Raw genomic sequence first — 68,352 nt, 5'->3', positions numbered from 1 at the left:
GGGGGGGGACTCTCCAGAAAGATAGACGGGGGTGCTCGACCTATCTTTTATGGTATAATATTCTTACCAACTTCTATCTCTTAGGGTGTGTTTTAGGATTTTTCCGATTCTGCTATCTTCTAGGGGTTTTCACGCCTGGGAAGGAATATTTTTCCGATTCTGCTATCTTTTAGGGTTTCTCATGCTAAGTGGTGGCCCAATCGCTTGAAATGTATTAAACCACAAGTCAACTGATCAGTTAATATTTTCGACTTTATTGTCGGTAACATAACAATATAGGATCCGTCAGCAAATTAAAACCAGCATTGTTTTTTTAATGCTATCTCTCAGGGTTAAAAATTCCTCTGACCACACCCAATGTGCTATCTCTTAGAGGTAAGAATTGTTTTTAACCATGCCCTAATATGCTCATTTAAGCTATTATTGCATTATTGTTATATATTTTTTAAAGTAGAGTCACATTTTTTCAAATAGAGTCATTCATTTCTCCCTTTTTCTTCTCCCCATTGACTTTTTGTTATATTTATTTCTCTCAAACCCTAACATGAGTCAATGAACATGGTTTGGTTTAAAATTAGAAATTGGAATAAAGCACTTAGTAATAATTTAGGATTTGCCTCCATAGCATTCATTTTTGATTAGCCAGTATGGGTGGATCCAGGGTTTCTAAAACCAACAGGCCAATGGGTGGATGCACCAATATGTAATGCATGACAGGAGGTATATTTGTGGAGTTTAGTTTCAACACATTTTTCTGAATAATCAGTTGTGGTACATGAAAACTACAGTAGTGGGTCTATGGGGGGGGGGGGGGGTAGGGGGTTTAAACCTCTCCTTGAGCTTTCTTTTTTTATTATTTTCAGTGTATCTTTTCACCCCAAAATCGTTACGAAGTTAAAATAATGACGAAAATCTTTGGGCCAAATCCCCCCCTTGGCAAAAAGCTAGTTCGACCCCTGAACTACAGTATGGCATCTAAATCTTTGGAATGCTGTTACATCCTTCATATATTCTTCACAAGGTCAAAACTTGTTAGAATGGTGTTTTGATAAAAATATACATAGTGGAACTTCTATAAAGGGAAATAAGAATTGACCATTAGACTCTTGAAAAACCATTCTCGTCAATGTCACACCTTGAACTTTGACAACCTTTTTCACACCAAGTTTTAGTTTTATTGCCGTTGAGTTTTTGAAAGGTGACGTCACTCTTTAAAACCACTTCCGCTCATCTCACTTTCGTCCACCTCTGCTCAAGACGCTAGCGGCAGAAACTTTAGCGAGAGTTTCATCCCTTGTCTTTTTTTACTAGACCGCTAACCAATGAGAGAGCGCCAGAAAGCCCCGGGCGCCGAAAAAGTAGACAAGAGATACAAACGCACACGCGCACTAAATCAACAACAACGCAAAGCTAAAAAACAACTCTAACTTTATTCAAACCGTAGAGGTGAGCTCCCTGTGGTCTGTCGAACTAGTTCCTTCGCCTGTGTTTCCGCAGACGTAAGATTTAGAAAACGCTATTTGATCAGTGATTGGTGCGTTTCGATCCGATAATGGTTTTATGCTCACGGTTGCTCACTGTGCTGTCCTTTATTATTAAAATTATAGATGCCTAGCCTCACTGATGAGCAAATGCGGGGGACTAGGGACTTTCAGTGAAACGAGTGGGAGGCGCGAATCGCCCCTCCGGGCCTCCCAGCCCCGTCTTAGGCTTGGGAGGTGCGAATCCCCCATACGACCCTCCAGCCCCATTCCAGGCTGGGGACTTTCGGTGACACCGAAACGAGTTTCGCGTAGATTAATAATTGCTGGTTATTAATCTACGTCGGGACCACTTCGCGTAGATGGATACTTAGCAGAAGTAAGTCTACGTAAAACACACTCCGCGTAGATGAGTGATTAACAGTGGTTAGCAATCATTAATCCGCTGTCTATCGACAGCAGCGGGACTGGGGCCTTTCATAGAAACGAGTGGGAACCTTGCAATTAAACCCCCTCTGTCCTGTGGTATACCGAGCGTTCGAAGGATGAAGTGCGGAAAAGATTACTGCGGGTGGCTAAAGGTCGGTCATGCAAACACGTGCGGCCAGAGGTGCATGGACACCTACTGCAAGGTGCACCTCCAAAGGCTCCGTAAGGGCAGCCCCCTCCCCGTGCCGTGCAGGATCTGCGACATAGGGACGCAGTCGGAGACGCGGTTGTGCCGCCCCTGCGGAGCGAATCGTGAAGGGCAGAGGATGCGCGGCATCGAGAGGCGCGCTCGGAAATGGTTCGCACTCATCCTGTCTGACATCGCAGCCCGCGATACGGGCAATTAGAGACTGGGTGGCACAAGACGTACCCAAACACTCGTCCTGTCTGGCATCGCAGCCCGCGATACGGGCAATTAGAGACTGGGTGGCACAAGGAATTCCCAAACACTCGTCCCGCCGGCTGTGATACGGGCAATTAGAGACTGGGTGGCACAAGGCATACCCAAACACTCGTCCCGCCGGCTGTGATACGGGCAATTAGAGACTGGGTGGCACAAGGCATACCCAAACACTCGTCCCGCCGGTTGTAATACGGGCAATTAGAGACTGGGTGGCACAAGTTATACCCAAACATAGACGCTTATATAGAGGAGATTCTCAATAGCATGCCTGACAAAGAGGCGCCCGCCGTACTGGCGGGGCTGGTCCAGAACATCCTGGACGAGGGCATCCCCGAGGATGCCAAGCGCAAGCTTCTTAAGCCGCTCATGCCGGCGAGCTCCCGGTTATGCGGGGGCCTGATATTAATGACGACGGCTCGGTGTGGTGGGTCTCGCACGAGCGAGAGTCTCTGAGGCAAACGCAGTGCTGCCGCTGGTGCTCGAGATGGTAAACCCCGACCGGCGTTGCGGACTCTTCACGGTCGTTGGTAAGGCCCCCGCAGAGCCATTGGCGACAATCACGGAGGAGGAAGGGCGCTCGGAGCACAAGATTGGTGGGTCGTTAGTCAAAAGAGGGGACCAAATCGCAGTCGGCGCCCTGGAAGGCATCGATGCGGGTATTTGGGAGAAAGGACGAGAGTACCTCGTCTACGTGAGATACGAGCTTCGCCCTTTACCTGAGCAAAATGGGGAGCCTGGGCCAATGTTTGAGCGAGAGGGGAGTGACGCCTTCGCTAACTGTGTTGTGAGCTATGTTGCCGACTTCTTGAGGAATCGCGGCACCACGCGCTCCCTTGGTCTAACCAAGACACGAGGCAAGATCCTCGAGCGATATGACAAGAAGCTGGCCACTACGGGATGCACCAAAGAAGACCTCTTTGAGATTGAAAAGAAGCTCGAGATAAAGCTGGTAGCCGTGGACGCCCTGGGCAACGTTATGTGGGACTCGGGGAAGTACAAGAGGGGGTACACACAAATCCGCATCCCTTGCCACAATAACCACGCCTGGGCGGAGCTTCCGACTGAACCACCTACGATCGCGAGCGTCCACGGCCTAGACTTCGAGGCTGAGGGGGAGCTTCGTTCGTTATGTCAGGAGAAGGCAGCGCTTTTGCGCTACCAGTGCCGCCACAAAAACGGGCGAGGCAAAAGTGCGAGAGGTGCTCATTCGCTTCATAAACAGGGCGATCCCCAGAAGAACGAGGATCTGGCTGTGTGGGCGTGTTATAGTCACGCACGAAGGCAAACTGTACCGATCGGGACAGGACGGAGGAGCGACAGGGCGTTTACAGACGAGACAGGATGTGATCCTCAATGGCTCCCTGATGACCATCCAGCCTACCAAGAGTACACCGAAGCTACGCACTCGATGGGCGGTGCAATAGGGTATCGCTTCAAGAAGTGGACCAAAAGATAGAACATCAGGCCAACGCCTCTTAAATACAGGGACGTCTGGCGAGCGGCGCAGGTTGAGTGTGGAGTAGCAAGGAAAACTTAGGGGCGCAGCCTCATGCGCACATCGACATGCGTGCGGCGTACCTAGGATGCGAGGACAGTGTCTTCGGCGGCGCCTTGGACGCCATTGATTTGGTACGGAAATACGGCTTCACTACGAACGTGTATCGTATCGCGGATGTTGTGGGACGGCCATTGAGCGAGGTTCTTCAACTAACCGGGGCCATTCAGCTGACCGAGTGGGAGTTCTCTGAGGCCTGCCACCCCTACACTTCCGGGAGGGTGGGGCAGCACTTGGAGCAAAACGAGGGCTGGATCACCACGCCAGAGCTCAAGGACCTGTTAGACTCGGGTGACCTCGTCATGGCCATGGCGAGGGAGGTATTGTATAGCGTCGGAAAAAAGAACTCCATCAAGTTCCCCCACTCCATCGCGTGCTGCCCCGGCGGCGAAGACTCGCCGTACCCTGAGGGTCGAGGTCTCGCTGTCCGTTTCGTAGGCAAGTGCGCTCGCCATGGCGACGAGTCCTCGATCGTAGTCCGCGACCGTGAAGAAGCCGCGTATCTGACAAACCTCCTTGCGGGCACCGACCACTTACTTAACTTCGAGCATGCCGACGGGGCTCATCTGATTCAATCAAAGACAGTGTCCGGCGCTCACAATGGTACCATATCAGGGCCTTCGTCTTGGCGTACACAAACATAGCGTTGCGACGCATGTTGAGGCGGATCCCTCGCGAAGACGTCCTCCGAGTGTGCACAGATGCCATATACGCAAAGGCGGTGCTCAGTGGTGTAAAGCTCGTGGAGCGAAATCCGAGGTATGGAGAGTGGCGCCACAAGAAGCCTGGGTACGAGTGGCGACCGAAGCGGCTTGGGGTCCGAAGAAGTCGGGGAGCTTGGCTAGGGAGCCAAGCACTGCGCCGAGTCTGCCGTGCGATCTAGTGGCCGCAACCTCTGCAAAGATGTATCTAGCCGGCCATGGAGGATCGGGGAAGACCGAGTGGGCGGTGAGCATTTTCCGCGGCCGCAACGTTGTTGTGCTCACCCCCGAGAACGACCTCGCCCACGACTATCCCAACAACCCGCGCCTCGCGGTGAAGGCTCAAACCTACCACCACTACCTCTGCATACCAGCGGAGAAGCCGATAGAGGAGTGGAGACCTTCCGAGCTGGGGCACAAACTCGACCGTCTCGCAGAAGTAATAATCATTGACGAGTGCTGTAAGGTACAGACTAAAGTGCTACGCGCCATCTCAGGGTATCTCGCCACGCGGCCGTGTCAGGTAGTGTGTTGTGGTGACTATGGGCAGGTCCCGCCCTGGGGAGATAAAGAGGGGCCTCGCGATATGCTCAAGGAGTGGGCACAAGGGAACATCCGCTCGTTCGAGTCCGACTACCGCTGCCTGTGTGAAGACTGCGGAAAACCGTACAGTACATGAGACTGCGGCTCTGCCGCGCCCTCCTCGAGGCTCCACGACATAAAAGGCCGGATTTGGTGTCAGCCAGATTCCCAACAGCTTGAGGTGTTTCGAGATAAGTGGGATGGGGTGGCGTTCGACGCGGCGATCGAACAGGCCCACCCAAGCGATATGTGGGTGTGCTCGACCAACAAGATGGGGGCTTTTGTTCAGCAGCGATTGGTAGAGCACCACAGGAAAAACTACCCCCGATCGCCAGCAACCATCCGCTTTGACCCCGATCCTAGCGTCGCGCATCGTTATCGCAAGCAAGGGCGGCCGGTGCCCGTGCCAGGCAAAAGGGGTGAGAAGGTCGACGCGTACAAAGGCACGGTAGTCGAGTTTCCTCTCGACGCGGTCCTTAACGGGCTTCCCCTCGAGTGGAAATACGCGGGCTGGGGGACAGTCCACCGGGTGCAGGGCAAGACTATCCAGACTCCAAGACGTTTGTTCATCATAGACCACAGCTTAGAGGGCTGGATCACGAATGCTGTATACACCGGCATCTCCCGCGTGCGGCGCGCCGACCAGATAGTCCGCGTGATCCCCCCCCGATGACACCCCCGGTGCCTTGGTTCCCACAGGACTGCAGGATACGCCCAGTGAAGAGCTCATTATAGCGCGAATCAAGCGATACGCTAAAGACGACAGGCAAAAGGGTCGCACAAAGCACACGGGACCACACCACGTTCTGACGGTAGACCACGTACTCGGCATGATTGCTGACGCGGAAAAGAAGTGCACGGTCTGTGGCACTCAGCTTCTGCTTCAGGGGTACACCAAGAGTCATCCCCAATGCTTCAGTATCGACCGGCTGGACGACAGTCAGGGTCACTACAAGTGGAATGTCAGACTCACGTGCCTTAGCTGCAATAGAAGGCACAAGGGCTGATCACGCTAGCGTCACGCTAGCGTCACGCTACGCAACTGCGAACGCGTGAAGCCGTGCTTAGAGTACGCCGTGTAATACAACACTGGCTGTCCGGGCTCCATGACCCTCTTTAGTATTGGGTATGCCTTGCTTGTCCACCACGGGTCCGTCGCTCGCCGTCGGCCCTTGTCCTGAAGGTCTTCCTCGTTTACGGCGATGTACACCTCCGTTCCTACCTCTAAGGGGACCTCTAAGGGGGGCTTTTCGGCTTTGAGAGGCACGCGCCTCAGCTTTATGGCGTCTTTAGGCGCAAAGCCAGTCATGCGAGTCTTCGTTGCGGTTATGTCCGAGATGACGATTGGCAAAGCAGTAACCCACTCGCGGTTTGTCTCGCCGGATGCAAGCTCCTTCGAGTACTGCGCACGAAATAGGCGCTGTGCCAGCCAGCGATGGAAAGACTCGGCAAAAGCTTGGCTCCTGTGGTGCCCTGGCTCAGCCCGTCGGACCTCCACCCCGTGGTCTGTTAGGAGCTTTGTGGTAGCACCTTGAACTCCGTGCCGTCATCGACCATGAGGACTTTAGGCCATGTGAGAGGTGTCAGCGAGTTCGCGGGAGACGACGGCCGCGCTCTTAATCCTCAGTGGGCGGGCGGCTTTATATCGTGAAGCAACGTCAACGACAGTCAGGGCATACTTGTACCCGCGGTCGGTTGGCAAGAATAGCAGGTCCGACTGGTGGATACGGTTTGGTATCTGCTCCGAGAAGTGGGCGTAGGTAGTCGGAGGAGGGGGTGTCTGTGTGTAGCCCCCGACGGGCTGAGAGCTTACCCACCTGCGCATCCGATCTATGGAGGCTGAGCCCTTGGGAAGTTTGGCATGCAGAGCGGTCACTCCCTGGAAGCCACCTCTGGCGTAGTATATAGGACGAAGGAACGCATCGAGTTCTTCGTCGGACATGCGCTTCGCCGCCATTACGTGTCGGCAATAATGTATTGCGATACATTGCAACAGGTGTATCAGTCTCCAACAGGCGGTTGCCGTCTGCTCGGGCAGTGCCAAGGTGGTCTTTCTGAGGCCGGTCTGCAATCATCTGCAATCATCTTATACGTATACGTATACGCATACGCATACGTATACGCATGCGCATACGCGAAGCATGGAAAAATGCCGCCTAGATGCAGCGCCGGAACTGCAGCTACATCACAGCAAGCGGCTAGCTGTGTAGCCGATGGCGAGAGCGCCGGCGCCAATGTACGCCAACTCGGCGTTTTTCTGCGTTTTGCTAGGGATGTAGTAGTCGGACAGCTCAGGAGCCCACATCTACTCCAGGGATTGTTATGGCCGGGTCTGGTTGTAGAGTTTGAGCGCGTAGTCAGTGTCGGTGATGTTTTGCTTTGCGAGGGACCCTCTCTCGCGACTTTGAGCTTGCCAATCGAGGATTTTTTGTCGCCGCTGTTGGTAGCGTCCATAGTCTTGCATAGTCTTGTTGGTATTTCTCTAGGGCCTTGTCGTGCCTCTCCTTCTCAGCTAAGGCAGGGCTCTCATCGTTCGACAGGAACTTTGCGAGGTAGTTGCCACCAACGAATGCAGTCGCGTTTAGGACGGCGCCGCCAACCAAAATCGCGATGGAGGCCATCGAGTAGTGTGTGTACGTTTCACGTGCGCACACTTCACGTGCTGTGTGTACGTGAACACGAGTATAATACATGGCCTACACGTGTAGTAGTTTGCCACAGTACACTACTTCATGGGCAGGATCTTCTGGTCCTCAAGGTAACCCTTCAAAGCGACAGCACCTGCAACGGCGGCAGTCATTTTTGCGTAGTTCATGGCGTTCGCGGTGGGGTCTTTGGTGAAGTCCTCGCGTAAGACCTTGCGCCCAACCCAGCCGATACCGGCGACGAGGCCGGTTATGACTGCGGCGCCGGTGATGGTCTTTGTAATCTTGCTCTACTGCGTCGTCGACAATGCGATACACGGACGTGCAGATATGGGTGGGGCCCTCGTGTCTAAATGTCCGGGAGCGCGAAGCGCTGTCGCCGGAACGGCAAGCGGCCGATCCTTGGTCTGCTGTGCGGCCGCCAGCGGCGGCCTTGCGGGCGGAGTCACGTCGTCGGCCACTGCAAGTGGATCGGTAGCTCGCTGGTTAACAGCTGGTGTACGAGTGAACGCGGCAGCTAGCTCCCGCCTACGTGTGTAGAGGCCGATCAATGACACTAGAAGACCAGCGACCCCGATAACCGAGCTAGCCGACCAAGCAGAGCTGCTTTCCGGGACTGGTGTGTGTATGCCTTCGACGCGCGCGCGCAAGCCTTCGCGTCCCTGCGGCTCGCTACCGACCGGCGATCCAACGTGTTGCAACGTGCAGGTTCATGAGCAGCTTGTTTGTCAGGTTCCGCGAGATGCTGGGCACTAGTACTTCCTTGAGGTTCCTCCATTTGTGATGCAACTACTTGGTTGCTGAAGAAGTGGAAAGCTTTCAAATGAACGTCAACACGAGGTAGCAGTCGCAGACTCGCCACTGTGCGTTTGCGGGCAAACCACTGGTGAGCCCGCGACTGCTACCTCGTGTTGACACCGCGCGTCAGCGCTTGCCGTTCCGGCGGTGTTCACATGACGTGCTACGTGTAACTCCCCTACGGCTAAAGCCATGAAACAACCGCAGCGTAGAGACAGGCTTTCGCACGATGTGCGGAGCTCGTTGTTGATGATGTAGTCGGACACTAGGTCATTGTGAAGATCGACCACACTGTCTATCGGCAGCGCCATGCCTACGAGCTTGGTCGTAAGCTTCAGAAAGCTGTCTGCCAGGGCGTCTGTAGTCCGGCTGGCTAGAGCGGTCTCGTATCGCTTCTCGTACTTCCTCACCTCCTCGGCGCTCATGCGTTTGACGCCGTCGTGAGTCAGGGCCTTGCCTACCATTTCTCTCGACTTCCCCGAGGCTACGAGAATCGCGAGTTTCTCCCTCGCGTCTGCTACCTCAGTTTGCTCACCTCGGGTTGCCGTTCCGGCAGGATGCGTCGAGCAGTCCAACGACCCGACGGCCGGGAGGCCGGCGGCGCCCCCCTCAAGAAGACTCTCAAAGTATTCGTCGCTCATCATGCACCCCCCTACCGTGGCTAAGGTGCAACACGTGTGATCAATGCGTTATGCCCAAGGGCATACGTGGGCGGTGGTTTACTGCGCTTACCGTTTAACTAGGGCGATGGTATAAGGGTGACGCAAGCAAAACTCTAACTTCGAGAACTTTTTCGTCTTGAGGGCCTTCATGTACTCTTTCATCTTCTCTTCTGAGAGCTCCGCGCCGTAGTCATGCAGGATAGCTTTCATGTCCGCCTTGCTCGAGGTATAAAAGACCACCAAGGCCGCGATGTTCTCACGGAACGGCTTAGTGATGCTGGTGAGCTGCTGCGTGATCACCCACACGCTGATACCCACGTGGCGCGCGCTGAACGCCAAGTTGACTTGCTGGTCAGAGCGCCTCTTTACGTCTTTCGAGGCCGCACAGTCGTCGAGTATGATTAGCGTATTAGTGCCTTCGAAGAGAGCGGAGACAAACCTCAGCAGTATGTCGATCTGACCCGCCTCAGGTGTGATGACAAACAGACGATTGTCGCCCTCACCGAAGCCGTCGTATATTTTGTTGTAGACAAAGGTAGGGCACATGAGTACGATGTAGTCAAACTTGCCCCGGAAAGGGCCGCGCAGCCGGTCCACTTTGAATCGGGTCTTCCCGCATGACGTCGGGCCCACGATGAAAGCGTTAAATGGGATGTTTTTCGGGTCCATACCGCGCTGCCGCAGCTCTTCGCGCACTTCGTGTCTGTGCTCAGTATTGTATGGACTCTAGCTGTCCGTTCATAAGGTTCCTTTGGGCGTCGGCCATCACAAACACGTGACAGTTTACGGTACCCGTGCCGCTTGCCGTGCGTTTTATCTCGAGGTGCACACCGTCGCGGGTATTGACCAATCGGAGACCACCCCCATGAATAGCACTGTCGTCCGTCGTTCGAAGGTCGATCCATAGAGCAAACATGTTATCCCCATAGAACGACTCGAGGCCGATTGCTGGGGCGGCAGGCGCTCCGCTGTGCCCCCCCGGGGAGCGGCGGACGAACCGCCTTTCCGCCTCCATCCAGAAATCCGTGGGGCGCAGCCCCTGGCTGAAGACCTTGTTTGGCATGCCGTCAATTGTAACGCGAACGCTCTTGATGTCGGGGTACACGAACTTCTCAGAGTCGCGAGCCCCTGCCGTGTATGGCTCCACAAAGAGGAGCAACAGACCACTCATAGACCTTCGCGGTAGGTTGACACTCTCGTTGATTATGCTGTCCGTCCCTTTGCTAATAACGAAGGTCTTGTGAAGGTTCACTTGCTCGTAGAAGAACGTTGTGCCGTTTTGGTAGGCGGCGGCTGCAGACCGGGCGAGGTTGTCGTCCCTCAGGCTTTCGTATTCCAGCTCTAGATTTTTGATGCCATAGGATAATTTGGTAGCATCGCTTCCGACTACTACCTGGTCAACCGTTGCGAGCGTGATCTCGAAGAGCAGCGCCTCGGAAAGCGCCCTTGGGTACAGTACGCCGTGGTCCGTCAGCAGAAAATGGTCTAGCGGGACGATGTACTTCGCCCCGTGGGCGGCGTTTAGAGCGTTCTTCTTTGCGTTACTAGTCGCTTTATCGCCAGCCTTGGAGCGAAGCTTGCGCATGTTTTCTGACTGTATGCCCTGCTCCAGGCGGTCCTCTCTCTCAACCTTGGACAGGTAAAGCTCCTCATACGTCTTGAAGACGTCGTAGCGGTTGGTGTCCTGGGGCGTTTCTCCTGCAAACGTGATTTTCAGGCGAGATTTCAGCCGACGTTGTTCACGACGATATTATTTGCTTGGCCTGAGATGGAGAGATCGAAACCGCCCCACAAGGAGCCAGGCACGAGCGTGACGCCTTCCGATAGCGTTGGGACCGCCACATATAGCGTCTCGCCTGGGGAGGCCGTCGACGGGTTGAGAGTGACCCGGTGAACAGTTCTCTCGGCTTTCAACCCCAGAGGAGTTCTGGGTGTTCGTTGGGGGTCAAGTTTATCGCTGACTGACATCCCTATTACGTATATTATATATCGTATACGTATATGTACATAAAGTACGAAGCCGCGTGGCTATGGTGCGGACTGTTAGACATGTCTAATATAGCATAGCACGAGTTATGCGCACGCATCATGGGTGATGTTGACGTTGACATTGACGATACCTTGCCGGGTGCGTCCGCCGATCGCGGAGCGGGGGAAGACGAGACGACGCCCCTTATCCCGTTTGACCCCGACGATGGGGAGTCGATCCCAATGACGAGCACGTCATTGCGTATGCATGCTGCGAATAGCATGGCTACGCGAAGCGCAAAGCAAACGACCGCCGAAACCTCGTTCACCACAGAGGGTGCAGCGACAAGACTCGGTCTCTAGTCCCTCAGGGAGGAATACCCAGACCTTAACGAGAATCTGATACGGTTCCAGTCAGACCGGAGGGGAAAGACGCTAACACAGCTTCGCAACCTCGACAAAGGAGGTTGGACTAAACCAAGACAGCTGTTCAATGAGGACGGTGGCGTTCGACAGGACGTTGCAAAGCTGAAAGGCTTCAAGCTGGCGATGGGGTCCGTGGCAAAGATAGACACGGTCATCCAGGAGAACACAGAACGAGTCCAAGAGCTGCAAGGGGTGGTAGCCACAGACAGGGAGACCATCGACGACCCTAACACGTCAGAGAGTCGCCGCCAAGAGGCCCGTGAGCGCAACGAGGAGAGGCTGTCCGAGATTGACGAACTAGAACGCGAAAACCGAGAGCTCGAGAACCAAAAGCCGCTAAGAGGGCGCATCAAAGCCATCTTCAAAAAGTACGGCTTTACCGTCACCGCTATCGGGTTGGCCGTAGCGATCGGCAAGTCGCTCTTCTCCGTGACCAGAGGGGTCGGTAACAGGCTTAAGGCTATCGGGAAAAAGCTAGGCGAGCTTCTCCCTGGGCTAGTAGGCAGCATCGCGAACTTCGTGTTTAAGGCTGCAGGAGAAGCGGTGAAATTCCTTGGCGAAAATGCGTGGCTGCTCATTCTAGCCGTAGCCGCGTTCTTGGTTCGTCGAATGCAAAGCAATCATCAGAACAAGTAATACGCCGCGGCCACCGCGAGTGCCGACAACCCCGCCTTGAGGGCGGTGTGGTCACCTTTTTCGCCCGGTCCGGGTGCGCTTGCCGTTCCGGCGGCAGTCATGCTATGCGCAGCATGCATACGTGGAGAGGAGGCAGGCGCCGCGCCCTCTGCGTGCACTTTCGCAGGGGCGGAAGCCTTGCTTCGCACCTCGCGGTCGATCCCCGGATCAGTCACGTGTTGCACCCTAGGATGCCCACCGGCCATGTTATGAGCACCGGCTGGCTTCGTCTCGGTGTTGATCGCGTTTGCGCCGAGCGTCATGGTATCTGTGGCTTTCTGCAGCTTATTGTTGTAGCCCACGACGCTCTGCGTGTTTATCACCAGATCGCTCGGCATCAGCCACACTCCTGGTGCGACCGCAAGACTCAGTCTCACCTTGGCCTCCTGCACGGCTAACTGGTTCTTTTGCACGCTTTGAGCGATGTCGTTTTCTATGATCGCGTCTTCAAGCAGCTTCGTGAACTCCGCCTGCGCCTCCATGGCCGGCCCACCGGCCCCCGCGATAGAGGAACGGACGTTTATCTGCGCGCCAAGCACTGTGTAGACGAACGCCTCGACCGAGCGATCGAGTCTTCCTAGCCCTGCTTTTGTCAGCCCCTCACCTTTGGGAGGCGCAAACCAGCTATATTGCACGCCCCCGTGGTCGTCGTTGCGTATGTAACCCACCTGCTTCCCACCATTGTACGTCCCACCTTCGTCGCTAAACAGATTGAGGTGGCTCGGGTACTCGTCCGCCGCCGTGTCGTAGCCACGGATCACGTGCACGTTGCGATACCCCTCCCCCGGGTAGAACACAAACACATCGCCTAGCCCGTGGTTCCGCCCGCCTTTCCATCGGAAGTCCGGCTTACGCGGCAAACCGAACTCTATACATAGACGCTCGAAAGCGGCCTTCTTGTAGGGGTTACCTTTTTGCGTGAACGGGCTGTCGCCAGGCAGGGGGGCGCCGAGCTCGTAGAGTATCCTCCGGGTGGTAAAGTAGACGTGAAACCTTAGAAATCCCCTGATGACAGAGGGGAGCGTGGCGAAAGCGGGGTCGGTTAGGGACACCCCGCATCCAGCGGTTGCGCACCAGACCGCAAAGTTGAGTTGCTGTGGCCAGTACCCATAGGAAGGCTCCGATAGCCACCGGCGAGACTCCTTGGCGGACTTGTGCGTGACTATTGTCTCTTCGAATATGTCTCGGGCCCTAGTCGTGAATGATTTGTTCTCAGCCACGTGTATCTCTAGCTGCGTGAGTTGTGGGGTGATGTCTGAGGCCGTGCTCTCCACGGGGGTCGCGGGCACGGCGTAGAGCAGCTTTTGCGCGAGGGGCCAGAGACCTAGGTAAACCGGGTTTTGCGCGTTTGACTTGTTCGGCTATAGCGTGTTTGATATGTTCGGCTATAGAGGCTCCCGCCGAAGTTGCCGCCTTCTTCGTCTTTTCCACCTCCCTTCGGGGAATCGCCTCCTCGTTCAGCATCCGCCAGCCTTCCCAATCCATGCTCAGCCCTATTAAACACGAAGGCGGGCTATGTTCAACACAATGGTGGTCCTACATACTGTGCTCACCAAAGGCGAACAGACGCTCTTCTTCGAGCGGCCGATAAGGCGCCCACGCTTCGTGGCGCTCCGGCAGTGCTCGCTGTTTAACAGCTGGTATAACTTCGAGCGGGAGCATCAGATAACGACTATAGCCTCCCTCTCGCCCATCGCTACTCTGCCAGCCGGGCATCACACGGCCGAGTCCATCGTGGAAACGATCAACCGCGCTGAAAGCGAGATTCTGACCTCGAAGCTGGATCCCCTCACCGGGAAGATCGCGCTCATGTCCAATGGCGTTGCGTTTCTGAATGCCGAGCTTTGCGCACTATTTGGCCTAGAGGCTAAAGACGATCAGTTGGGTGAGCGGTGCCTCGCACTACCCTTGGGGGGGGGCACTTAAGGTGGCTTTGCCGAAAATAGAGGCCCTCTACATCTGCTGCGATATTGTAGACCGCACGCAATGCCTCTCCTTAGGCGAGCCTACAAACATTCTCGCTTGCCTAGAAACCCGCGGAGGCCGCACGAGAAAGTCGTCTATGGACCCGACATCCCCGTTTGTGCCTCAGCATCTTCCTCTGAGTTTGTCTCGAGTATCCAAATATGGATCAGGGATGACCGCGGTAGACGGGTGGACTTTAAGGGCAAGCCTGTTCGCCTCGTATTAGAGCTAACCTAGGTCCGACATAACAAGCATGGCAAACAGCGACGTTAGCAGCGGTGCCATATACCCCTCGCTTCCCAGCGTCTGCCCCCCGAAGGGTACGCACATGACGCCTACCGCTCCGGCAAGCATCGGCGGCGACGTGCAAAGCTTCCGACTCCAGAAAATATGTGACTCTCAGGCGGTCCTAGACAACGAGATAACGAATCATCGACAGGTGCGGAAAAAGTATAAGCGTGCCCTTGCCGTTACCGATGCTGTGTCTGTGGCATCCGGCATCGCTGCAGGGGCGCTTTCCAGCGCCGGGGTAGGGGTCTCTTTGAGTGGGATGGGGGTTCTGATCGGCGTCCGCTGACAGGGGTCGCTGTTGTGGTCGGTGTCGTGGGCGCAGGCGCAGGGATAGTCTCTAGGGGTCTTACGAGCAAGGTGGCTAAACACGAAGACCCGATGGTTTTAGCGGAGAGTAAGAAAAACTCGATCAGCGAGCTGGTCTCTAAGGCTCTGCAGGACGGGCATATCTCAGACGAAGAGTTTCGGCTAATACTTCAGGAACAAGAGAGATACTACGCGCTCAAGTCCGCTATCAGAGCTCGACACGGCCTCGCACCGCGTGAGAAAAAACCCAGAAAAGGGCCCTCCCTGGAGACACGCGAAAAGATGAAAAAGAGGCTGCGAGAAATTCGCGAGGAGTTCGGGAGCGAGGTGTTCGAGTAAAACTCAGGTTTAAACGCCACGCCAGCGGCTTTGAATTTACGGCCGAAAAACGGTTATTCCGCGCTCCGTAGGTTGGCGGCCCAATCCACGTTCCTCGTTTTCACGGCCCTCAGGTCCTAGCACAAGGGGCTGGCGTCCCCGACATAGATTAATGATTGCTAAGCATCACTAATTACCCATCTACGCGGAGTGTGTTTTGCGTAGATTTACTTCCGCTAAGTATCCATCTACGCGAAGTGGTCCCGACGTAGATTAATAACCAGCAATTATTAATCTACGCGAAACGCGTTTCGGTGTCACCGAAAGTCCCCAGCCTGGAATGGGACTGGGGGGTTGGAGGGGGGATTCGCGCCTCCCAAGCCTAAGACGGGGCTGGGAGGCCCGGAGGGGCGATTCGCGCATCCCACTCGTTTCACTGAAAGTCCCTAGTCCCCCCCCCCCCCCTCAAATAAAGTGACTTGCCCATAGCCACAACAAGAATGATGTAGGCAGCAGAAACAGAATGGCAGCCAGGGTGGCAAGCTGTTTTCAGTGGATAGTAATATACACACTTGCCCAAAAGAGTGAAGCCTCAGCTGAATGGCAGGAATCTTGCTGCAGGATGTTTGCGTCAAGGAAACCAGGTAAAATCATTTCATACTTGCATAAACATCAGACTTTCATTTACTGTAAAAGGATGCTATTATTTAATAGGCCTATGTATTTATTAGGCAGAGATCTACTAACAAGTTTCAAAGGCCTGCCTCATATTTTCCAATCTTCAATAAAAAAAGTATCATTATAGCATTGAAAAATAGACAAAAACAACAATAATTGTAAAAAAACTTGTTTTTCTAGAAAAAATGGATATATGCTCAGAATTCCTTAATTATCTCCTGTGTACATGAAAATGACTGCATAAAATTGAGGATACTTTTTTCATTAGTTTTTTCGACAGTAATCTAATTTCTGTTTATTTAGGTGGTTTCATAAAAAGCAAACAGGGATGAGTGATTGTCAGCAAAATCAATTTTAACTCTTTGGGTGTGGTCAACAGCATTTTTTTTAATTCTTGATAGATGGGAGTGGTCCATGCAGTTTGTAACCTTATAAGTGCTAAAAAGCACTAAAAAACATTTTTTCAGTTTTTCCTGATTTTCTTTGATACTGCACATCTCTTTTCTGACAACTTTCATGTCCAGTTGTTCTGTTAGGATATCATGGTCCACTAGTGTGGGGACCCCTTAGGGATAACAAAGGTGGAATAATTTTTGAATACCCCATAAGGGAAAGCGGTTTGTAGGATTTTATAACCTAAAAGATAGAGTGGTCACCCCTGTCTACAACATTATTTTCATTGAAACTACTTATGTCACAATTCAAGCTCACATAATAAGTTTATAAGATGTGAAGACACACAGTCATTCAGGGTCAAAGGATACGCTCAAACCTAGTTCCCGTTAATAAAAGAGTTTAATGATATTGGTTCTAAAAACGTTTTTTTAGATGTTGCTATGGGAGACAAGATGTTGCTATGGGAGATCAGCTGCAGAGACTCAAGCATCTGTCACGCAACTCCCGTCACGTGACTATGATTTTCACTTTCCAACTACTGAAGCCTGAAGTACCTGGGGCCCGTTCCTGAAAGGCCGATTAACTTAACCCTCTATCATCGCCTAATCCCGGGTTAAAATTCGCTAATCGTAGGTTAGCTAACCGACGGGTAACTCACCGTTCCCGAAAGCCAAGTAATCCCCCGAATTACTAACCCTGGATTAAACGAATGAAAAACTGGTTTGAGGAGTAAAATTCACACAGGGTACCCAGTATATCAACAGAAAACTTAAATTTACCTTTGGTGATTTTATTTTCGCGGGAAAGCCCCAAAACACCTCTACATCACCTGTAATTACCTCCATTTTATTGCCAAATAAGTGTCATTTGCAGGATTCGAGTTGGTGCGTGACACTAGCGAGACAGATTCATTTCCAGTATAAATTTCATGTAACTTTCTGTCTGTCCCAGCACAATTTTCAAGTCAGCATCGCAACAAAGGTCACACAATAAAGCGAAATGTTAGGATATTTGATCCCTACATTGTTTTGTGTAACGTCTTTTTTGTCGAAAACTTTATTTTATGAAGCTTTAGTTCTACTACAAAGTTTGGGAGGCCTGTGTTACGCCAACTAAACAGTAGGTTAGCGAGTTAACCCAACTCGCGAGCAGGGTTAGATTTTACCTCCAAACTGACCCAGAGTTCGGGAACGGAACTAATCTTGGGTAAAAATTTAATCGTGGTTAGGGTTAGTTTAACTCTGGGTTAGCGCTAATCGACTATTCAGGAACCGGCCCCTGAACTCTAACTTTAGCTAGCTAATGATGATAGGCAACTTGCACTAACCTTGATCACATAACTTTTTGGGTGCCAAAGTAGCGCGCACTCCAGCTGTTGGCGCAAATTAACAACAAAAAAGCAACTTATCCAGCTCTTAAGGATCAGCCAGAAGGTTTTCGTGTGTCAGATTTATTTATTTTTGATTTCCGTATGTCGTTCCCTGCGATTATCACGGCTAGCGCGTCGGCGTTGTTCGTTCGCCAGCGATATGAGCAGCTCGGAGTGCGTCACTTCTGATTCTTCCAGTAAGTTTCATTGCTCCGATTCTCCTCGTGAATTTATTTAATGCTCCTCATTAATTTATCTTGTTCTGATGTTTTCTGTAAATTTACCTCGGTCTGTTGGTACGAGAAGCATCAGAGAGCGTGGTAAATTTACGGAGAGCATCAGAGAGAATGGTAAATTTACAAGAAGCATCAGAGAGCATGGCAAATTTACGAGAAGCATCAGAGAGCGTGGTAAGTTTACGGAGAGCATCAGAGAGAGTGGTAAATTTACGGATAGCATCAGAGAGTATGGTAAATTTACGGAGAGCATCAGAGAGAATGGTTATTTTTACTGAGAACACCAGAGAGCGTGGTAACTTTACGGAGAGCATCAGAGAGAATGGTAAATTTACGAAGGGCACAGAGAGCACGGTAACTTTACGGAGAGCATCAGAGAGCATGGTAAATTTACGGGGAGCATCAGAGAGCATGGTAAATTTACAGAGAGCATCGGAAGGTAGTTGTGGGAGCTTTAAATAGTATGTATACCGTATACATGGCATTATGGTCCTCTTGAATAAAAGTTAATAATAGTAGAACATGTCCACTTTGAGTCAATCGTTTTATAACAAACCCTTCAAGCGGTCGATAAGTCCTTTATACTTAATATAGATATCAAGCGGTGACAACACGCTACAAATTAACCACATAGCTACAGAAAAGACTGTCCATATTCAACCAGGTCAAGCGACTGCAAGTAATCGTCCATTTCGTCGACAAGTTTCGTCCAGTTATTCACAGATTGTCGAAGTGGACCATGATTAAACAGAATGAGACTGTTTCTGATCTTGAAAAAGTTCAAATGGACAAGACCATGAATGGTTATATCCTTGCTTTTTTTAAATAAGCGTATCGGTAAAAAAATGACAACTCTGGATAGGGTAAATTAAGAAAACTCCCATAAAAGCGTAGGCGTACTAGCAGATTATTTCCCGTAAATAACCAGATCTTATGCCAAGGTACAAATACCGCTAACCACAAATTTAGAAAAAGGGCCGAGGAAGGCAAAAGATGCATGTTTTTCTATCATTTTATACCGTTACTAAGAAAATATGAAGTAAGTGCAAAAGTGCAGATTTTGATTTTATGTTGTTTCATTAAAAATATTAGATTTTAACAGTCTCTTCCTATAGTTCCTTGATGCGGTGGACTATGATGGATTCCATAAAAGTTGAGTGATCTTTCAAAATGATTCATTCACGGCACAAACGACTCCAACTCTACAGTTTCTATACCTCACAATTTTGACACAAGAGCTTATGTTGTTTGTTTACCAGAGTACTTCGCCAAAAGATGAATCCACTTTGATAGGTTTTCGGCTGAAAATAAGCGGGAAGAGAACAAAAATTCGAGCCAAAAAATTATAGAAAGTCTTTGTTCAGCAAATTTTGATTTCAAATCTCTCGACTGCGCAGAAATCATGCGAATTGTTTAGGTCAAGGTGACCGACGCATTGTCAGAAACCAAGAGACCATATGTTCTCTTGCAAAAACTTGCAAAAACGCCGGCATTTTTTCGCGCACAAAAAATCAAAATAAAATCATTTACATTACGGAAAGGCTTCTTTTTTCACAACAAAAAGGTCGGGGATATATTGTAAAGGTGTGTAGGGTATATAATTTATTATGTTTCTGTCATATCTTCGATAATTTACAGTTTTATGACACATACGAAAAAAAGTCGGTAGAGCTCTGCACTAATTGACGGTTGAGTGAGTCGCCAATTGCCCATGGGCTCCTTTTATACCGCAGGTGCAGCCCCTGCGCGCCCCCGCACAACATGGGTATTTTATACCGCAGGTGCAGCCCCTGGGCGCCCCCGCACAACATGGGTATTTTATACCGCAGGTGCAGCCCCTGGGCGCCCCCGCACAACATGGGTATTTTATACCGCAGGTGCAGCCCCTGGGCGCCCCCGCACAACATGGGTATTTTATACCGCAGGTGCAGCCCCTGCGCGCCCCCGCACATCATGGGTATTTTATACCGCAGGTGCAGCCCCTGCGCGCCCCCGCACAACATGGGTATTTTATACCGCAGGTGCAGCCCCTGCGCGCCCCCGCACAACATGGGTATTTTATACCGCAGGTGCAGCCCCTGCGCCCCCCCGCACAACATGGGTATTTTATACCGCAGGTGCAGCCCCTGCGCGCCCCCGCACATCATGGGTATTTTATACCGCAGGTGCAGCCCCTGCGCGCCCCCGCACAACATGGGTATTTTATACCGCAGGTGCAGCCCCTGCGCGCCCCCGCACAACATGGGTATTTTATACCGCAGGTGCAGCCCCTGCGCCCCCCCGCACATCATGGGTATTTTATACCGCAGGTGCAGCCCCTGCGCGCCCCCGCACAACATGGGTATTTTATACCGCAGGTGCAGCCCCTGCGCGCCCCCGCACAACATGGGTATTTTATACCGCTAGGTGCAGCCCCTGCGCGCCCCCGCACAACATGGGTATTTTATACCGCAGGTGCAGCCCCTGCGCGCCCCCGCACAACATGGGTATTTTATACCGCATGTGCAGCCCCTGCGCGCCCCCGCACAACATGGGTTTTTTTATACCGCAGGTCCACAGGCTCCCCACCCTATGCGCATGAACGCTCATGGAGATCGGCAATGCATATATGACTATGTCTTTAAGGTCGCATTTTCACCTCAAAACAGCTTCTAAAAAAAGGCCTAATTCACCCCCCTAAAAAACAAGGTACGAGGAAAAGAAACCAACCACTGCAAAGAGTGAAGAACAAACTTTATTTCTAATCTGATTTTAAATAATAAAGTGAAAGGAAAATATATTTTTTTTTATATTCATGTATTTTTCTCACGCAGATGTACAAAAAAGGCGCACGCGCATGCATCGCCGATCTCCATGAGCGTTCATGCGCATGGGGTGGGGAGCCTGTGGTTCATGCGAATAGGGTGGGGAGCCTGTGGCATGTCCATCTTTAATTCTGATTGTTCACGCGCGTCTCTTTATTATCTACCCGCACTGCTCTGTTCCATCATAATTCTGCTTGTTCACGCGCGTCTCTTTATCACCTGAGCGCAGTGCTTTTTGTTACATCATAATTCTGATTGTTTACGCGCGTCTTTTTATTATATACATTAATATGATGTTACAGTTTATATATTGATCTATCAAACCTTTTTATTTATTTATTTGTTGTTTTATTAAGTCTTATTAAAACAACAAATAAATAAAAGGTATTTCAAGTTTGTGACTTCTGTTGTACAAGTAAACTTTTTGGTATATTTTTTTAAATGATTGCAAAGGGCATTATAGCAATCATCATTGAAAAATCTTTAGCATGAGCACTTTATTTTCAGAATGTAATTTCTAAAATAAAGCCATTGGGAACTAGTTTTATCTGATAGGAGGAGACCACACAACTTATAAGTTTCAACATAGGGTGTGATAGTGGAAAGGGCGAGTCTCAACCAATAGAAACTTTCAAGAATATGGTGAGGAGAAATACAAAATACACATATCAAAAATAGAGAGGAAAATGTTTTAGTAAAAACAGTGTTTGAGTAAAACATCAAAGTTATCACAGAATTTGGATTTTATTTCATAGAGTTCATCTTTTCACACAATGGCTTTGCACAGGGGCTCATAAGTAGGGGCAATCAACTTCCCCACATTCTGGTACTATATAGATGTCACGGCGTTTCCTAGGATCGGGCTATTTTTAGACGCGCGGATAAGCCAATCAGATTCTACCTTTGTGTTGACGTTTTGGCTGAGCTCAACTGCACGCGCACTCTCAGGCAAAAAGCTATGTTCTTTCTTCGGTTTGACTTTTGTTGCCCTCTTTTTTGATATTAATCCAACCCGACCTATGACTTCGAATTCTAGCTTGCAATTCTTTTGGTAAACAAACAAATCCGACGGATGATGGATAAAAAAAAGATTCTTCCTAACTGCAATTTGCGCGTGCAGCCTCACGTCACTCGCGCGCGCGATCAACGTCAACGTAGCTGATTGGTCCGTTCGTGCGCGCGCGTCTAAAAATAGCCTGATCCTGGGAAACGCCGTGACAATAATATATTACAGATGATTGCCCCTACTTATGAGCCCCTGCTTTGCAACATTTTTTTTCTTAAACTTGTGAATGGATTTTTTTCTGCTCATTTGCTTTGCATGCAATTTTTTCCTTTGAAATGTAGCTTGCAGGGTATTTTTTTTTTCAAAATCGCCCACCCCCTTAAAAGTCAAATGGTCCGCCCCTAAGAAGGGTCGATTCCCGCTGGACCTTGTCGAGTGCAGAGCTCCGAAAATCGATCATCGCTAAGTTGAAAAGAATGTTTTTTACATGTGAAGTAATATCAGCAAACTGCTTTCAGATTTGTTTTCTATAAAAACGTGATTGAAAACCAAATTCCAAAAAAGCGCGCGCTTGTTTGAAATGACGCTATTGCCTAAAGCGCGCTCGTAAAAATAACGAAAACGGAAAAGATCTTTGATTGATATATTTTCCAGGCTCTAATTATCATCTGTCCTGTTCTCAGAAAAGATTGACAATCAAGTATTTACCCACGTATTATTTCTGAAATAAACCCTCGCTCGTCCCTTTCGCGGACATCTTGAACTAAGTAACCAGGCCACACAGCATATATGCGGTGTATTTTCGCGCATTCGCATGCAATAAATACTGGACCCTCTTACACGCGAGATAGAATGTCAAGCGCAAAGAGAGTCCCAGGTCTGGACTACCATCCCCGCTGCTCTGTTCCATCATAATTTTGCTTGTTCACCCGCGTCTCTTTTTATCTGCGCACACATTTCTTTGTTTTATCATAATTCTGCTTGTTCACCCGCGTCTCTTTTTATCTGCGCACACTTTTCTTTGTTTTATCATAATTCTGCTTGTTCACCCGCGTCTCTTTTTATCTGCGCACACTTTTCTTTGTTTTATCATAATTCTGCTTGTTCACCCGCGTCTCTTTTTATCTGCGCACACTTTCTTTGTTTTATCATAATTCTGATTGTTCACCCGCGTCTCTTTTTATCTGCGCACACTTTTCTTTGTTTTATCATAATTCTGCTTGTTCACCCGCGTCTCTTTTTATCTGCGCACACTTTTCTTTGTTTTATCATAATTCTGCTTGTTCACCCGCGTCTCTTTTTATCTGCGCACACTTTTCTTTGTTTTATCATAATTCTGCTTGTTCACCCGCGTCTCTTTTTATCTGCGCACACTTTTCTTTGTTTTATCATAATTCTGCTTGTTCACCCGCGTCTCTTTTTATCTGCGCACACTTTTCTTTGTTTTATCATAATTCTGCTTGTTCACCCGCGTCTCTTTTTATCTGCGCACACTTTTCTTTGTTTTATCATAATTCTGCTTGTTCACCCGCGTCTCTTTATTATCTGCTCACACTTTTCTTTGTTTTATCATAATTCTGCTTGTTCACCCGCGTCTCTTTTTATCTGCGCACACTTTTCTTTGTTTTATCTTAATTCTGCTTGTTCACCCGCGTCTCTTTTTATCTGCGCACACTTTTCTTTGTTTTATCATAATTCTGCTTGTTCACCCGCGTCTTTTGTTATCTGCGCACACTTTTCTTTGTTTCATCATAATTCTGCTTGTTCACTTGCGTCTCTTTTTATCTGCGCACACTTTTCTTTGTTTTATCTTAATTCTGCTTGTTCACCCGCGTCTCTTTTTATCTGCGCACACTTTTATTTGTTTTATCTTAATTCTGCTTGTTCACCCGCGTCTCTTTTTATCTGCGCACACTTTTCTTTGTTTTATCATAATTCTGCTTGTTCACCCGCGTCTCTTTTTATCTGCGCACACTTTTCTTTGTTTTATCATAATTCTGCTTGTTCACCCGCGTCTCTTTTTATCTGCGCACACTTTTCTTTGTTTTATCTTAATTCTGCTTGTTAACCCGCGTCTCTTTTTATCTGCGCACACTTTTCTTTGTTTTATCATAATTCTGCTTGTTCACCCGCGTCTCTTTTTATCTGCGCACACTTTTCTTTGTTTTATCATAATTCTGCTTGTTCACCCGCGTCTCTTTTTATCTGCGCACACTTTCTTTGTTTTATCATAATTCTGCTTGTTCACCCGCGTCTCTTGTTATCTGCGCACACTTTTCTTTGTTTTATCTTAATTCTGCTTGTTCACCCGCGTCTCTTTTTATCTGCGCACACTTTTCTTTGTTTTATCTTAATTCTGCTTGTTCACCCGCGTCTCTTTTTATCTGCGCACACTTTTTTTTGTTTTATCATAATTCTGCTTGTTCACCCGCGTCTCTTTTTATCTGCGCACACTTTTTTTGTTTTATCATAATTCTGCTTGTTCACCCGCGTCTCTTTTTATCTGCGCACACTTTTCTTTGTTTTATCATAATTCTGCTTGTTCACCCGCGTCTCTTTTTATCTGCGCACACTTTTCTTTGTTTTATCATAATTCTGCTTGTTCACCCGCGTCTCTTTTTATCTGCGCACACTTTTCTTTGTTTTATCTTAATTCTGATTGTTCACGCGCGTCTCTATCATCTACGCGTACTGCTCTTTGTTTTATCATAATTCTGATTGTTCACGCGCGTCTCTATCATCTACGCGTACTGCTCTTTGTTTTATCATAATTCTGATTGTTCACGCGCGTCTCTTTATCATCTACGCGCACTGCTCTGTTTCATCGTAATTCTGATTGTTTACGCGCGTCTTTATTATCTGCGCGCACTGCTCTGTTTCATCGTAATTCTGATTGTTTACGCGCGTCTCTTCATTATCTACGCGCAGTGCTCGTTGTTTTAATCAGAGTTTTGTGAGAAATTCTTAATAAAACACACGAAACTCACCGAGCGGTTAGAAGTGATCATTTTAATTACCTCTGTGAAGTTTCGTTAAATTCGGTCACCCCTACCTCATTTAACATATATGTTGAAATTGGCAATCGCAAGGACGAGTAATAAAGAAATAACCGGAACATGTCACTAGTTCACAGAAGTACTTTATCCAAACGTTACTTGATACACGAGTTTTAAAGATTAAAATTTTAATATGAAGCATGTTGTGTTGCTGTAGCATGAGTTCTGAGTGTTTAAAATGCATTTTTGACGTCTTTAGAGCAGCATGCTTATTACGGACACCCCGATAATACGGACACTTATAAAAGTCCCGAGGGTGCCGGATTATCGGGGTTCCACTGTATTTGTAAACAAAGCCTTTACCTGTTTACAGTCATCGGGCAATGGCAATTTTGGCAGTTTCTTAGTTGTTTTATCATCGATTGACTAATTTCAAAAGCCACGAAAAGCAAAACCCGTAAAATATCGGATAACAATTCGTCATTCTTACCAAATAGTTCTTTGTTTTCGCCATCGTATTCGCGGTATCATACATGATTTGAAATCACAGAGGGAGTTTTAAATATCTTCCAAAATATCTTTCAAAATTATCGTAAACGGGCGCATGAGAAAAGTCATGGCCGCTTTTGTATCCCTGACTGCCAAAGGGAGCCCGAGTCTAATTACACACCGGCCACCGACAGAGTCGCAACGCCCAAATCCAGCACGCATGTAAAATAAACACTGTTTTTTTGGGGGAGGGGAGGGAGCTTTTTGCTTCCAAGATGGCGGCCTATGAAACAGGAAGCCCAAATCGCTAGCGAAATAAGTGTTGCTCTTGCTCGCTGCGCTCCCTCGAGCAAACAATTTATAAAGATGCAACTTTACTTCGTTCTCACTTTATTTGGTTCTTACGGTTTCCAGAGAGAGAGAGAGGATGTACTTAAGAGGCGATATGGTTCAGATCCGGCTTTTGGCATCAGACAAGATCTGCCTCAAGAAGTGGCCCAAATAAGAAAGAATTTGATGCCGGCACACGATGAGGCGAGGAGATTAGGGAAGAAGGTTAATTTTAGTAAAAGCGAGCCCTACAAGCTATTCATTGACGGTATTGAAGTTAGCCAGAAATAGGTTGTTTTGTTAATTTTTTTTTCCGACTCAGTTGGATATTGACTTATAGTTCCTAGCTCTTCCTCTATGTTGAAATGACAATAGCTAAAAATCCTTTCGTACATTATTGTCCAAGTGTAGATAATACCGGGAGCTCAAACAAAACACTATCACACGTTTTTGACGTTTCCTTCCAGGAATAGCCAATTACGTCTGTTACGTATTGTTTGCTTCAACTGTTGTCTTTAACTTATTGTTCTGTGCCGAAATACATTTCTTAATTGGACATTCACCGGTTTGTCAATCAAATTGTATAAGTTTTCAAATTTACTGCGTACATAATTCAAAGCTATTGCATTACCATCACAATAATTGCACCGCAAAATAATATTCAGTTTGGAGTCTGCGCGGGGAAAAAAGCGGAAAAAAATTTCAGTTGGCTGAACAAGCAGAAAGAAGATATTGTTTTTATACAGGAGTCTCACTCTACTGCTGAAGTAATGGACAAGTGGAGAAAGGAATGGATGGAGGGATATGTTTTTTGCACATGGTAAGCAAAGGTGTCCCCGTTCTAGTAAGGGACGATTTAGACATGGTGATAAATGCCAAGTATGTGGACGACTCTGGTAGGTATATCATTTCAGTTGCTCAGGTTCAAGATTCCCCTTTGGCTTTGGTCAATATTTATGCGCTTAATAAGACTAAGGAGCAATGCACTTTTTTTCCAATCTATTTCTTGCAAACTCGATTCGTTAAATATTTCCGACACTTCTATATTGATTGCTGGCGATTGGAATCTCACCCTAGAACCTTTGATTGATTGTAGCCCTTCAATATATTGAATATAGATTTTTTCCCAATACATATGTGCTTATCATGACCTAATTAGTAACTAACTCTCATACTCACGTATGCTGTAGTAAGGACGTAGTTGGCGTTATTGCCAGCAGGAAAATTTAAGTTTATTTGAAGGTTAGTCAAACTTTTGTCCGCGTAGTTTGAAAGTTATTAACGGTGCAGTGAATTTAACGCTTTACATAAACTAGTCCTTCTGGTACATTAGAATTAATAAAAATACCAACTTTTTTGGTGGGAATGAACCACTGTAAAATACTTTTACATTGAAGTTCTTTGATTTCGCTACTAATTTACAAGAACGAAAGCCTTTTGTAAATTTACAGTGCTTGTTCACGAAGTGTGCCTGAACACGGACACAAATAGACTGCTTATTGGAAATATGTTGTTTAAAAAGATAATGGGAATTAGTTTCTGCATTTAAACTACATTGTGGAGGGATTTAGGTACATAAACGTTGTGCCAATTTGTGCAAACATATGATAAAGAGAACGCTCGCAAAAAATTGCAACATAATTAGCAGCTTGTATTTTAATGGATATGTAGACAGCCATTACACGCTTTCTCTCGTCGGGATATACTATTGCTTCTTTATCGATGCTTTTATCATCAGGTTACAACAATTATTTTGAATGTGACTGTAAACAAATGGTAAAATGCTCTTCGTAGATCCATATAATTTAAATTGGCTTTGCTAAATAAGATAAATTCTTATTCTTATTTTATAAGCCTTGGAAATATATGGGAGAAATTACGAAAATCGTTCAGGAAGTTTGTGTCCGGAATTGGGGCCAGTTGAACGCGATTAGGGCAAATCAGTGACACATACTTTTCGAGCACGGCGCCCTAAACTTAAAAAATATGTCTGTATATTATAAGTATTTTATAAGGTTAAGGTCCAATCTTGTTACTGGCAACAATATCAAAAGTGTCCTTTTTATTGCTAAAAGGTTATGGTGCTAAATGCAAAAACCGTCCGTAATTGGGGCAACACACTGTATCTTGCAATACAGCAGAAAGTTCTTACGTGCTTAATAAGACAACTTTAAAACAGAGTTATGATATTTTTCTTTCTAAAATCATAATAACCCCAAGTGCACAAACTTGCTTTAATGACTTCTTCGAGAAATCATCCCTGGACTGGAACAAGATCTATCTTTTACTATTCCAATGTTCAATAGAAACAAAATTACGGGAATTCCAATTTAAAATCTTACACCGTATAACCTTTACTAATTCCAAATTGTACAAAATAGGCAAAGTACAGTCCCTCTCCTGATCTTTCTGCAGTGAGACATATGAGACTCTTTTCCATCTGTTATAATATTGCCCCATTGTTGAACTTTTTTGTCTGGAAGTATTAGCGAACTGGATATTATTTTGGGAGTATTTGATGAGTCAAACAAGCAAGTTATTCCGGTTAATCATATAATTTTATTAGCCAAGTCTTTTATATTTACATGTAAAAGACAAAACCAAAAACTGTCTTTTGTATACTTTTTTGGGCGAGATTAAAAAAGTAAACAAAATCGAGCTTTCGATAGCAAAGGAGAGAGACAGACTCCTTATCACTATGAAAAATGGAAAAATGTTATATAGTCTAGGATAAGGTTATTGATAATATAGAGGGGAGGGGGTGGAGTGGGGTAGGCGCATTAGAGGGGAGGGGGTGGAGTGGGCTAGGCGCATTAAAGGGGAGGGGGTGGAGTAGGCTAGGCGCATTAGAGGGGAGGGGTTGGAGTGGGCTAGGCGCATTAGAGGGGAGGGGGTGGAGTGGGCTAGGCGCATTAGAGGGGAGGGGGTGGAGTGGGCTAGGCGCATTAGAGGGGAGGGGGTGGAGTTGGTTAGGCGCATTAGAGGGGAGGGGGTGGAGTAGGCTAGTCGCATTAGGGGGGAGGGGGTGGAGTGGGCTAGGCGCATTAGAGGGGAGGGGGTGGAGTGGGCTAGGCGCATTAAAGGGGAGGGGGTGGAGTAGGCTAGGCGCATTAGAGGGGAGGGGTTGGAGTGGGCTAGGCGCATTAGGGGGGAGGGGGTGGAGTGGGCTAGGCGCATTAGAGGGGAGGGGGTGGAGTAGGCTAGGCGCATTAGAGGGGAGGGGTTGGAGTGGGCTAGGCGCATTAGAGGGGAGGGGGTGGAGTGGGCTAGGCGCATTAGAGGGGAGGGGGTGGAGTGGGCTAGGCGCATTAGAGGGGAAGGGGTGGAGTTGGCTAGGCGCATTAAAGGGGAGGGGATGGAGTAGGCTAGTCGCATTAGGGGGAGGGGGTGGAGTAGGCTAGTCGCATTAGAGGGGAGGGGGTGGAGTGGGCTAGGCGCATTAGAGGGGAGGGGGTGAAGTGGGCTAGGCGCATTAGAGGGGAGGAGGTGGAGTGGGCTAGGCGCATTAGAGGGGAGGGGGTGGAGTGGGCTAGGCGCATTAGAGGGGAGGGGGTGGAGTGGGCTAGGCGCATTAAAGGGGAAGGGGTGGAGTGGGCTCAAGCTTTAGTGAGGGAGCTTTGGAAGATACTTTCATAGCAATGCCGATTCAGCCGAGCGTCGATATGAAATCAGTAATTTAGTCGTATAAGAAAAACGAACTCAGTCTTGTCTCAGTCACTTTATATCATTGCGTTTCATATATTTTCTATTTTCCATTTTCTCCACACGGCTGCTTGCCTCCTCCTAGTTATTTACCAAATGACTAAATATAATCCGAAAATATTGGCGCTGCCTAACAGGCCTGAGCTCACGGGAATCTATTTTTGGTGCCTTAGATGCAACAGTTTGTTTCTCGTCTTGGCTGAGGCTACACATTCCCGGGAGGACCAGTCTGGTCTATACTAGTCTCGTTTGTATCTCAACTTTAGATTGTTTACGTTACACCATCCTCGTTTAGCTTACTACACCATCCTGGTTTAGCTTACCACACCGTCCTCGTTTAGCTTACATCATCCTCATTTAGCTTACTATACCATCCTCGTTTAGCTTACTACACCATCCTCGTTTAGCTTACTACACCATCCTCGTTTAGCTTACTATACCGTACTAGTTTAGCTTACTGCACCATCCTCGTTTAGCTTACTACACCGTCCTCGTTTAGCTTACTACACGGTCCTCGTTTAGCTTACTACACCATCCTAGATTAGCTTACTATACCGTACTAGTTTAGCTTACTACACCATCCTCGTTTAGCTTACTACACCATCCTCGTTTAGCTTACTACACCTGCTTCGTTTAGCTTACTACACCATCCTCGTTTAGCTTACTACACCATCCTCGTTTAGCTTACTGCACCATCCTCGTTTAGCTTACTACACCGTCCTCGTTTAGCTTACTACACGGTCCTCGTTTAGCTTACTACACCATCCTAGATTAGCTTTCTATACCATCCTCGCTTAGCTTACTACACCATCCCCGTTTAGCTTACTACACCATCCTCGTTTAGCTTACTACACCATCCTCGTTTAGCTTACTACACCATCCTCGTTTAGCTTACTACACCATCCTCGTTTAGCTTACTATACCGTACTAGTTTAGCTTACTACACCATCCTCGTTTAGCTTACTATACCGTACTAGTTTAGCTTACTACACCATCCTCGTTTAGCTTACTACATGGTCCTCGTTTAGCTTACTACACCATCCTCGTTTAGCTTACTGCACCATCCTCGTTTAGCTTACTACACCGTCCTCGTTTAGCTTACTACACGGTCCTCGTTTAGCTTACTACACCATCCTAGATTAGCTTTCTATACCATCCTCGCTTAGCTTACTACACCATCCCCGTTTAGCTTACTACACCATCCTCGTTTAGCTTACTACACCATCCTCGTTTAGCTTACTACACCATCCTCGTTTAGCTTACTACACCATCCTCGTTTAGCTTACTATACCGTACTAGTTTAGCTTACTACACCATCCTCGTTTAGCTTACTATACCGTACTAGTTTAGCTTACTATACCATCCTCGTTTAGCCGTACTACACCATCCTCGTTTAGCTTACTACACCATCCTCGTTTAGCTTACTACACCATCCTCGTTTAGCTTACTATACCATCCTCGATTAGCTTACTATACCATCCTCGTTTAGCTTACTACACCATCCTCGTTTAGCTTACTGCACCATCCTCGTTTAGCTTACTACACCGTCCTCGTTTAGCTTACTACACGGTCCTCGTTTAGCTTACTACACCATCCTAGATTAGCTTTCTACACCATCCTCGTTTAGCTTACTACACCATCCTCGTTTAGCTTACTATACCGTACTAGTTTAGCTTACTACACCATCCTCGTTTAGCTTACTACATGGTCCTCGTTTAGCTTACTACACCATCCTCGTTTAGCTTACTATACCATCCTCGTTTAGCCGTACTACACCATCCTCGTTTAGCTTACTACACCATCCTCGTTTAGCTTACTACACCATCCTCGTTTAGCTTACTACACCGTCCTCGTTTAGCTTACTACACTGGTATATATGTTGTGTACACACGTTGGGTACCCTGTGCGGAAGCGCGGTTACTCAGCCGGCCAGAGTGTTCTCCAGTTGTATGAACAGGCTCGTTGATTATATGCTAAATAAAGGTTCATTCACACCTACATACTCAACAACTGGCGACGAGCTGGTGAAGGACTCAACGACCAAAGGATCGTAAGTAAACACTGCAATTCCTGCATTTACTCCTCGATCAAATCTTACGGAATTCAAGATGGCTGCCAGTCATACGATAGGCAACATGCAGCCGTTTGACGAAGCCACAGAAACATTCACTTGTTACGTTGAACGGTTAGAGCTATTCTTTGATGTTAACAACATAAATGAAGACAAAAAGACAGCCTCGCTACTTAGTTAAATCGGTCCCAAAACCTACAATCTGTTACGAGGTCTGACCTCACCCAGAAAACCCAAGGACAAAACATACCAAGAGATTATAGAAATACTTGAGGGTCATTTATCACCACCCCCGCTCGAAATTGCAGAGCGTTACAAATTCCACCAAAGGAATCAAGCGCTTGGCGAAGATATCAACGCATTTGTGGCCTCATTGAAACAAATGACTGAACATTGTAATTTTGGGGAATTTCTTCCCCAGGCCCTCCGCGATCGATTTGTTTGTGGTTTAGCAAATGAAACTATTTCTAAGAAATTGCTGTGCGAGCGCGATTTAATCCTAGAAAAAGCAGTCACCATCGCCAAAGCAATGGAACAGGCAGGGAAAGGTGCCAATGCATTCCACCAAGCACACACAATCCCTGAGACTGGAGCCCAGACCCCCGAATCTGCCCGGCCACATCAGTCCCGCGTTTTTAAAATGGAGCAAACCCCACAGAAATGTATGAGCTGTGGCAAAAACACACACGCGCGCAGGGACTGTAAGTTCTACAATGCCATTTGCCGCATATGCAACAAGCGCGGACATATTTCTGATATCTGCATGTCCAGTATCAATCGCAAAAAGAGCACCCCAAGCAAGACCAAACCCACCCACTGCGTAGAGCAGGAAATCTCAGAGGGGGAGGAAGATGAGATCCAGTGCTTACACATTTTCAAATGTGATACAACCAGTCCCCCTATTCTAGTACAAGTCAACATTGAAGGGTCCCCGGTTAGCATGGAACTGGACACGGGTTCGTCAGTGTCAATCATCCCGCGCAATGTTTACGAGAGTACATGCAAACACCTAGAGCTCAAACCCGCTAAAGTAAAGCTTCGCACGTATGGTAATGAGATAATAGTCCCTATGGGTGTGGTCAACGCGAACATTAGTTATAACGACCAATGCTGTGAGGCAAAGATGTATGTCGTGGATGGACCTAGAGTTGCACTCTTTGGTCGCTCTTGGCTGCGCCTATTCAAACTTGATTGGCCATCAATCAAGTTGGTTCAAAGCAAGAACACTGCACTGTCAGACCTCACAGAGAAGTATCAAGATGTTTTCAGCGACGAACTAGGCTGTCTCAAGGGATATGCTGCGCAGCTACACGTCCGTGATGGGGCAACTCCAGTACACCAAAAGCACCGCACAGTTCCTTTTGCCATCCGGCACCAGGTGGAAACAGAACTAGAGAACTTAGAAAAACAGGGGATAATCTCTCCTATCCCCAATAGCGAATGGGCAACACCTGTTGTCCCGGTGGTGAAGAAATCTGGTGGTATACGCCTGTGCGGGGATTTCAAGGTTACGTTAAACCCTGAGTTAGTGGCCGATTCCTATCCCCTTCCAACCCTAGATGATCTGCAAGAAAAAATGAACGGTGGGTCTTTCTTTTCTAAGTTAGACCTTACCAAAGCATACTCCCAGATACCACTCGACGACTCTGCTAAACAGTTCACAACCCTGACCACTCACAAAGGATTGTACGCCTACAACCGACTTCCATTTGGCGTAGCGTCCTCAGCGGCGATTTTCCAGCGACAGATGGACAGAATTTTCAAGGACCTTCCACAAGTACTGTGTTACCAAGACGACATTCTGGTGACAGGAAGAGACAGCGAAGAACACCTTACAAACCTGGAAGAAGTTTTGCGACGCCTACACGCCAACGGTCTCACAGCACAACGAGAGAAGTGCGAATTCATGCAGCCATCGCTAAAATACCTCGGTCACGTCATCGACAAAGACGGAATCCACCCCACGAGTGACAAGGTAGAAGCCATCAAGACGGCACCATCACCTTAGGATGTAACCCAGCTCCGTGCGTTCTTAGGCCTGGTAAACTACTACCAGAAATTCCTACCCAACCTATCACAGGTCTTACAACCTCTTCATCAACTGCTGAAGAAGGACACCAAGTGGTACTGGAGTGCCAAATGCCAGAAAGCGTTCACCAGTGTCAAATCAATGATCACAGTTGACAACGTGCTGGTGCCCTATAACCCAGATCTCCCAATCATACTCGACTGTGATGCGTCGGCATACGGCCTGGGTGCTGTTCTGTCGCACCAAATCCCCGATGGGACAGAGCGTCCCATCGCGTTTGCCTCGCGGACAATGAACAGCAGCGAGAAGAACTACGCACATATCGACAAAGAAGCCCTCTCCATAGTCTTTGGCGTTACCAGATTCCATATCTATCTCTACGGACGCAACTTCACCCTCAGAACGGACCACCAGCCGCTCATGGCCATACTGGGCCCCAAGAGAGGAATCCCTCCCATAGCAGCCATGCGCATGCAACGATGGGCCACCAAGCTATCGGCATACTCGTATGATATCCAATACAGGTCATCTAATGACCACTCCAACGCAGATGCTATTTCTCGCCTCCCCCAACACAAGGCTCCCAAGGATGGGTATTTTGACCTCGCCGATTTATACCAAGTGGAACAGATGGATCGTCTTCCCGTCACAGCAGATGACATAAGAGAGCACACGGCAGCTGACCCCTTGCTCCACGAAGTACACGATTATGTGCTGAACGGATTCCCTCGCACGACCCCGAGCAACAATATGAAACCGTTCCTGACTTGTGCACCCGAACTATCTCTTCACGAGGGATGTGTCATGCGAGGCCATCGCGTTGTCATTCCGAGCGCACTGAGAGCACGCACTCTAGACGAGCTGCACGAGAGTCATTTAGGAATTGTCAAGATGAAGGAGCTTGCCCGTGGCCACATATGGTGGCCAGGAATAGATAAAGACATTGAGGACCTGGCAAAGAGTTGTGGACCGTGCAACACCACACGGAATGCACCCCCATGGCAGTACCACCCATGGGCCTACCCACAAGCACCATGGGAGAGGATACACATTGACTTTGCCGGACCCGTGGATGGGATACATTTTCTAGTTGTTGTCGACGCTTACTCCAAATGGCTGGAAATAGTTCCCATGCGCACGACTACAGCTCCGGCAACCATCAAGGTTCTTCATGATCTTTTTGCTCGTTTCGGGCTACCCATTCACGTAGTCAGTGACAATGGCTCACAATTCACTTCAGAAGCTTTCGACAAGTTCATGAAGCAGAATGGCGTTAAACACACCACTACAGCACCGTACCACCCAAAGAGCAACGGCCAGGCTGAAAGATTCGTCCAAACCTTCAAGTTGGCATACGAAGCCGGGCAGGGTCCTCCATCGCAGATCATTGCAGACTTCCTCTTGAAACAGCGCAACACCTCTAATGCAACTACCCAGCAAACACCGGCCAAACTGATGTTGGGAAGAAACCTGCGCACACGTTTAGATTTGTTGTCACCATACAGACCAGCATCTCCTAAGACGGCACCTGCACTATCACAACCGTCACGATGCTTCACCATTGGCCACAAGGTATGGTATCGAGACTTCAGCGTCTCTGGGGGGAAGTGGTCCCCAGGGTGCGTAACAACAAAGATCGGGAATGTGATGTACGAAGTACAGCCAGACAAGTTCCCCCAACAACACGTTCGACGTCATGCAGACCAGCTCTGCGAAAGAACTGCACCTCCTTATCAAGATAACATGTCTCACCGAGATCACCAGCTACTTCCGATGACCACGCCAGCAGCTGAGCCACTCAGCTGCACAGAGGGAGATGGCGACGCTACAGAAACATTAAATCCCCCTCAAACAACAAGACAGCAAAATCCACCGACGATCAGTGAGGAAGTTCCCGAGGATGCGGGAGAGCCGGACATGCCTAGGAGATCGTCACGCGCGAACAAGGGCATAGCGCCAGACAGGCTGAACTTATAATCGGACACGTTACGTCGTTAGTTAGGCTACCCCCGACCCCACAGCTTCCTTAGAAGAGGGGGAAATGTTATTTATGTTGTGTACACACGTTGGGTACCCTGTGCGGAAGCGCGGTTACTCAGCCGGCCAGAGTGTTCTCCAGTTGTATGAACAGGCTCGTTGATTATATGCTAAATAAAGGTTCATTCACACCTTCCTACATACTCAACATACACCATCCTCGTTTAGCTTACTATACCATCCTCGTTTAGCTTACTACACCATCCTCGTTTAGCTTACTACACCATCCTCGTTTAGCTTACTACACCATCCTCGTTTAGCTTACTACACCATCCTCGTTTAGCTTACTATACCATCCTCGTTTAGCTTACTATACCGTACTAGTTTAGCTTACTATACCGTACTAGTTTAGCTTACTACACCGTACTAGTTTAGCTTACTATACCGTACTAGTTTAGCTTACTACACCATCCTCGTTTAGCTTACTACATGGTCCTCGTTTAGCTTACTACATGGTCCTCGTTTAGCTTACTATACCGTACTAGTTTAGCTTACTATACCGTACTAGTTTAGCTTACTACACCATCCTCGTTTAGCTTACTATACCGTACTAGTTTAGCTTACTACACCATCCTCGTTTAGCTTACTACACCATCCTCGTTAAGCTTACTACACCATCCTCGTTTAGCTTACTACACCATCCTCGTTTAGCTTACTACACCATCCTCGTTTAGCTTACTACACCGTCCTTGTTTAGCTTACTACACCATCCTCGTTTAGCTTACTACACCATCCTCGTTTAGCTTACTACACCATCCTCGTTTAGCTTACTACACCATCCTCGTTTAGCTTACTATACCATCCTCGTTTAGCTTACTATACCATCCTCGTTTAGTTTACACCATCCTCGTTTAGCTTACTACACCATCCTTGTTTAGCTTACTATACCGTCTGTTATGGTCTGCACCGTGCACGATGGCGGCCATCTTTTTTACGCATAAATTATCATAACGCGGGAAACTATAACATACATTATGTGACATCCCCATTTTGTATAGGGAAAGCATCGCAGACTATCTAAATCAAAATCCAATAACAATATGGGATTAAACTCCTCAAATTGTTCATCAAACAAAGTAAACGAGGTTAATAGACAATAAACAATAACAAATGTCAAAGCAGTTGATTGTTCTGACTCACAGTTCGTGGATCATGGAGTAAAAAAAACCTGCCATCCAAAATGGCTGTCTTCTCAAACGAGTGGATCTTGTAGCTTCTCTGAGTCTGATGAAGACTGCTGATCTGGCGTATCAACCTTTTGGATGGTCCTTCTGCAGTAGACGCCTGCTCAGGAAAGGCGCTTGAAGGACCAGGTGTATCCTCTTGGGCAATGACCACTGGCGGCGGCTCAGCAGTAGGATTTATGACTCTCCGGTTCCTGCGGAGCACACGACCATTTTCCGTTGTGACCATGTATGAACGTGGAGCTGAATGTAGGTCTGTCACGACTGCAGGTGTCCATTCACGGCCTGAGAGTCGTACCCTCACACTATCCCCAATGTCCAAGGGAGGGGATTTGTTCCACGGTCATAATATGCCTTCTGTTTCTGCTGCCTTCAGCTCCACATAGGGATTCTCAACAACGTTAGGCGCAAGTAGCCTACTAGTGACAGGTAATTTATCCTTTAGCATCCGACTCATGAGTAGTTGTGCAGGTAAGTACTTAAGGCCTGTTAAAGGTGTATTGCGATATTCAAGTAGTGACTGATTAATGTATTTACCTTCCTCATGTGCTTTCCTCATGAGCTGCTTTACTGTTCCGATCATCCGCTCGCTTTGTCCATTGAATTGTGGGTACTTTGGGCTGGACGTCGTGATCTGGAAGTCCCATTCTGTTGCGAATGTCCTCATCTTAGCACTTGCAAACGGCATGTTATCAGCAATCATATAATCTGGAATGCCGTGCCTGGCAAAGATGGGTTTTAGGCACTCTACGACACAACCAGCACTTGGCCTCTGCAGGCGAGAGACTTCAGGATACTTAGAAAAGTAGTCGACAACAACTAAGTGTGGTTTACCCCCGAAAAAGAAAATGTCTGCCCCTATTTTGGACCAGGGGCGATCTGGCAGGTCATGTGGTATAAGTGCTTCTTTCGTATTTCTGGGTTTGAACTTTGCACATGTGGGGCAGCAATCATTTCTTCAATGTCATTAGCCATTCCTGGCCAATACATGGAAGCTCGAGCACGATGCTTGCACTTTTCGATGCCCAAATTAAGCTTCATGGAATTTTTCCAGTATTTAAGCTCTCATAGATAAAGGTATTACAACTCGCTCACCTTTGAATATCAGGTGCTCAGCGACATGTAGCTCATCACGGATTCCCCAATATTGTCTGATGCTTGGGTGGGTACTCTTACGGTATGCTGGCCAACCTCCCCCGATAGCAGCTTTCAGCCTACAGAATGTTTGGTCTACCACGGATGCTTTCTGTAGTTTTGTCAGCCGCTTTTCACTCAACGGGAGGCTCTTTACTAGGCCATAGGATCCGCAGTTCCATCTCAGGTATTTGTGCGTCATCGGGTTCTTTGACTTGCTTAGTATAAGCTATTGAGAGAGTGTCAGCTATGTAGAGCCTTGTTCCAGGGACATGCCTCACATCTAACTTGTATCGCAGCAAGCGAAGCAGCATGAGTTGTATCCGAGGAGAGGCGTTCTCGATTGGCTTTCTCAGGATGGTTTCTAGTGGCTTGGTGTCACCTCTGAACATTACACCATCCTCGTTTAGCTTACTACACTGACCACAATGTCCATCGAGTAGGATTTAGCCAAAACTCCTCCTGTCCGCTTTAGTTTTTTACCACACTCCTATCTGAAGTCCCTCATCAACTGCATTCGTTCGTCCTATAATCTCACATCCAACTCAGCTTAAATCTCCTGGTAGTTCCGAAAAGAAAATGCAAAACTTTTGGGGACAGGGCGTTTGCTAATGGCGGTCCAAAACTGTGGAACCAATTACAAAGCTACATTAGAGGGATAAAGAGACTGACTCCAAATAAACGGGCTATGAAGACACATTTGTTCCGCCAAGCCTACAATATTGTAAGTTTTTGTTTTCTTTGTTTAATTTTATTTAGCGCTCTAAAATATGCACAAATTGTTTTAGCGCTTTATAAATAAATATATTATTATTATTCTGATCACAAATCTTAAGGATGGTTCCATATGATCGCAAACTATCGTGTACTCTTATAAGGCTTATATACTATCGGTTGCGAACGTATGTGATTAGTACCACTGTGCAATCGGTAACAATGGCAAGTTCAAATCAGCCGCAGGAGAACGTATATCGTACAAGACAATATGTTTCGGTAACAATGGAAAGTTCAAATCAGCCGCAGGAGAGCGTAGCAGCATGTCGTACAAGACATCAGGATTAATGTTCCGCTGCAAAGTCTGCCATTGTGCTAGGGATGACTTCTCACGCTTCAACCGATGCACCAATGGGATCTTTGGCGCGTCACATTTGAAAAAGAATACTAAGGTCTGTGGAATCCACCAGCGCCCAATTCCACTCTACGTCTCTGGCTGCTGCAAGAGAGCTTTCGCCTTTCCTCAGGTAAAACAAGATCTGTGTGCCATTGCACACATAGAAACGACCAAGAACGTTAGTTTTGCACATTTACAGACGACTGCCAATAGCTGAGTTTCTTCTGTGTGTTTTACGTTTTACCGTTCACCTAGAGGTATATCCTTTGTATCTCGAAGATGAAAGAGTGAAAGTCAAGAACTTTGGCATTTAATTTTGATAAAAAACGCCTCAGTCATAACACGTTTCGGCAGTCAGTAAAACGCGGTGTCTCCGGTGTTGAGAATTGGAACTGTGTGGGAATGCAGGCGGGCCTTCAGGAAACACAATATATCTATTCACTCTAGGATTCGCCAAAGAAATTCATTGAAATCAACTGCTGAATATTCGAAAGGCAGTTAGTTGTTCACTATTTTCTTTCATTTTATGTTTTTCTTATGCTTTTTGTATTTTCAGGATGATGCGTGTTATAGTTTTCCTGGGACTCGCTTATGTGTGTTTCGCCGATGGTGGTGAGTACCACATTCGGTCTACCGCCATTCCTTTATCCCTTGTGCAAAATCACCTTCTTTGACAATATATGATCAAGTTATTGAATTAACTCTTTAGAGCGAGACTTCAAGCTCAAACTATCATAAGATGCATCTAAGCTTCAAGGGGACCATTCGCCAGGGGCGATAATATTATACTAGTGTGAAAATCTATTTAAGTGAGATACTTGATGCAATGATTGATTCAGTTCCCGCTAGACGGATCATTTTGGATTGCACTACCGTGTTGGCGAAACTTTGCTTTCTCTTTGTTTTCTACAACTTTACTCGCCGATTCGCCTCTCTGGGTTTTCGAGTTGTTCGGAATACATAGTATGGAACGGAGAAACACTAGGCAAAATCCTCTGTTAGCAGATTAGGGGTTGATGGTAGAGGGACGAGGGGAAGGGTGGGGAAGACTCAAATAATATTACATCGGAGTCAAAGTACTATTAACGGGAATATGAACTTGTAACGAATATCTATCGGAGCGTAGCGTGTGAGCGATATAAAGTGACACAGTGTTGATTATTTTGGACAATTGTGGCTCTAATTTCTAATCACTCAATTGATTAATAAATGGATACAAATTGTTTCAGAGATCACACCAATTGAAATAAAAACCGGGAGATGGTGGGGCGAATTTACGCTACCAGCCACACCATGTGGCAAGTAAATCCAGAATAATACAAATAGCTGCTCATTTGGCGTAGTGTGTATCTACAGAGAGCCGATAGCTACGGTTTGAATGAAGTAGGTATCGTTTCTTAGCTCTGCGTTTTTTTAACTCTTTCGCTTCAAAAGGCTTTTTCGCCGGCTTTTTCGCTACTCACTATCTATGGCTCAATAGATAGTGAGTACTGGAGCCAATCAAATTGCGAGATTTGTGATAGTATGGGGTAGATTTATACTAATATGGTTTATAAAAATATTAATATAAAATTTTTATATAAAATATAAAGTAGGGCTCCTCCCCCTTAGAGGACCTTTTTATTTAAGGAGTTAAAAATTTTCGGAGCCCCCCTCAATATCTTATTATAAAAACCATACGCACTAAATTAAAAACAACACTAAGAAACAATTCGCAACTTATTCAAACCGTAGGGGTGGGCTCCCTGTGTCTGGGCACCTCCCTTCGATGCGTAGTATCCAAACAGAATGCATCTGCCTGCATTTATATTGTAAAAAACAGTTGGGCAATCTTTTTTTCCCCTTCATTTGATGAGAGCAAATGATGAAGACGTTCATACAAATGTTAAAAATAGTCAGCTTGATCCTGTTTTCTGCTGAGTCACGACCTCTTGCTACGTGATGCCCCGTCACAAGCCGCAAGCTATTTGGCACTTTCCTCATTCTTTGCGCCAAGCCATGCTTATATGGCAACCAAAACAAGACCTCCACAAAAGCCAAGGTAGCCAGCACAAAGACACCGCTCATTCGCATCTGTCTTATTAGTATCTGCGCTGTCTTATAAATATCTGCACTGTAGTATTAGTATCTGCAATAATATTTAAAAGTTAGTACAAAACTATGAGAACTGCAAAATGTAATTGCAAGAAATTAATGGGATAAGTCTTAAGTCTTTTTTAATCGAAATTTATCATGTTGTGCTTAAAAGAAGCTGCGTGTATTGTGTACTTGTGTCCCACCGTGTATTGTGTACTTGTGTCCCACCGTGTATTGTGTACTTGTGTCCCACCGTGTACTTGTGTACTTGTGTCCCACCGTGTATTGTGTACTTGTGTCCCAACCGTGTATTGTGTACTTGTGTCCCACCGTGTATTGTGTACTTGTGTCCCACCGTGTATCGTGTACTTGTGTCCCAGCCGTGTATCGTGTACTTGTGTCCCAGCCGTGTATTGTGTACTTGTGTCCCAACCGTGTATTGTGTATTGTGTCCCAGCCGTGTATTGTTCACTTGTGTCCCACCGTGTATCGTGTATTGTGTCCCACCGTGTATCGTGTCCCAAGAGTGGGATGGGTGAGGGGCTCGGGTGTGAACGAACCAAATCGGGAGGCAAAGCTTGCATATTAAAACTCAACCAGGAGAGAAGCTATAAATCAGCACCTACAAAATGCCCTCCTTTTTTACACTTTCTCTAAGTAATAAGCTTGCTTATGCATCACGGTAAAGAGAACTCGCAGCAGTATTATAGAATAGAGCTCGCTGTATCTCTTTAGCTATTCTCGTAGTATTTTTTACGGGCCAAATTGGGCGATAAGGTATTTTAAGGGGGTATCTGAGAGGAAATAGGCTTTTCTATTAAAATTAGTATTTTGTTCAAGGGTTCGCAGAAAGGGCCGCCCTTTCTATCTCACCATTCTCAGTTTATATACGAGGAATGGTTGGGCTACATTTTTTAAAGCAGATACTGGGCTTGCGGGTAGAGGGTGTTGGGTAACCTGCAATATCAACCATGCAATGAAATATCAAATGTGACTCTAGAGATATAACAGGGACCTTTGACCACACACATTTGTGTGTTTACACTCACCGGTTAATGGGCAAAAAATGTAAGAAATCATAGTAGGCTGGCCGAATGAAACGCCGTAAAAAAGAAAGAGAGTACTTGCCTTCAGGTCAGTTCGTCAGGACCCTCTTTCGAAGGCAAAAACTAGTATACGAAATACAACCTATTAAGAAATACAATCTATTTACCAACGTAATTTGGATGGCGGGCTAACGCTCCTGCTGGGCATGTTTTCGAACCTCAGGGTCCGCGTTGATCTGTCTAAGAGGATAAGAAATCAAGAACATTAAAGCTTTTGATGCTCACTGTTCTTCTTTCAGAATGGAACTACAACTTTTCTGGACCTATCGGTAAGCTTAAATGCCACTTTTTGTAATTTCATACAAGGCTTAGGTGTTGTCCAATCCCATACAAGGCATGGGTATTGTCAAATCGTGAGCAGTGTTCTCATCCGGGACATATCAATCCCCATAGGACCTGATCATTGGGCTAATAGATACCCGGCCTGCAATGGTTCCAGCCAATCACCGATCAACATTGTGACGTCATCCGTGATGTACGACAGTAGCCTCGGTAAACTTCAGTTCAACAACTTTGACAGGATTCCTAGTGGCGCCAAGATCATGGTCCGGAATAACGGTCACGCATTCCAGGTATATTAACACTGGGGCTATGCAATTAAACAATGCCGCGCATTTCAGGTATAGAAAAAATCTGGGGCTATGCAATTAAACAATGCCGCGCATTTCAGGTATAAAAACACATTGGGCAGGTGAGATAAACACTTGATTTTAGCCCCCCTCTCGGTTATGTTTCATACCATATACATAAACATAATACACATATATACGTAAACATAATACACATACATACATAAACATAATACACTGATATACATAAACATAATACACATATATACATAAACATAATACACTTACATACATAAACATAATACACTTATATACATAAACATAAGAGTGTGTTATACCCAAGATAACTTTATAGTTTCGGAACCCCCCCCCCCCCCCCCCCCCTATTCATTGCATATAATATTTTGGTGTACGCGGTCCCTCCTTTCTGTGGTACCTCACACTTAGAAAAAAAACACACATCAAATAATCTTGTTTTGAGAACACCGGAATTTTTTCCTATTTTCATTAAAAACAAACGCAGGCACATTTGTTTTTAGCAAGAAAAAAATCGAAAACATACTCTCTTGGTCAGATGGACAAACTTTTTATGGTAGAGATTATGTCTGATTTTATGTTTTATGTTTTTGTTTCTTTTTTTTAACAGTTTGTCCACTACCCTGCCAGCAGAGTGTTCTTACTGTTTGTTTCTATCAGTTCACTTGAGACCGCGAAAGAACAGACTCGCGGCACGGATAAGTGAACTAATAGAAACGAACAGGAAGAAAGCTCTGCTAGCAGGGTATTTGTTCACTGAAAATGGTTTCTGAATCACAGGTTAACTTCATGACCCCCAATTTGTTCTACGTTCACGGAGGAGGCCTGGGCGCCAACTTCACGACCGCGCAATTTCACATGCATTTGGGCGAGGATGACACCCGCGGCGCCGAGCATCTCATCGACGGTCAGCGGAATGCCGCATGCGTAAGTAACCGCACAAGTCATGTGACCCGTCGATAAATGTAGGTAATGAGTAATTACTTCTGTGTTTACTTGTTTTTGTTTTCAGATCCACATTGTAAACTACAACACCAAGTACCCAGACATCAGTACCGCCGCCAATAAATCTGACGGACTCGCCGTGATAGGGGTCATTTTGGAGGTAGGGCGCATGTCATGAACTTCACAATCGCTGAAACGACGAAACTTGGGCGCATGACACGATTTTGACAACCGCTGAAATCTTAAAATGAATCACCACTAAGATCATTGCTTGATATTTGCTTTATATTGCAAATTACCAAGAAGACGAAACATGTTGTATATTTGCTCTGAGCTAGCAGAATTAGGGCGCATGATGTCAAACGATCTCAAAAAGTAAATACATCAACTGTAATTGCAGGAATGCTATCGCTTCTGACTGGCAGGTTTATCGTTTGCATGTTTTAGGTTGGAGCTGAGAACGCCGGACTTGCGAAAGTTTTGAAATATGTCGAGAATGTGACTAAGGGTAGGTACCCGCTTATAGCCTTTTTTTCTGACTCGTACCCAGGATGAAATGGGGCAGGTAGTCTAACCCGTATCCAGAGTGGAGGGGAGTAGAGTACTCTAATTCCTACCCAGGGTGGAGGGGAGCAGAGTATCTTACCGGTACCCAGGGTGGAGAGGAGCAGAGTGTCTTACCGGTACCCAGGGTAGAGAGGAGCAGTGTCTTACCGGTACCCAGGGTAGAGAGGAGCAGAGTGTCTTACCGGTACCCAGGGTGGAGGCGAGCAGAGTGTATTACCGGTACCCAGGGTGGAGGGGAGCAGAGTGTCTTATTGGTACCCAGGGTGGAGAGGAGCAGAGTGTCTTACCGGTGCCCAGGGTGGAGGGGAGCAGGGTGTCTTACAGGTACCCGGGGTGGAGGGGAGCAGGGTGTCTTACTGGTACCCAGGTCGGATCAGAGAAGAGTATCTTACCGGTACCCAGGGTGGAGGGGAGCAGAGTGTCTTACCGGTTCCCAGGGTGGAGAGGAGCAGGGTGTCTTACCGGTACCCAGGGTGGAGAGGAGCAGGGTGTCTTACCGGTACCCAGGGTGGACTGGAGAAGAGTGTCTTACAGGTGCCCAGGGTGGAGAGGAGCAGAGTGTTTTCCCGGTACCCAGGGTGGATCGGAGCAGAGTATCTTACCGGTACCCAGGGTGGATCGGAGCAGAGTATCTTACTGGTACCCAGGGTGGAGAGGAGCAGAGTGTCTTACCGGTACGCAGGGTGGAGGGGAGCAGAGTATCCTACCAGTAGGCAGGGTGGAGAGGAGCAGAGTGTCTTACCGGTACCCAGGGTAGAGAGGAGCAGTGTCTTACCGGTACCCAGGGTAGAGAGGAGCAGAGTGCCTTACCGGTACCCAGGGTGGAGGCGAGCAGAGTGTATTACCGGTACCCAGGGTGGAGGGGAGCAGAGTGTCTTACTGGTACCCAGGGTGGAAGGGAGCAGAGTGTCTTACCGGTACCCAGGGTGGATCGGAGCAGAGTATCTTACCAGTACCCAGGGTGGAGAGGAGCAGAGTGTCTTACTGGTACCCAGGGTGGAGGGGAGCAGAGTATCCTACCAGTAGCCAGGGTGGAGAGGAGCAGAGTGTCTTACCGGTACCCAGGGTGAAGAGGAGCAGAGTGTCTTACTGGTACCCAGGGTGGAGGGGAGCAGGTGGTCTTACCGGTACCCAGGGTGGAGAGGAGCAGAGTGTCTTACCGGTACCCAGGGTGGAGAGGAGCAGAGTGTCTTACCGGTACCCAGGGTGGAGGGGAGCAGGGTGTCTTACCGGTACCCAGGGTGGAGGGGAGCAGGGTGTCTTACCGGTACCCAGGGTGGAGAGGAGAAGAGTGTCTTACCGGTACCCAGGGTGGAGGGGAGCAGGGTGTCTTACAGGTACCCAGGGTGGAGGGGAGCAGAGTGTCTTACCGGTACCCAGGGTGGAGAGGAGCAGAGTGTCTTACCGGTACCCAGGGTGGAGGGGAGCAGAGTGTCTTACTGGTACCCAGGGTGGAGGGGAGCAGGTGGTCTTACCGGTACCCAGGGTGGAGAGGAGCAGAGTGTCTTACCGGTACCCAGGGTGGAGAGGAGAAGAGTGTCTTACCGGTACCCAGGGTGAAGAGGAGCAGAGTGTCTTACTGGTACCCAGGGTGGAGGGGAGCAGGTGGTCTTACCGGTACCCAGGGTGGAGAGGAGCAGAGTGTCTTACCGGTACCCAGGGTGGAGAGGAGCAGAGTGTCTTACCGGTACCCAGGGTGGAGGGGAGCAGGGTGTCTTACCGGTACCCAGGGTGGAGGGGAGCAGGGTGTCTTACCGGTACCCAGGGTGGAGAGGAGAAGAGTGTCTTACCGGTACCCAGGGTGAAGAGGAGCAGAGTGTCTTACTGGTACCCAGGGTGGAGGGGAGCAGGTGGTCTTACCGGTACCCAGGGTGGAGAGGAGCAGAGTGTCTTACCGGTACCCAGGGTGGAGAGGAGCAGAGTGTCTTACCGGTACCCAGGGTGGAGGGGAGCAGGGTGTCTTACCGGTACCCAGGGTGGAGGGGAGCAGGGTGTCTTACCGGTACCCAGGGTGGAGAGGAGAAGAGTGTCTTACCGGTACCCAGGGTGAAGGGGAGCAGGGTGTCTTACAGGTACCCAGGGTGGAGGGTAGCAGAGTGTCTTACCGGTACCCAGGGTGGAGAGGAGCAGAGTGTCTTACTGGTACCCAGGGTGGAGGGGAGCAGGTGGTCTTACCGGTACCCAGGGTGGAGAGGAGCAGGTGGTCTTACCGGTACCCAGGGTGGAGAGGAGCAGAGTGTCTTACCGGTACCCAGGGTGGAGGGGAGCAGGGTGTCTTACCGGTACCCAGGGTGGAGGGTAGCAGAGTGTCTTACCGGTACCCAGGGTGGAGAGGAGCAGAGTGTCTTACCGGTACCCAGGGTGGAGAGGAGCAGAGTGTCTTACTGGTACCCAGGGTGGAGGGGAGCAGGTGGTCTTACCGGTACCCAGGGTGGAGAGGAGCAGAGTGTCTTACCGGTACCCAGGGTGAAGAGGAGCAGAGTGTCTTACTGGTACCCAGGGTAGAGGGGAGCAGGTGGTCTTACCGGTACCCAGGGTGGAGAGGAGCAGAGTGTCTTACCGGTACCCAGGGTGGAGAGGAGCAGAGTGTCTTACCGGTACCCAGGGTGGAGGGGAGCAGGGTGTCTTACCGGTACCCAGGGTGGAGAGGAGAAGAGTGTCTTACCGGTACCCAGGGTGGAGAGGAGCAGAGTGTCTTACTGGTACCCAGGGTGGAGGGGAGCAGGTGGTCTTACCGGTACCCAGGGTGGAGAGGAGCAGGTGGTCTTACCGGTACCCAGGGTGGAGAGGAGCAGAGTGTCTTACCGGTACCCAGGGTGGAGGGGAGCAGGGTGTCTTACCGGTACCCAGGGTGGAGGGTAGCAGAGTGTCTTACCGGTACCCAGGGTGGAGAGGAGCAGAGTGTCTTACCGGTACCCAGGGTGGAGAGGAGCAGAGTGTCTTACTGGTACCCAGGGTGGAGGGGAGCAGGTGGTCTTACCGGTACCCAGGGTGGAGAGGAGCAGAGTGTCTTACCGGTACCCAGGGTGAAGAGGAGCAGAGTGTCTTACTGGTACCCAGGGTAGAGGGGAGCAGGTGGTCTTACCGGTACCCAGGGTGGAGAGGAGCAGAGTGTCTTACCGGTACCCAGGGTGGAGAGGAGCAGAGTGTCTTACCGGTACCCAGGGTGGAGGGGAGCAGGGTGTCTTACCGGTACCCAGGGTGGAGAGGAGAAGAGTGTCTTACCGGTACCCAGGGTGGAGAGGAGCAGGGTGTCTTACCGGTACCCAGGGTGGAGGGGAGCAGAGTGTCTTACCGGTACCCAGGGTGGAGGGGAGCAGGGTGTCTTACCGGTACCCAGGGTGGAGAGGAGAAGAGTGTCTTACCGGTACCCAGGGTGGAGAGGAGCAGGGTGTCTTACCGGTACCCAGGGTGGAGGGGAGCAGAGTGTCTTACTGGTACCCAGGGTGGAGAGGAGCAGGGTGTCTTACTGGTACCCAGGGTGGAGGGGAGCAGAGTGTCTTACCGGTACCCAGGGTGGAGGAGCAGGGTGTCTTACAGGTACCCAGGGTGGAGGGGAGCAGAGTGTCTTACCGGTACCCAGGATGGAGAGGAGCAGTGTGTCTTACAGGTACCCAGGGTGGAAAGGAGCAGGGTGTCTTACCGGTACCCAGGGTGGAGAGGAGCAGGGTATCTTACCGGTACCCAGGGTGGACTGGAGAAGAGTGTCTTACAGGTGCCCAGGGTGGAGAGGAGCAGAGTGTCTTCCCGGTACCCAGGGTGGATCGGAGCAGAGTATCTTACCCGTACCCAGGGTGGGGAGGAGCAGAGTGTCTTACCGGTACCCAGGGTGGATCGGAGAAGAGTATCTTACCGGTACCCAGGGTGGAGGGGAGCAGAGTATCTTACCGGTACCCAGGGTGGAGAGGAGCAGAGTATCCTACCAGTAGCCAGGGTGGAGAGGAGCAGAGTATCTTACCGGTACCCAGGGTGGAGAGTGGCAGAGTATTTTACCGGTGCCCAGGGTGGAGGGGAGCAGGGTGTCTTACCGGTACCCAGGGTGGAGAGGAGAAGAGTGTCTTACCGGTACCCAGGGTGGAGAGGAGCAGGGTGTCTTACCGGTACCCAGGGTGGAGGGGAGCAGAGTGTCTTACCGGTACCCAGGGTGGAGGGGAGCAGGGTGTCTTACCGGTACCCAGGGTGGGGAGGAGCAGAGTGTCTTACCGGTACCCAGGGTGGATCGGAGAAGAGTATCTTACCGGTACCCAGGGTGGAGGGGAGCAGAGTATCTTACCGGTACCCAGGGTGGAGAGGAGCAGAGTATCCTACCAGTAGCCAGGGTGGAGAGGAGCAGAGTATCTTACCGGTACCCAGGGTGGAGAGTGGCAGAGTATTTTACCGGTGCCCAGGGTGGATCGGAGCAGAGTGTCTTACCGGTACCCAGGGTGGAGGGGAGCAGGGTGTCTTACCGGTACCCAGGGTGGAGGGGAGCAGAGTATCTTACCGGTATCCAGGGTGGAGAGGAGCAGAGTGTCTTACCGGTACCCAGGGTGGAGGGGAGCAGAGTGTCTTACCGGTACCCAGGGTGGAGAGGAGCAGAGTGTCTTACCGGTACCCAGGGTGGAGGGGAGCAGGGTGTCTTACCGGTACCCAGGGTGGAGGGGAGCAGGGTGTCTTACCGGTACCCAGGGTGGAGAGGAGAAGAGTGGAGTGTCTTACCGGTACCCAGGGTGGAGGGGAGCAGAGTGTCTTACCGGTACCCAGGGTGGAGGGGAGCAGGGTGTCTTACCGGTAACCAGGGTGGATCAGAGAAGAGTATCTTACCGGTACCCAGGGTGGAGGGGAGCAGAGTGTCTTACCGGTACCCAGGGTGGGGAGGAGCAGAGTGTCTTACCGGTACCCAGGGTGGATCGGAGAAGAGTATCTTACCGGTACCCAGGGTGGAGGGGAGCAGAGTATCTTACCGGTACCCAGGGTGGAGAGGAGCAGAGTATCCTACCAGTAGCCAGGGTGGAGAGGAGCAGAGTATCTTACCGGTACCCAGGGTGGAGAGTGGCAGAGTATTTTACCGGTGCCCAGGGTGGATCGGAGCAGAGTGTCTTACCGGTACCCAGGGTGGAGGGGAGCAGGGTGTCTTACCGGTACCCAGGGTGGAGGGGAGCAGAGTATCTTACCGGTATCCAGGGTGGAGAGGAGCAGAGTGTCTTACCGGTACCCAGGGTGGAGGGGAGCAGAGTGTCTTACCGGTACCCAGGGTGGAGAGGAGCAGAGTGTCTTACCGGTACCCAGGGTGGAGGGGAGCAGGGTGTCTTACCGGTACCCAGGGTGGAGGGGAGCAGGGTGTCTTACCGGTACCCAGGGTGGAGAGGAGAAGAGTGGAGTGTCTTACCGGTACCCAGGGTGGAGGGGAGCAGAGTGTCTTACCGGTACCCAGGGTGGAGGGGAGCAGGGTGTCTTACCGGTAACCAGGGTGGATCAGAGAAGAGTATCTTACCGGTACCCAGGGTGGAGGGGAACAGAGTGTCTTACCGGTACCCAGGGTGGAGAGGAGCAGGGTGTCTTACAGGTACCCAGGGTGGAGAGGAGCAGGGTGTCTTACAGGTACCCAGGGTGGAGAGGAGCAGGGTGTCTTACCGGTACCCAGGGTGGAGAGGAGCAGGGTATCTTACCGGTACCCAGGGTGGACTGGAGAAGAGTGTCTTACAGGTGCCCAGGGTGGAGAGGAGCAGAGTGTCTTCCCGGTACCCAGGGTGGATCGGAGCAGAGTATCTTACCGGTACCCAGGGTGGATCGGAGCAGAGTATCTTACTGGTACCCAGGGTGGATCGGAGCAGAGTATCTTACCGGTACCCAGGGTGGAGAGGAGCAGAGTATCTTACTGGTACCCAGGGTGGATCGGAGCAGAGTATCTTACCGGTACCCAGGGTGGAGAGGAGCAGAGTGTCTTACCGGTACCCAGGGTGGAGAGGAGCAGAGTATCTTACCGGTACCCAGGTTGGAGAGGAGCAGAGTGTCTTACCGGTGCCCAGGGTGGAGGGGAGCAGAGTGTCTTACCGGTACCCAGGGTGGAGAGGAGCAGAGTGTCTTACCGGTACCCAGGGTGGAGAGGAGCAGAGTGTCTTACCGGTACCCAGGGTGGAGGGGAGCAGGGTGTCTTACCGGTACCCAGGGTGGAGGGGAGCAGGGTGTCTTACCGGTACCCAGGGTGGAGAGGAGAAGAGTGGAGTGTCTTACCGGTACCCAGGGTGGAGGGGAGCAGAGTGTCTTACCGGTACCCAGGGTGGAGGGGAGCAGAGTGTCTTACCGGTACCCAGGGTGGAGGGGAGCAGGGTGTCTTACCGGTAACCAGGGTGGATCAGAGAAGAGTATCTTACCGGTACCCAGGGTGGAGGGGAGCAGAGTGTCTTACCGGTACCCAGGGTGGAGAGGAGCAGGGTGTCTTACAGGTACCCAGGGTGGAGGGGAGCAGGGTGTCTTACCGGTACCCAGGGTGGAGAGGAGCAGGGTGTCTTACAGGTACCCAGGGTGGAGAGGAGCAGGGTGTCTTACCGGTACCCAGGGTGGAGAGGAGCAGGGTGTCTTACAGGTACCCAGGGTGGAGGGGAGCAGGGTGTCTTACCGGTACCCAGGGTGGAGAGGAGCAGGGTATCTTACCGGTACCCAGGGTGGACTGGAGAAGAGTGTCTTACAGGTGCCCAGGGTGGAGAGGAGCAGAGTGTCTTCCCGGTTCCCAGGGTGGATCGGAGCAGAGTATCTTACCGGTACCCAGGGTGGATCGGAGCAGAGTATCTTACTGGTACCCAGGGTGGATCGGAGCAGAGTATCTTACCGGTACCCAGGGTGGGGAGGAGCAGAGTATCTTACTGGTACCCAGGGTGGATCGGAGCAGAGTATCTTACCGGTACCCAGGGTGGAGAGGAGCAGAGTGTCTTACCGGTACCCAGGGTGGAGAGGAGCAGAGTATCTTACCGGTACCCAGGTTGGAGAGGAGCAGAGTGTCTTACCGGTGCCCAGGGTGGAGGGGAGCAGGTGGTCTTACCGGTACCCAGGGTGGAGAGGAGCAGAGTGTCTTACCGGTACCCAGGATGGAGAGTGGCAGAGTATCTTACCGGTGCCCAGGGTGGATCGGAGCAGAGTATCTTACTAGTACCCAGGGTGGAGAGGAGCATAGTGTCTTACCGGTACCCAAGGTGGATCAGAGAAGAGTATCTTACCGGTTCCCAGGGTGGAGGGGAGCAGAGTATCTTACCGGTACCCAGGGTGGAGAGGAGCAGAGTATCCTACCAGTAGCCAGGGTGGAGAGGAGCAGAGTATCTTACCGGTACCCAGGGTGGAGAGTGGCAGAGTATTTTACCGGTGCCCAGGGTGGATCGGAGCAGAGTATCTTACCGGTACCCAGGGTGGAGAGGAGCAGAGTATCTTACTGGTACCCAGGGTGGATCGGAGCAGAGTATCTTACCGGTACCCAGGGTGGAGAGGAGCAGAGTGTCTTACCGGTACCCAGGGTGGAGAGGAGCAGAGTATCTTACCGGTACCCAGGTTGGAGAGGAGCAGAGTGTCTTACCGGTGCCCAGGGTGGAGGGGAGCAGAGTGTCTTACCGGTACCCAGGGTGGAGAGGAGCAGAGTGTCTTACCGGTACCCAGGGTGGAGAGGAGCAGAGTGTCTTACCGGTACCCAGGGTGGAGGGGAGCAGGGTGTCTTACCGGTACCCAGGGTGGAGGGGAGCAGGGTGTCTTACCGGTACCCAGGGTGGAGAGGAGAAGAGTGGAGTGTCTTACCGGTACCCAGGGTGGAGGGGAGCAGAGTGTCTTACCGGTACCCAGGGTGGAGGGGAGCAGGGTGTCTTACCGGTAACCAGGGTGGATCAGAGAAGAGTATCTTACCGGTACCCAGGGTGGAGGGGAGCAGAGTGTCTTACCGGTACCCAGGGTGGAGAGGAGCAGGGTGTCTTACAGGTACCCAGGGTGGAGGGGAGCAGGGTGTCTTACCGGTACCCAGGGTGGAGAGGAGCAGGGTGTCTTACAGGTACCCAGGGTGGAGAGGAGCAGGGTGTCTTACCGGTACCCAGGGTGGAGAGGAGCAGGGTGTCTTACAGGTACCCAGGGTGGAGGGGAGCAGGGTGTCTTACCGGTACCCAGGGTGGAGAGGAGCAGGGTATCTTACCGGTACCCAGGGTGGACTGGAGAAGAGTGTCTTACAGGTGCCCAGGGTGGAGAGGAGCAGAGTGTCTTCCCGGTACCCAGGGTGGATCGGAGCAGAGTATCTTACCGGTACCCAGGGTGGATCGGAGCAGAGTATCTTACTGGTACCCAGGGTGGATCGGAGCAGAGTATCTTACCGGTACCCAGGGTGGAGAGGAGCAGAGTATCTTACTGGTACCCAGGGTGGATCGGAGCAGAGTATCTTACCGGTACCCAGGGTGGAGAGGAGCAGAGTGTCTTACCGGTACCCAGGGTGGAGAGGAGCAGAGTATCTTACCGGTACCCAGGTTGGAGAGGAGCAGAGTGTCTTACCGGTGCCCAGGGTGGAGGGGAGCAGGTGGTCTTACCGGTACCCAGGGTGGAGAGGAGCAGAGTGTCTTACCGGTACCCAGGATGGAGAGTGGCAGAGTATCTTACCGGTGCCCAGGGTGGATCGGAGCAGAGTATCTTACTAGTACCCAGGGTGGAGAGGAGCATAGTGTCTTACTTGTACCCAAGGTGGATCAGAGAAGAGTATCTTACCGGTTCCCAGGGTGGAGGGGAGCAGAGTATCTTACCGGTACCCAGGGTGGAGAGGAGCAGAGTATCCTACCAGTAGCCAGGGTGGAGAGGAGCAGAGTATCTTACCGGTACCCAGGGTGGAGAGTGGCAGAGTATTTTACCGGTGCCCAGGGTGGATCGGAGCAGAGTGTCTTACCGGTACCCAGGGTGGAGGGGAGCAGGGTGTCTTACCGGTACCCAGGGTGGAGGGGAGCAGAGTATCTTACCGGTATCCAGGGTTGAGAGGAGCAGAGTGTCTTACCGGTACCCAGGGTGGAGGGGAGCAGAGTGTCTTACCGGTACCCAGGGTGGATCAGAGCAGAGTATCTTACCGGTACCCAGGGTGGAGGGGAGCAGAGTGTCTTACCGGTACCCAGGGTGGAGAGGAGCAGAGTGTCTTACTGTTACCAAGGGTGGATCGGAGCAGAGTATCTTACCGGTACCCAGGGTGAGGGTTGTCCAACACTGTCTCACATTGGCCATTGACCATTTCAAAATGGCCATTTGTCAAGCACTAGTGGCAAATGGCCAAATGGTAATATAAAACTGTAGCCTCAAAACGCATTTTGCCTGTCCGTGAATTCAACACTCGCCGTTATGTATGCTGTGAAATCGCGTAACCCTATCTAGAATAAGTTGCGGATTTCTCCCCATTACTTTTCACCATATCCACCATTTGCCACATAGCCCTATCCCTTGGCCATGGTACTTGCAGTGCTGACTGTCTGCTATAGGTATGGTAGACCACCCCTCCCCCTTACATTTCACCATATCCACCATTTCCACCATATCCACCATTTGCCAAATAGCCCTATGCCTTGACCATGGTACTTGCAGTGTTGACTGTCTGCTATAGGTATGGTAGACCACCCCTCCCCCTTACGTTTCACCATATCCACCATTTGCCACATAGCCCTATGCCTTGGCCATGGTACTTGCAGTGCTATGTGTCTGCTATGTATAGTGGACCACCCCTTCTCCTTGCTTTTCACCATATCCGCCATTTGCCACATAGCCCTATCCCTTGGCCATGGTGCTTGCAGTGTTGACTATCTGCTATATGTATGTTGGACCACCCCTCCCTCTTACTTTTCATAACTGTTGCCATAGCTTTGTCCCTTAGCCCAGATACTTGCAGTGCTAAATGACTGTTATGTATTGATCTCCGTGCTATCAGATACTTGCAGTGCTAAATGACTGTTATGTATTGATCTCCGTGCTATCAGATACTTGCAGTGCTAAATGACTGTTATGTATTGATCTCCCTGCTATCAGATACTTGCAGTGCTAAATGACTTTTATGTATTGATCTCCGTGCTATCAGATACTTGCAGTGCTAAATGACTTTTATGTATTGATCTCCGTGCTATCAGATACTTGCAGTGCTAAATGACTGTTATGTATTGATCTCCCTGCTATCAGATACTTGCAGTGCTAAATGACGTTTATGTATTGATCTCCGTGCTATCAGATACTTGCAGTGCTAAATGACTTTTATGTATTGATCTCCGTGCTATCAGATACTTGCAGTGCTAGAAAAACTGTAATGTTATTGATTTATAGGACCATCTCTCCCCCTGAAAGCCACATCCTACTGCATTATATTACCATTTGGCCATTTGCCACTAGCGCCATTCCAAATGACAAATGGCCAATGCGAGACAGTGTTGGACAGTATTGGGTGGAGAGGAGCAGAGTGTCTTACCAGTACCCAGGGTGGATCGGAGCAGAGTATCTTACCGGTACCCAGGGTGGAGAGGAGCAGAGTGTCTTACTGGTACCCAGGGTGGAGGAGAGCAGAGTATCTTACCGGTACCCAGGGTGGAGGGGAGCAGGGTGTCTTACAGGTACCCAGGGTGGAGAGGAGCAGAGTGTCTTACCGGTACCCAGGGTGGAGGGGAGCAGAGTGTCTTACTGGTACCCAGGGTGGAGGGGAGCAGAGTATCTTACCGGTACCCAGGGTGGAGAGGAGTAGAGTGTCTTACCGGTACCCAGGGTGGAGCAGGGACGGTGTGATTTGATTCGTACCGGGGGTGGGGGGAGCGGTGACCGGGTGATTTGACTCGTACCGGAGGGGGGGGGGGGGGAAGTGGTCTGACCCATGACCGGGTTGGAGGCAGAGTCTAACATGTACCCAGGGGGGAGGAGCAGGGTATTCTAGCCTGGGGAGGGGTAACTGGTCGATAGCATTAAATATTTTACATAAATATAGTTTTATTATTTTTCATTGTAAAGGCTTGACAAATCTCGTATGATTGTCCAACAGTCGGCAACGTATCTGACCTAGCCCAAGAGTTCTCGCTTGGCTCGCTATTGCCTAGCAACACTGATTTCTTCCGGTATAAAGGCTCGCTGACGACCCCCCCTTGCTACGAGTCTGTCACGTGGACAGTGATGAAAACCAAGACGACCATTTCCCATGACCAGGTAACGGCGATACACATGCGCAAACTTGTGGAATTACATCGAGACATTGAGGGTAGGGGAGGGGGAAGGTAGAATTAAGTTATTTGTCACATTTGCATGAATTGTTATTTATTATGAAAGATATTAAATAATCTTGTTGCAAGGCTTGACAAGTAAGATCCTCACCGCTACGTCAATTCTAATTGACACATTTCTGTTTTTTTCTAAATGATCTAAAAGACCCTGAGGCGAGCGCGCGGGAGTCCTGTGATCATCTTAACCGTTAGGGTCAGGGCCTATTTTTCAAAATGGTGGCCTTCAAAATCGTATCAACACAGATTCCTGCAAGTTTACGTGTCAATTCTCAACGTGCACAGTTCTAGGGTGATAGAAAAAATATAAAATTATTTAGCAGATTTCTCAATTATTATATGTAATGTCCTTACAAGGAGTTGACCAAGCGAACTAGAAAAACGACAGTTTTCAAAACAAGATTGATTGATGTCTTTCCCATTGTGTTATCACAGCTCATGAAGCTTCGCTCGATCATGGAGAAGGATGGAGTTCACAAGATAACTGACAACTACCGCCATATCCTGCAACCGCTGAACGGTCGTACCGTCAAGTCCAACTTCATGGGTCCCACCACAGCGAGCACTACAACAGCCAACCCCAACAGCGCGGAGTTACTTTTGGCTAGCATTATGACCTTTTTCATGGCGATCTTGCCGTTCATACTTTGGTGACTTTACTGCTTTTCGTATCCTATTGAGTAAAGAATATTATCATGAGCAGCAACAGTCTTTTTTTGATAGCTAGAATTTTATTTGTACACTTTTTGAACTATAGTATTTTAACAATTAGACCTTGAGCCCGGATGGACTATGATTGAATAGGCCGTGAGGCCAAGTCCGAAAGTTTTAAAAGTCCACCAAGTCATCATTTGTGACGATTTCTTTTTTGGTAGACACCTATTCGAACTATTTCACTTTGTATTGATGGTAGCCAGTGCGCCAAAGCACATACAAAATGCGTCCGATTACTTGTCAAAGGTTTAAAAGTGTGGTTGTGATTGTGTTTGTAGATGCATCACTCAAATAAACAGTTTTGAGTTCGAGAATGAGTCATTTAAATTGTGTTTCTTTTACCGTTTCCCATATAGGGATACATCATCTAGGTCACGTAATCTTCCTTATATGGATACGCTCAAATCCTCATCCAGGTCACGTAATTTTCCTTATATGGATACGTTTAAATCCTCATCTAGGCCACGTGAACTTTTTTTTTTATATGGATACGCCCAAATCCTCATCCAGGTCTCGTAATCTTCCTTATATGGATACTCTCAAATCCTCATCCAGGTCACGTGACCTTTTTTTATATGGATACGATCAACTCCTCATTCAGGTCACGTAACTTTCTTTATACGGATACGATCAAATCCTCATCCAGGTCACGTGACCTTTTTTATATGGATACGCTCAACTCCTCATTCAGGTCACGTAACTTTCTTTATACGGATACGATCAAATCCTCATCCAGGTCCCGTGACCTTCTTTATATAGAAACGCTCAACTCCTCATTCAGGTCCCGTGAACTTCTTTATATAGAAACGCTCAACTCCTCATTTAGGTCACGTGACCTTCCATGTACAGAAGATATGAGCAGGGCCGTATCAGGGCGTGGCGCACATATTATAAAATGGCTAACGTTTTTCTTTCTAAATGGTCTAAAAGAGCCTGGAGCGAGCGCGCGGGAGACCTTTGATATTCTAAAACGATAGAGACTAGGCTCCATTATCAAGATGGCTGCCAGCAAAACCGTAGTAAACACAAATTCCTGAAAGTTTGCGTGGAAATTCTCGACTTATAAAGTTCTAGAACGACAAAAAAGTGAAACAAAAAAATGATTAAAGCGGACTCCCATGGTATGTAATGCCTTGCGAGCTAGATGACCGTGCGAGCTAGAAAAACGACAGTTTTTAAAACAAGATTGACTGATATGCTGGGGGTGAAGTCCCCCCCCAATATTCTCGAAAATTGAAGGGGGATGATGGCGTGGCTGTGCCCCCCCCCAAAAAAAATTGTTGTAAATGTTTCTGTATCGTCCCTCCCCCCCCCCCCCCCCCCCCCAATAACTCGAGGCCTGATGAGCAATCTCTCTCGCCTTGTCTCACGTGACCTTTCCCGCCAACTTTGAAAATTCTCTGAAATCGTGGGATCCCTGTTTCTCATACGGGGGCAAAAGAAAATGGCGGCAAATCCATCGAGCCTCTGAGCATTTACCAAAACAAAAGAAGCTTTGTGACGCAACTCTTGTACAATACAGTTCTTACACGGGATAAAAACAATTTTTATGTGTTTACAGTGGCTACATTGCCGGCAGTCTGCAATCTTTGGGAAAATAATTAATTAAACTCTTTATTTCTGTTAGATAGTCTGATTTTTATTTAAGGCTGATAATTTGTAAATATTTTAATAACCCCCGAGAGAAGTATCGTAGAAATCGACTTTCTCTGCCTTAACTTGTCCGTTATGTAATTAAAATGATCACTTCTAATAGCTGGATTTAGCTATTTTTATGCGAATTTCTTACAAATCCTCAAAATCACAAACTCTTAGCTTGACCCTGTGTTAGAAACAAATCGAAACTCAAGGATACATTCTTCCGTAAGTGCAATGAGACCAACGCGCGTGCAGCCTCGCTCACGTCGCTCTCGCGCGCGGCCAACGTCAACGTAGCCCACCCATGCGCGCACACTTAAAAATAGCCTTATCCGCAAAAACGCCGTGACAACGATAGAATACAGATTTTTGCATCTGATCTCACACATAACTGGGGTATAAAAGAGGTTTGAACGGTCGATATCGCTTTCGAAAAAGCTGTTTATAACATTCACGTGCGAGAAACCGTAGAAGAACTTCTGAGTTCCACTCAGTTTGCATATAGAACTGGCGGGAGTTGCACAGACGCGCTACTATGCATGCAGCACTCGGTCTACGGCTATCTAGATAGTCCGGAATGCAAAGCCGTCAGATTGTTTGCGATGGACTTTTCCAAAGCGTTCGATAGCGTAAAACACGTAAATTTATCATGTAAGCTTAAACAATTACCATTAAGTCCCTTTATTGTTAATTGGTATCTGAGTTTTTTGGCTAGCCGCCAACAGCGCGTGGTATACAATGGGTTTGAGTGTCATTGGAAATGTGTAAATCGAGGTACAACGCAGGGCAGCGTTAGTGGCCCGTATCTTTTTAACATATTTATCAATGATTTAGAAATCAATTTATGTAATCAGCCCGCTCTGTTTAAATATGCTGACGACTCAAATATTGTTATTCCTGTCTGGGCCAATGGCGAATGTCGCACGGACTTAGTAGATTTGTTTTTAACTTGGACAAAGGACAATGGCATGGTATGTAATTCATCTAAATGCAAAGAGCTAGTTTTCCGCAAGAAAGGGTGTAATCAGAATATCGAGTTAGTGAACAACATTCCGCAATGTACGGTATTACCGATTCTAGGGATTACCTTTCAGTCTAACGGCAAATACAGTGAACATGTGCGTTCCAAGTTAACAAAGGCAAATAAGTGTCTTTACATTTTAAGATCTTTAAGAAAGGAAGGAATTTGTCAAGAAGAACTCGATCACCTCTTTAAGTCTATTGTCCTTCCTAATTTCACTTATGGCTTGTCCGTTTTTGGTGCCTCAGACTCGGATCTCACAAACATACAGAACTTCCTAGAGAGATGCTTTAAAAGGAAATACATTTCAAACATTGTAAACATCCGTAAACTTCTAGAGGAGGCAGATAAGAAGATTTATCGTACTCGCTTAGATCAACCTGAATATCCTCTGAGCAAAATCCTGCCTAAGAAAAAAGACCAAAAATACAACCTCAGAAAAAGAAATGTGATTTATCCTAGGGTTCACTCAGAGCGATTCAAAAATACTTTTGTCAATAGGCTTGTCTTTAAATATAGTGACATATAATTGATGTAGCGCATTTACTTATAATCGGTTTCTCCTACATTTTGTAAACTTATACATGTTGATTTATCTAAGGCAATAAAGATTATTATTATTATTATTATTATTATTATTATTATTATTATTATTATTATTATTATTATTATTATTATTATTATTATTATTATTATTATTATTATTATTTTTTTTGCGTTCAAATAAAAGCGCGAATTCATTTGGCCGCGATAGCCTGGATCTAGTGATGAATTCATTTATCAACATCCGGGAATGCGGCCCAACTCACCAAAATGGCGGAGATTGACAAGAAAGAAAATGGAGAAACGAATTCGCAAGAAGGAGCTGATCTCTGGTACTCAAAACCCTCACAGTCATCCAGTTTGTGTAACGATTACTAGGCTTTAACACAGTACCCTTGATTTTTTTCTTTAAACTTTGCAGGTCTTCCATTTTGAGTGATGTTCAGAGCTCTGCAAGCCGAAAGTTGCCGTCGCATAAATCTATCATTCTTATAGGTAGGAATAGACTGGGATTTCCACTGATTTTCTCTGTTATTTGATTCATACATTGTTCTTTGGTTATTTACAGGCAATGATGAGTCAGGAAAGACTACTCTTATCTCAAAATTACGTGGAAAAGAAGACGATATCAGTAAAGGACATGGGTTAGAATACACCTACCTCGAAGTTCACGATGAAGAAATTGACGGTAAGGGAGTTTCTTGTCTTATATTATTCGCTGATCGCGCTTCCTCTTTTACTGATTTGTTCTTTTATTATGTGCAGATTACACGAGATTAAATGTATGGATACTGGATGGGGATCCTAGAAATAAAAGTCTGCTAAAATACGCGTTGACTCCAAAGCATGCAAGGGACGTTTTGGTTGTGATGGTGGTGGATTGTTCTCGTCCCTGGGCGATCATGGAATCTCTACACTCCTGGACGGAAATCTTACGAGAACACATTCATTCCTTAAAACTATCACCAAAAGAACTTAACGAAATGGAGGAAAAAAGTGAGTAATATTCCGCTTCGAATTCCTAGACGGTATATCATCTTGAAAGTCAAATTGTACATTGACTCGATTTCTTCCGCGAATATTTTAAGAAGTGTTTGTGTATATAGCTGTTTTATTCTGCGGCATAAAATGTCTTCCCTTAAAATGGGTGTGTTTAGCTATATAGACCTATTTAACGCCGCATTGTCGATATGGCTCGTGTTATGGGCCTATGGACTTGTGTACAATGTGCCAGTTTCGTCCGCCTGGGGTCATAGGGGTGTCGTATTAAATGCCTGTTTTTATAATAATGTTAGATTATTTATTGTGATATTTTGTTATAAATAGGAGTCTACATCATTTGTTATTGCTGAAAGGTGGTGATAGATTTTAGTGAACATGTTTTTCTTAATGTCAATTATTTAAGATACATAATAACAAGTAACGATTTACTTGTGAACTCATGTACCTCGTATATAGCTGTTATACATTTTAGAGATGCATTCATTAGATTATATTTAACTTATCTATGCTTAAATTTTTTAAGGTATCCTGTATCTTTTCCTTTGCTCGATGTTCTAGATTTATTCCAATCGAAAATTCATAACCTGTACAAATTTCAACTTGCATAAATTGCATTTTTCATTTAAAAATCAATTTTGACATTTTTAATAGCCTATTGGGTTGCTATGTAGATGATATATGTGCTGCAAAAAAGAACATATTTTCTTGATATTTTTAGCTTTAGTTATTAAAAAAACTAATGTACCAGAAAGTATCCCTCTGCAATATTTTTGTATTGTATTGCCTTTGGAGAGTTTGGGATTCGAGTTGGAATAATATTAAAACTTTATTGTTTGTCTGAGTCCTGAATATCATTTGCAGCTTTAGTGGCGACCTTATCTAACCAAGCATCACTCAAAACCACAAAGCCAATATTGCTATAAAGGTTTTTTATTGGTGGCTAAACCCCTTGAGACCAACTAACAGATTTTTGGAGGGATAGTGATATGGCTAATGATCGAGCAAATTGGCATTTCTGCTTAATGAAACCATGAGATTGGATATTATGCTACCCTGTGGATTGTTGTAATGCTATTTACTGTATGGAGTAACATCAATATTTTGGTATTTTATTTTAATCAAATTTGTGATAAAATCTTATTCTCCAGATGAAATATTAATTTTAGTTTTTCCTCTAAATCTCCTACAGAGGTTCTTGATTTATTGACTTTATTTGAATTGTCACATGTGGAAGCCTAGCAGTAGAAAGTCAATATGATAACATTTTGCCAGCGACTCCGAAACCTATAAATTCCTATTTCCTACACCAATATTCCATTTCTAAATTACCTGCACCATCAGAAAGGCGTCTAAGCCCTTGGTCCACTTTTGACCAACTGTTGTTAACAACACACTAAAAAAGAATTAGAAAAAAATGTCTTGCTGCCTTGCTTTCAAACAATGGCCGATTAAATTAGAAGATGCTGCAGGGAACTGGTAAAGGGATGAAGTTCAAATAAAATATGTAATAATTTTTATTATTATTATTTTTTATATAGTTGTACAGCAGTTCCAGGATTACACGGATACAGAAGAGGCCAGTGACGAGAATAGAAGAAGATCTGGTACAAAAGATGAAGATAAAGTTGTGTTACCTCTAGAAGAAAATGTCCTTGTGGATAATCTAGGAATTCCTATGATAGTGCTGGTCACAAAGGTAGGAGTTAAGTTTATATCAATGATTTCAAAGTTAAAACTGTTGCTTGAATCAAATTGCAGCCCCCGTCAACCTTGACGTCAACATGTCCAGGCAAGAAGCTTACTGTTTACAGTGTTGATGTTCATATTTTTCTTTTGCAGACTGATTGTATGTTGTCTCTTGAGAAAGACCGGGACTTTCATGATGAACACTTTGATTTTATTCAGCAACACATCCGTAGATACTGTCTCAAGCGTATCCTTTCAGTTTTTTTTAAATTCAGCGGTCAATGAAAACACAGGTTTCCCTACCCAGCAGAAACACTTCACCCCTCAAAATGCACAATCAATCAGACATAATTTAACTATAGGATTCTAGAATAATTGATCCATTCAATTCTATAATTAATTTTTAGAAATGCAGGTTGGAATTCACTTGATATTGTCTTTTGTGTGAAATTTATGGTGGAACCAACTCATTGATTATGAATTTGCCTTGTACAATAGTAGTACATTGTTTAGTTTCTGCAACCTTTGTTGTATCTTCCCTTAACTTTATAAAGATGGTGCAGCTTTATTTTACACCTCTGTTAAAGAAAACAAGAATTGTAACCTGTTTCTGAAATACGTCCTGCATAAAATTTATGGTTTGCCTTTCAAGAGCCCAGCATTGGTCGTAGATAAAGATTCAGTGTTTATGTGAGTATTGTTACCAGTGGGCACCATGGTCAGGTCTAGGCACTAGCATCCCCCCCCCTTCCCCCAAATCTTAAGAGATTTTACTCTTAAGTATGAAAAAATGTACGGAAACCCCCATGAAAGAAGAGTGCGTCCATCCTTTCTTTTGTAAATCCTTGCTTTTGCCCCCTTATTTAAACCACTAGAATCGACCCTGGTTACCCTCTATCCCCAAACAAGATCTTAGTAAAAAGAAAATTGTTTGGAAGTTTGTGTAGTGCTGCTAGAAGTTAGCGGCTCATTAGATGGCAACTTAAAGTGCCCTTCTCAGCCACACCTTTGTTATTGTTGTCATTTAAAATTGGAAGGCACATAATTTATTAAAATCTTGAAATAACCATCTAAAAACAAACGTTTATAGTTTATTCAACAAATTCAATTGAAAATATTGCTTTGCAAATCAGCCAATGGAAATTAATGCTTTTTCACACTTGGTACTTTGCTAGAATGACAAAATGGTGGCTGAAACAGGCTGTTTACTACTTTAAGTATGATTAATTATATATTCACTTAGTTGCAATTAATGGTTGTATTATGTTGTTGCGATAGCCCGTCTGGTTGGGACAGTATGAAGAAGATTGGAATTCTAAATGAGCACCTAAAGAACATTCATCCAGATGACAGCTTTGATGATCATATTATTAAACCAGCTCTTAGAAAGGTAAATCTTCACCCAGCTTTGATAATTGTATTATTTAACCAGCTCTTAGAAAGGTAAATATTTGACTATTGTATTATTAAACCAGCTCTTAGAAAGGCAAATATTCACCTAGCTTTGATGATTGTATTATTAAACCAGCTCTTTGAAGGGTAGATATCAACCCAGCTTTGATGATTTTATTATAAAACCAGCTCTTAAAAAGGTAGATATTCACCTAGCTTTGATGATTTTATTATTAAACCAGCTCTTAGGAAGGTAGATATTCACCCAGCTTTGATTATCATATTATCAAACGAGCTCTTAGAAAGGTAAATATTCACCCAGTTTTTATGATTGTATTAAGTGTGATATTGATTGTAGATCTTGATTTTGGGGATGGTAATGTTGAAAGTGGTAATGGTATTGGTAATGGTGATTCATATCATGTATTCTACTTGGTCTTTCTAATGATATCATACCTGTTTCTAGCCTCTACAAGAAAAAGAGATAACTGCTGAGGAAGAGCAAGCATTTTTGGCCAAGCAACAGGTGTGTAGTTATACAAATCAGTAGTTAAAATTAGAAATGGTCTAATTAGCTGGTTCTGGGGAGATTATAACGAAAAAAAACAAATTGATTTTTATGTGATTTCACTTAGTTTCTCTACTGTGTGTAGGACAATAGACAATTGACAATCACCAAGTTATTTCATTGTTTACATTTGAAAATACAATTGTCCGTCCGTTTGTAAGAAAATTTTAGAATAACTCTTAACAGTTGAGGTCTGATTCTTTCTTCTAAGGGATATTTTACTTAAAAGCCAATTGAAATGAATGCTTTGTGTGATATTGTATGTCTGCATAAAATGGCGGCATGATTGCCTGCCAGCCATCATTTTCCCGTCCTAGTAAAAAAAAGTGTAAAAAGAAATGTAAGGCCATTGGCTGTTTTGGTAAAGCTATTGCTGTAAAGTCAAGAATTGGTCAATGAAGTATAAAACATTTTGTCTTGATGGTTGTTTCAATATTTCTTCACATAATTTTCTTCCAATATTGAGTGAAATTAATAATAAAGTTATGGCTTACTGTTCCCCTTTAATTAGCATTTGATCATTGCATGGTTCCAATGTTGTACCCTTGATACTAAACATGCTTCTGTTATCTCCCTTTAGCAACTCTTGCAGAAGAACCCGCCTACAGCAGCTGGTGGAATAGCAAGACAACAACCAGTCAGTATACATCTATATACCCTGTCTGATGTTTGCTACTTCTATGGGAGTTTCTAGAGGTGGACCAATCAGGCTCAAAAGAGCAATGACCTCCGCTCCCTCTTTTCTTAAAATCTTTGCTTAGGACATCTCTTATTGGTACTGCTGGATCTGCTCCTGGCTTTTTATAGATGTATTTCACATGTATTTAAAGTGCATCTCCAGGGAAAGGGAAGACCGTTTTGGGCAAAATGTATATTATCTGAGGCTTACTTTCCCGAAAAAAAAATTCGAATTCCTCCAATCCCGAATATTTTGCAGCTTTTCAAACACATGCGATATACACGCGACCGTAAAACACGTCCGTCGCTGACCGGCAAAATGCATTGCGGGCCCATGGCGCGAAAATCCTGTTGCATTATTTATGCGCTTTTAGCGTCGCAGTCTTGCAGTCAGCAATCTCAAAGGCGTCTAGGAACCGCGAGTGAAAACGTTACAATGGCTCTACGAAGTCTTCAGAATTATCGGAAATGAGTTGACCGACGTAGAGAACGAACCGGAATGTATAGAATCTTTACAAGGAACGGCAACATCTATAAACGAAGCGGCAAACGAGTTTCTCCCGTATCAAGACGAGCCGATCGCCGACGTTCCTGCCAGCAGAGGCCCATTTTCTCTGTATTTCGCTGCGAACTCCAGCCCAGCGAAATACAGAAAAAACAGGCCTCTGCTAGCAGGGAATCGCCGACGAAGAGTGGTTGGCGAATTACAACGCCTCTGTGGATACTCCTAAACACAAGAAAAACAAGAAAATAAACATTGGAGATGCAGCAACAATAAACGTAGAGCTGAATAAGATAATAGACAACACGCAACTTACAACTGCTGATGGCTGGCTGCCGCTTAGATCGATAGACCGTCTGCTTCTCGCAACTCCTAAACTGTTCCTCACAGGCTTTTTGGCGGCTGGCTTGTGTGGAGTAGCTCCGGTTTCTTTATGCGTTCGTTTATTATTATTTTTTTTTCTCCTTCCATAGTACATTCTGGAACCAACAACACAACGTAAACATGGGCCGTGCTTTGCGCGGGTACAACAACATAGCCGTTATGACCGTTTTTCAACGATCTCTAGTCTGCCGAAACGTGGGTCCATTAGCATTTTCTCGACTATTTGAGTATTGTATGACATTCAGGTTAAATATTCTCTAGTCAAAACCCTAATGGACCCAATCATTTGCGAGCTGGATTCATTTTTGTGAAGGTCAAGCTGCTATGAACTTCGACGATGGCGTCGTGTTGTGTCACGCGTTACAAATCAACGGCTAAAATATCTATTAAAATGCCCCGACTGCAACTTTTGCTTAATAAGAAATATAGTCCCAATCCTTTAGAATACGTTTTTATAATAATACTTTCATTTCAAGCTGTTTGAAGCGGTGAAAAAGCAATAAAGTCGATGATTCCCTGCAAAGTAGGGCACTTCATTGTAGAAGTGTGACAACAACTGAAATCCTCCATATATGGCAATCCTTTCGCGCCCTTTCGAACTCTGACCGAGAGGGGACTGAGTTGGTTGGTGTTTCAGGATGGCGGCCAAACCAAGCCAAATCGAGTGCGTTTGAAAAGATGCAAAATATTCGGGATTGGAGGAAGTCGAAATTTTTTTTTCGGAAAAGTAAGCCCCAGATAATGTACATTTTGCCCGAAACGGTCTTCCCTTTCCCTGGAGCTGCACTTTAAATTAGGTTTGACTATAGGTTGGATCAGGTTTAAATAAGGAATGCTTGAGTGGTTTAAAAGAACACATTTTGTATGCAGTAGTATAACAGTGCAGTTATTAAGTTTCCAGTGAGACCCATGAATACTGCATTGTTTATGAATCTTCTTGGGCCATTTTCTTATTGTTAACCTTAATTGAAATAGGAGTTGGTAAGTCTTAAAATTCTGACCAATTTTTTCGTTTTTAGGATCTTTCTAAACCAAGATCACCAGGCTCAGCAGGGGCCAGGATAGGCGGAGACAGACGGCAGTCTGGAGGGGCGTCACCCACCCCTGGACGACCCAAAGTTGACAAGACCCCGCCCGCTGGCGCCACTAGCGAAGGAGTTCTAGCCAACTTTTTTAACAGTCTTCTTAACAAGAAGACTGGCCAGCCAGGTACCCCAACGAGGGGGAGCCCAGTGGCACGCAGTGATGCTGTCGCTGAACTTGACCGAATGAACAGAAGTAAAAAGCTTGTGAGTCAGCCGAGTGATGAGTCGCCTGGCTCCTCCTAGAGGTAGTCATGCTGGACTGAATTATAGCCTTATATGCACCCTGGGCTTGTGCCTAAGTCTCTTGCTTTAGTGTTGACACTTAGGTATATATGCTGCCAAAAAGGTATTGTAAAAAAATATGTAGGATTTAAATTTATTTGAGATCGCAGAGAGAGAGAAAGAGGGTAGCATTTCGAGACAGCCAGTGAAGACTTGTGTAGGCTCGGATTCATGGTAAATAGATTAAAAATAGAACAACGTTGCTATAATGCAATGATGATCGGTTGTCTCAGTCATTTGTAGATGCTAGCGGTGCTAACTGGCCATGTTGATCACAGATCTGCCCTGGCGACTATCAATTGGATGTTAAGGATGCAACTCCAAAGTTGCAATTGGCTATTTAGGACACAGCTCCAAACTGTGATTGGCAGTTTGAGACACAATTCCAAAGTTGTGATTGGCCGCTTAGGACACAGCTTTGATAGCATGTTTAGCAGATTTACAACATATTTGCTAAAAACATAGAAGAAACACTTACTAACTCGGTTGTATTGGGTAAACCAAGAGATAGACCAAAAGATACCCAAAATAACGCTAAATAAGTTGTCTGTATTCCAAGATAAATGCAGCTTGATAGATCACTAGATGTACAGCTTAGACCTGTTTTAGCATGTGTTACAAGTTAATCCATTCTGATTAATGATATATTTAGGGAGTCACGCTTTCACTTTATCTCGCGATCTGTTTTTTAACATGAGGAAAGACTGGTACAGTATTGTAGACTGACAATTCCTCGAAATGTGTAAAACTTGGGCCCACTAAAACAGAAAAAAAACTTGGAATATGGAAATAATTGATACCGTGTTCATTATGGGAAGATGTGAACATCATAACAACTTCCAGTGTTTAACTTGAATTCCCAGACTACATCTAATCTTGCAACACTGTGCGATCAGTCAAATTAATTAACAAATCAATGCCCGACTGTCGCGTGAGAAACCCATTCATCTATACAGGGCAAAAACTTGATTGGTTAAAACAGTTTGATTGACAGCACAGAATCATTAAAAAGATAAATCTAAAAGTAGAATTATTTTTATTATCTCCTCAGTTCACCCTTTACACATAACCGGGCCTTTGACTTCTGTCTAATCAAGCAATGTGTGATTTCGAAAAAACTTCCATCCCAACCCCCACAGGTGAAGCCAAAGGGGTAGAGTGTGGGGGTATTTTGGCACCTAGCATTATCCTAGGTACCGCAGAGTATTTATTCACGGAAGGACATACTAAACGATAGAAGTCTGCTTCTGAATACTAAATAAAGGGGAACAGTAAATGGTGTGGTTTGATGGACTTCCCACTCACAAGGGGAGTCCCCTTATAGAAATGATAGGATTTTCCTTTGCGCTTTCAATTATATACTGCTAAGAAACTGCAGGCTCTAACATACTACGCCCGAGAGAAAATGCTTCCCCGGTACCCTTATTCGTGATGACTGAAAAACTCAAAAAACAAATAATTTTGACCATTCTTTTCTGTGTTACGTTTAGAAAGTAGAAATG

General features: G+C 47.2%; 2 protein-coding genes and 2 long non-coding RNA genes across 7 annotated transcripts; 3 read left to right on the top strand and 1 right to left on the bottom strand.

Annotated features, from left to right (window-relative positions):
• The first annotated feature begins 15,546 nt into the window (after positions 1-15,546).
• LOC125559157 lies at positions 15,547-18,441 on the top strand. The gene is made up of 2 exons (XR_007306388.1): positions 15,547-15,909; positions 16,772-18,441. It is a non-coding gene; the product is annotated as an uncharacterized LOC125559157 (long non-coding RNA).
• A 7,753-nt stretch (positions 18,442-26,194) lies between these two features.
• On the top strand, positions 26,195-56,380 carry LOC5518091 (carbonic anhydrase). 4 transcript variants are annotated; one of them, XM_032362601.2, is made up of 9 exons: positions 26,195-26,389; positions 39,394-39,449; positions 42,259-42,288; positions 42,413-42,591; positions 43,405-43,551; positions 43,637-43,729; positions 44,017-44,077; positions 55,124-55,284; positions 55,791-56,380. In XM_032362601.2, exons 1-9 carry the CDS (start codon positions 26,340-26,342, stop codon positions 56,007-56,009), a joined length of 996 nt encoding a protein of 331 aa, XP_032218492.1. In that variant the 5' UTR covers positions 26,195-26,339; the 3' UTR covers positions 56,010-56,380. The 4 variants fall into 4 exon arrangements, with proteins under 4 accessions (XP_032218492.1, XP_001638018.2, XP_048577055.1 ...); XM_048721098.1 differs by lacking the exon at positions 26,195-26,389 and adding an exon at positions 31,138-31,321; XM_032362602.2 differs by lacking the exon at positions 26,195-26,389 and adding an exon at positions 38,146-38,967.
• A 3,093-nt stretch (positions 56,381-59,473) lies between these two features.
• On the top strand, positions 59,474-68,126 carry LOC5518040 (cytoplasmic dynein 1 light intermediate chain 1). Its single transcript, XM_048720871.1, has 11 exons — positions 59,474-59,603; positions 59,693-59,766; positions 59,840-59,959; positions 60,037-60,267; positions 61,812-61,969; positions 62,113-62,206; positions 62,514-62,649; positions 63,238-63,349; positions 63,818-63,877; positions 64,500-64,556; positions 66,503-68,126. Exons 1-11 carry the CDS (start codon positions 59,542-59,544, stop codon positions 66,809-66,811), a joined length of 1,413 nt encoding a protein of 470 aa, XP_048576828.1. The 5' UTR covers positions 59,474-59,541; the 3' UTR covers positions 66,812-68,126.
• On the bottom strand, positions 64,342-65,785 carry LOC125559047. The gene is made up of 2 exons (XR_007306299.1): positions 65,416-65,785; positions 64,342-65,324 (listed from the first exon to the last, which is right to left on the bottom strand). It is a non-coding gene; the product is annotated as an uncharacterized LOC125559047 (long non-coding RNA).
• Positions 68,127-68,352: the final 226 nt, after the last annotated feature.

The sequence above is a fragment of the Nematostella vectensis genome, chromosome 13 (genome assembly GCF_932526225.1).
Source record: "Nematostella vectensis chromosome 13, jaNemVect1.1, whole genome shotgun sequence".
Taxonomy (NCBI): domain Eukaryota; kingdom Metazoa; phylum Cnidaria; class Anthozoa; order Actiniaria; family Edwardsiidae; genus Nematostella; species Nematostella vectensis.
The sequence above is the reverse complement of the archived record's forward strand: the minus strand, read 5'-3'. Positions and strand labels throughout refer to the sequence as shown.

Excerpts from the sequence above, each read along its gene's own strand:
- LOC5518091 (XM_048721098.1), top strand. The coding sequence starts at position 31,221 with ATGAACAGGCTCGTTGATTATATGCTAAATAAAGGTTCATTCACACCT. Across the intron at positions 43,552-43,636 it reads GTCAGCGGAATGCCGCATGC|ATCCACATTGTAAACTACAA; the intron begins GTAAGTAACCGC and ends TTTTGTTTTCAG. Across the intron at positions 43,730-44,016 it reads TGATAGGGGTCATTTTGGAG|GTTGGAGCTGAGAACGCCGG; the intron begins GTAGGGCGCATG and ends TGCATGTTTTAG.
- LOC5518040 (XM_048720871.1), top strand. The coding sequence starts at position 59,542 with ATGGCGGAGATTGACAAGAAAGAAAATGGAGAAACGAATTCGCAAGAA. Across the intron at positions 62,650-63,237 it reads GATAAAGATTCAGTGTTTAT|CCCGTCTGGTTGGGACAGTA; the intron begins GTGAGTATTGTT and ends TTGTTGCGATAG. Across the intron at positions 63,878-64,499 it reads CATTTTTGGCCAAGCAACAG|CAACTCTTGCAGAAGAACCC; the intron begins GTGTGTAGTTAT and ends ATCTCCCTTTAG.